We start from the raw sequence: 72,089 nt of genomic DNA on the forward strand, positions 1-72,089 counted from the left end.
TATGATGTCTCATCCCACAAGAGGTTTGAGGTGATTTACAAAGATAAATGAGCTTCCCTGGTAGTGCAGCTGGTGAAGAATCCACCTGCAATGCAAAAGACCCTAGTTCGATTCCTCGGTTGGGAAGATCCCCTGGAGAAGGGACAGACTACCCATTCCAGTATTCTTGGGCTTCCCTGGTGGTTCAGGCAGTAAGGAATCCACCTGCAATGCGGGAGACCTGGGTTCGATCCCTGGGTTGAGAAGATGTCCTGAAGGAAGGCACGGCAACTACTTCAGTATCCTTGCCTGGAGGATCCCCATGAACAGAGGAGCCTGGCGGGCTGCAGTCTGCAGGGTCAAAAGAGCTGGACATGACTGAGCAACTAGGCACAGCACAGCACAAAGATACATATAATTCAAAATGATGAAATAAATGAGTCAGTACAAAGAAATGTGGATATTAAAATAATAAAGGTGGGAATAAATTTACCATTTAGATATGCTTTCTGAAATTCATTTAGTTACTCAGGAAAGCCAACCACTAGTGATTGCCAAATGGAAGAGAAATGTAGGTGAAGCCTATTTAACATGATTTCTTCTGCAAATAGGAAGAATTTAATGCACAGACAAATAAAAGGTATTTGTAAGATGATTGACTATACTATATAATGGTCATGCTCAGCGAGAACACATGGAAAAGTTATTGTTATTGAAAGAACTGAAAATTACACTTTTTTAAAGAAACATTCTTTTATGTGTGAACAGATGTATTTTCTACTGCAGGACACAACAACATGCTTTTTAATTAAAGCATGCATCAAACTAAAAAAATTAATAAAATGATTAGCCAGTCTGTGGAAATCAACAGAAGGGATAGTCCCAACCTACCTTAGGTGGATAATAATAAATACTGAGGTGTCTGAAACCATGTTGAAGAGTAAGGATCAGACAAAAGGTGGAAATAAGCTAGTATCTAAAAATAGTGAGTTCTATGCCATAGTTAATCAGAAATTAAGATGTGGTAGATTGCTGTGGTCTTATTAAGGCTTTGACAATTGTGTTTGGGGGACACCCATGAGTGAGGTCACTCCTACTATTGTGACACCAAAAGATAACAGTCAGTAAACAAAGAGAAGGTTTAATTTTGAGGACATCTGGTTTAGACATTAGAACACAAGAGTTGAAAGCAGAGAAGGCAGGGCTGAAGGGTGAGCACCAGGATTAAGATTTACCATTGGCAAGGCACTCCTGTGGCCTGGGGTGGGGTGGGGGGACTAAATTTTGTCCTAAATAGATGTCATTCGGCACATTTTAGAGGCAAGCATCATGATGACAGGTGTCTAGGCTAGATCATCAGGTGGTGTGACCCTTAAATAACAACAAGCCTCCTGGAGTGAGCAAACCTCCTTAGAACCACTCCTGGCTAACAGGCGGGTTGACTAAGAATCCAAGTGTCTACAGGCAGCTGAGTAGCTGAGAAAAGCTTTCAATCTTTCACAAGCTCCCTTGCTCTGGAGAACCCACCCATGGTGCCAACCTGCCCTCATCCTTCACCAATTTAGAGGAAAGAAACAAATAGGTTCAACTTCCAACCGGATTTAAGTTTCCTCCAAGGCTTAGGATTCCTCTGCACCTAGCTCATTGTTCCCAAGATTACCAAATTTAACCTGATGCTCCTCCCAGACCTGTCCTCCAGGGATGACCCCAAGACACCCAGATTGTCCTAGTCACGGTTTCCCTCTCTGGTCCACTTCACACAGCAGCCTGCTCGTCCTGGTTCCCACACGGCTGCTGCCAGTACTCTGCTGTAACTTCTCACACGTAGTGAAGGAAGCACAGAAGCACAATTCTAATCAGTACTAAAATGCCAATATTTTTATTTAAAATCTATTCACTTAAAGTGACATCTTAATTCCATTCAGCACTGATGAAAATGCCACTCAGCATTGGTTCACTTGATGAAAGTGAAAGACGAGAGTGAAAAAGCTGGCTTAAAACTCAACATTCAGAAAACTTAAGATCATGCCATCCGGTCCCATCACTTCATGGCAAATAGATGGGGAAACAATGGAAACAAGAGACAGACTTTATTTTCTTGGGCTTACAAATCACTGCAGATGGTGACTGTAGCCATGAGATTAAAAGATGTTTGCTCCTTGGAAGAAAAGCTATGACCAGGCTAGACAGCATGTTAAAAAGCAGAGACAGGGCTGACAAAGGTCCATCTAGTTAAAGCTATGGTTTTTCCAGTAGTCATGTATGGATGTAAGAGTTGGACTATAAAGCAAGCTGAGTGCCAAAGAATTGATGCTTTTGAATTGTGGTGTTGGAGAAGACTTGAGAGTCCCTTGAACTTCAAGGAGATCCAACCAGTCCATCCTAAAGGAGATCAGTCCTGAATATTCATTGGAAGGACTGATGCTAAAGCTGAAACTCCAATACTTTGGCCACCTGATGAAAAGAATTGACTCATTGAAAAATACCCTAATGCTGGGAAAGATTGAAGGTGGGAGAAGGGGATGACAGAGGATGAGATGGTTGGATGGCATTACTGACTCAATGGACATGAGTTTGAGCAAGCTCCAGGAGTTGCTGATGGACAGGGAAGCCTCACATCCTGCAGTCCATAGGGTCGCAGAGTCAGACATGACTGAGTGACTGAACTGAGAATTGAGAAGGCCACTCAGCAAAGTAATTTGCCCAGAATAAAAAAACAGCTTCATTTTTGGAAAGACTTCCTGCTAAATTTCAGACATTTTTTTTTTTTTTAATTAAAATACAAGGGTTGTCTTCACAAACTCTTCCTGAATATTTCATGTGTTTTCTGCTTTATTTGCTGTGCATATCTTCACAGTGTGCGTATTATTTTTAAGTATTCCTAACAGATGGCTTCAAGTGCTACATATTATATAGCATTAAGTGAAGAGCTTGGTAAACAAATGAGTCAAGGATTAAAATATTTTACAGCTTATAAATCATGAAAGATGTTCAATAACAGTATATTAATAAAAAAACCTTTAAATGTAAACATAAAACATTCAATACTGCCATTGGATCCATTAACTGTTTATGACAAACGAATTATTTCTTAAAAGAAGCGCTAGTCCTATAGTCTCAGATTATAACCTAAATTAATCTGAGGTTGGCAACTAGTTTTCCTATGAGCCTGGCCTACTCCTGCTTTCTCCATCCAATTCCCCAGGCTTCTCTGCCATTTCCCCCTCATTAATGCCTCCTTCCTAACTAGGAAAGGAAACGAAATTCATGTCAATTTGTTACCATTTGTCCAACTTTAGCAAAATTTTGCTGAAAGAAGTTGAAAGCACAGGTTCAAGTTGAGAATTCAGAATAATCAGCTGTGATTTTAATGATCTATGCTTTCTAGTTCCTTTTCTACAAGAGACTAATCTAGTGATTGGCACTAGAGTTTCCACTGAGGGTTTGTGCAATGATTGAAACAAAGACGACCAAAAAACCCAATAACTTTTGCCAGTGTGCTGATGTCTTTGAAGCCATTTTACAGTTAACTTTTTAGCCATTATTCCACCGAGGGATAAAAACCAATGAAATAGTCTGTAACTCAGTGTTTCTCTCTCATGTGTGAAAGTGTTAGTTGCTCAGTCGTGTCCAACTTTTGCGACCCGGTGAAATGTAGCCTCCCCAGGTTCCTCTGTCCATCGAATTCTCCAGGCAGGAATACTGGAGTGGGTAGCCATTCCCTTCTCCAGGGGATCTTCCCGACCCAGGGACTGAACCTGGGTCTCCAGCATTGCAGGCAGATTATTTACCACTGAGCCACCTGGGAAGCCCTCCTCTCTCACACTACCCTTATTTTAAATTGTTATTTTCAACCTAGTACGTAATGGTCTTTTCCTAATCGTTCAGTGTTTCTAGAATCTGATGCAAGATCTAACAAGACTCTTACATTTCATTCTCGATTTCCCCAGAAATGAGAACTCGACTCAGTTTTGATTGTGAAAATAATGTCAGCTTTTTATGAACGATCTGACAAAATGCTTATAACCAGCAGTTACAAAGTGCCTGTTAAATAAAACCTCTCACCTTCAGGCCACAAGCTGGCTTCACCCGTATCAAGGTTCACTGCCCAATTTCACACATACATTCAAAAACTTTATTCTACGGCATTCCATATGTGGCTGCATTGTTTCCTTTCTACACTAATATCTCGTACTTCACTTTTCCAGACCTCTGTGAGGCTGAGAAGGATGCCCTCCTGAATCAAGGTTGGCCACCACATCAGAACAAAGGCAGGCATTCTGGCAGTTCCACATTAAGGCCTGTGTGCATTTTTGCCTTCCCTATCACAACAGCGAATCTTACTGCACAACAAACATTCAGAAGCATGAGCAGTATTAACTATGTATCTATTCTGCATTGTGTATTGTGCATATCTTACAAGCAGTCTATCTATATGACGTTTCGTCAGACAACTTTCTTTAAAATGCAAAATATTCATATCATCAAAAAACTAGGAAAAAAAAAGAAAACCAACCAAAACATGTTCATAAATAAATTCAGGACTGGCAAGGAAAGTTGCCTAAAGTTTAAAAAGAAAAAAAAAAAATTCTCTAAACTACATTAAACTAAGAGAAAAGGGAGTGGGTCTCTATCTCAGTGGTACTTAGATTTAAATATGCATTTGAACCACCTGCAGTTCTTGTTAATAGAGCTTTCCGGGTCCGTCCGGCGTTTCTAATGAAGCGGGTCTGGGGTTGGGCCTGAGACTCTGCACTCTCCCAAGTTCCCAGGTGCTCCTGCCATTGCTGCTCTGGGGACACCACTTTGAGAACCAGTGATCTCACCAACCAGCTTTCCAGATCTGGCTGGCCAACTCCTTTAAAAGCACAGTAGAATTTTAAACGGCTGATGTACAAAATCAAAGAGACTATGGAATCAAGGACCACTGTATTTCAACAGAAAAATGTATTTCACTTCCCTAAAACACATCACCCACCACCACACTGGCTTTAGATGACTGGAAGCTGTCACACACACGTGATATGACCTTAACACAGGACAGTATTATGTGCTAAACTGACCGCTGGGATAGTTTTTACCAAAAGGCAAGACCACCGTAAATGACATTGAAAAGTCATAGTTACCCAAACGGGGTGTGTGTCAGCTCCTAGGTAACATTCTGGAAGGCTCTGATCACCAGAGCAGCAGCCCACGGACCGTCAGTCAGATGACCTGCACCGCCAGGCTTAGAGGCAGGTGCACTTGAGAAAGGCTTTCTCTTTATTGCTGTAGGAACATCTCACGTGAGCTCTACCCTCTTAACAGATTTTCCGTGCACAATACAGTATTGTTAACTGCAGGCACCACGCTGCACAGATCTCTAGAGCGGACTCACCTCGCGTAACTGAAACTTCTTTAGTCATTGAGTTACTCCCTACACTCTCCCGCCTCCCGCCTGAGCCTTGAGCTGTGGTTCCACATCACACGGGCCCTGCATGCCCCTTGGCCAAGCCAGGTTTACACCAGATCATCTGTGTGTGAACTAAAAAGTACACTCTGCACTGTTCTGATGATGATGATGATAGTGGTACATCAGAAATAGGGAAGCACTGGACTTCCCCGGAGGCCCAGTGGTTAAGACTGTGCTTCTAATGCAGGGGCCACCAGTTCAATTCCAGGTAGGGGAACTAAGATTTCACTTGTGCTGGTGCAGTTAAAAATACTTTTTTAATTTAAAAAAAAAAAAAAAATAGAGATTCACTTAGGAAGAGACTGTGTACTAGTGGCCTACATTTTTTTTTTTTTTAAAGAACCAGTTACTAACATTTGGACATCATATTTCACATAAAAATCTGTGTTGTCAGTCACTGAGACAATCAGGTTTAGCAACCCTGGCCTAATGTTCATTTCTATCTGGCCACCATGAGCTGGGGCTGAGAAGTTCAGCTTTCCCACACTGCCACTGTCCTCAGTAACCCCTCCTCTCCTGCCCCTGGCCTGCCTTCTCCTCCACCTCACCTATGCAGCTCTATAAACATTTCAGTTTACAACCCCTGCCCCAAGGTTGTGGTATAAATGAAAAGTTTGCTGGGAACTGTAAATAACCATAATCTCTGTCTCATGCACTTTTCTGTCATTCACCAGAGCACAAGAGAATGTGACATTGTAATATGACCATCTTTACTCTCCTCCAGTTTTTTTAAATCATTTTCAAACTTTGGTTCTAATATTATTAAAAGTGCACCATATCTCACACTTGACAACACACCTCTGAATACCTCTGAGAGAGAAATTTGATTTCATGCTTCCTACCATACATTCTGGTTTTTGAGTATGTCTAACAGATGATGAAACCCTTGAAATTTCAAGAATCAAATTTTAGGGGTATAAGAACAGAATCAAGCACTTCTAGTTCATGTACTTATAGGTATGTAAGAATGTGGCTTGTAAACATTTGTACAATCATAAAAATGTGAAAATATGACATTTGTGTTATCATGTAAAATCATTTAGGGGGAAATGTAGAATGCTGGGCATCCTACAAGCTTATTAGTTGAAAAGCTGAACAAAAAACATTTCTGAGAGGCACTGCAATAGAGCAAGCCTACATGGAAAATAGCCACTTTAACAGAATAACAACTCTCTACTCCCAAATTACGCCAAATATCTTTGTCTCAGTAGACTAAGGAAAATAAATGTGAGTGCTAGGGACAGGCAGAAAGGGGAACAACCTAGAGAAATACTAGAGGAGGTGATGAGATACATTAAATGGACCTCTAAAACTGAGGACAATTAGGGGTGAGGAAGGTATTCTGTCTGCAGAGAGCTCCCTTGTTCCAAGTGTATATTCCTTACCTTCACAACTACGACGTGTGGATCATGTCTCATCTAGAATACAACCACATAACATCCTGCCACACCCACCACCATCCCACGCCCTTTGATTCCTGCTGCCCTCAGACAGCATCTGGGATGGACAGGCGTTGTATGCCTGCACTGCAGGCTGAGAGGGCTGGAAGTGGGCAGAAGTTGGTGGTCTTCGCCAAGAACCGGACCATAAACATGGGTGGGAAATGCTATGGGACTGCCAACTCTAGTCTACTGTTGAGTTCCGGAAGTAGATATTCTGTTAATCGTCTTCGATTTCCCCTGAAAGCTTGTACAGTCCTGACCTTAGAAGGCTGTTGTGAAGAATAAATGAGATAATGCACTCAGTACAGGTCTCAGGTTCTATACAAACATTCAAGATGTAATTTTCCACCAAATCGTTAAGTTCTGTCCCTGTGAGGGGATGACGTATTTATAAAGGGCTGCTCAACAGTGTCCACGGTGAGGTATAAGCCACTCTCTCAATGAATTTTCAAAACTGTTTTCATAGTGAAATGAGTCTGCAGGTATTATAGAATCCTTGCTGTGACACATCACATGATAAGGCATCCAAGTACTGCATTTTTAGAAGAAAAGGAGGGCTCATGGACAAACGCATATTCATGCTGTGCTATCTACTATAAGAAATTATGACAACCAGATTAAGATTAAACACTTTAATCAACTATAATAAACCAATAATCATATATTATATAAAAATTCTGACTCATGCATCAGATTACATAAATTACACAACTGTCACATTATGGAATGCTTACATACTTCTGAGTTTGTACCTGCAAAAATGTATACAAGTTACTAGAGCATTTTCCTTAGTAATTGTAATACTCCTCAGTTATAAATAATGCTTGTATTTTTTAAATACCTGCTAAATATATACATTTCTAGATCTGCAGCATTTTTTTTGTACCTCAAAATACAAACCACCTAGAAGACTTAAGATTATAAGCCCAATGTATCGTTTGTTACAGACTTCAGTTCCATTGTAAGAGTGGATTTTTTGACATGGAAAATAAATGAAATAAAATGTCAACTCTAATGCTTGAAGAGCTTCTACACTTCTTATTAAATACATCAGAAAACCCTTCATATGCAGATTAATTAGTTAAGGTGCTACCTATTGCATATTAAATACTTCCAATGAGTGCATCTGGATTATTAAAGTTATAAATCTGTGAAAATGGGGGCTTTCGGTGTGGGCTGACAGACCCTTCCATCTACAATCATGAGCCAGCAGCACTGCAATCCTTTTCCTTTTACTTCAAAGAGATCGAGGAAATGAGCATGCTTCGTATTTCACTTACACACACGAGTGACACCAACCGTATCTATAAGACATATGAGCACACAGACATCAGCAAGTTTCACCTTGTTTTGCAAATCCAGGGTAGGCTGCTTTTTCTAAAAAGCTACAGAGGAAAATAAAAGCTCTAGTGTAACAATTAATAGGTATATTAAAGGCAGCAATTTTTTTCTTTCTTTTTTTTTTTAAGATCTTTTTGCTGAAGAATAAGCACGCTTACGAGGGTGGAGGAGTTGGTGAAGGATGAGAAGAAAGCAAGTCTGTCACTAACGAGCTGAGTTTTACTTTAGGTTTCCATTCATGAAACCCCTTTAAATACAGGGCAACATTCACAGCTGGAAAATTACAACAAAATCTTCATTTGCTGTTAAAAGCAACAGACATAGTTATGTATAATCTACAGATAATACTACATTCATGAGAGGATGGCAGAACTAGGCTCAATGCAGAAGATAGCAGCAAAAAGCGATACTTTTAAAAAGAGTTGTAAACGGGTGACACGCTATTTTATATACAATTATAAGATTTACTCCCTGGTATTCAATAAATGAACTTGAAGCCTAAGTGGTAGGAGTGTATGTTCAATACTTTGAAGCTGAATTTTAGAACTTGGAGGGGAGCTGGTTGTATAATTACACTATTTAAAAAATATTAGCAGAGACATTTTTAATTACATAACAGAACTGTTAGCTTAAGACCGGTTTGAGACTATCATAAACGCGGCAATTTTAAAAAAATCCTCTTTTCTGTGGAAATATTTTTGAGCATTCCTTTTTTAAGCATAAAAGCAGAAGTAATCTGTCTATAAGTCTATTGTGCTGTGCATTAATGAGTACATGTTTTATTTCCACACCTAAGTTACTAACAAAACATACCATTATACTACTTAAAAGTTACAGTTTGGAAAAATAAACCAATGTGATCTTCTGGCCTTTTTTCTACAATGCTAGAAATTAATACTACTCCACTTTCACTTCCACTCACAAATAGGAAACACTGATATGTTTACGTAGGAACTCATTTTTACTTTTCATTTTTAGTTCATTATATTGACGAATTGATTATGAAAATACAGAATAAGTCTGACTCTAGGTCATGAATGAAAGAAAGTTCATAAACATCAGAAAGGAACATTTCAGGCAGTGATAAATGCAGATTCAATTTTCAATACAGTTCTTGTCTCAGAATAAAAGATAAAAATATTGATGCAGTTATAGCCAAATCATTCACCAAGGATAAGTCTAATCCTTAACAGTTTTCACAAAGGCCAAGATTCTCTCCTTAAAAATGAATTTCCTCATTAAAAAAATAGTAGTCCCTGAATCTTACTTTTTCACGAGCTTTGTTTACATAAAACATATCCCCAGTACAACACTGGTATCGGGGGTCGTTCTATAGATGGTAAATTTGGCCAAAGCGTATTAAAATATTTGCAGATAATGTCATAATACTGAAAACACATGGATTCTAATACTTTTAAAAGTGTAAGAAGAGCCTCAATTATACTAACAAGAGAAAAACTAATTATTGTGCAACATTTAACAAATGTTAACTAAAAATGGCACCAGGTTAAAAAATAAGAACTACTAAGACCTTAAATGAGAAAATAAAATTTTATACCAGACTGTGAGGTTTACTACAGAAATTTAGAAGTGAAGGAAAAAGTTGGTAAGAGCTGTTTTTCCTTCTCTATTTCCTCATATTAAAATTATTTTTTGTATTAACATTTGGGATTTTTTTCAGAATTTCAAAATTTGTGCTCTCATAGGAAAACAAAAGCAACTCAGAAAAATACAAATAATAAGGAATTTTAGCTTATGAGTATAAACTTGGCCAAGCATTATCTGATTCAAAATATTAAACTGAGCAAAAGAATTACACGTGCTTTATTATTTAACTCTCAATGAAGTCTTAGTAGAGACAAATTTTAGACAAAAATGCATTTGGTAAAAGATTGGGGAATATATGTCTCTGTATACAGGTGAACTTTTCATTGTAAATTTCCTTTAGAAGAAACAGATTTCAGTATTACACAGTATGTATTTCAGACTTTTAAAGTTAAAAAATGAGCAGGAGATGATTAGTAATATTTTTGTATCACTGTTTTTCACTTTAGAGATTAATTTTGTACAAATATATACAGAAAATTCATGAAAGTAGTCAACATTTTGGGAGAGCAGACTTTATAAAAAGTTGACATACAGTTTTGTGATACTGATTTATTTTTAAAGGGTTTTAAGTATGTAGAACAGTATAAATTGTCATCCTAGTAAAGATCTGTTCTAAGAACTCACCCCTCCTTTAGTAAACCTTATTGTGGTTCAGAACCCAAATGCAACCATCTGTTCCACTATTTATGTAACTTGAAACCAAGCCTAATTCATCATTCCTAGAATTTGCTCATTGCTCTGGGTTATCAGGCATCAGAATGATCACCTACTCCCCCCCAAATTATCTTCAGATATAACTTCCTAATATTTTCTTTGCTAGTATTTTAAAGACATTAAAAATCTCAACAAAACAAATCACATTTGCTTATCTTTTGCTTATGGCTCAAACAAAGCTCAGATATTAAGACAAAAAACTAATTAAAAAAGCTCATGCTGTTGTGAAGTTAATGAAGTTTCCTAAAATACATCATTCTTTGAAAAGGGACTTTGGGTCATTACTTTGGAAAAAGAGAAAGGATCTGATGGTAGAATAATATATAGTAGCAGCTTATTTTGAAACCAAGGTTCATATTGTCAAGAGTGATTTGAAGCAGCTTCTCTATAACAAACCATTTAGAGTATTAATAGCAATGCTGATTTGTTTTGCATCGATAGAGCACACATATATTTCCAGATTAAGAAACCCTAACTGGTATCCTATAATTTTAGAGGCAACCAGTTGTTTTTAAATGTTCTAAAAACACACGTATATATGAGGTATATGCACGTATTTTACATACAAAGATACATGAACATCTAGATATTCATGTACACATATATGTATATAAAATATGAACCTTTTTTTAAAATTAGTGTTTATGATGATCAGTACTCCTGCAGCTAAATGTCTATAAATTGACTTTTGAGAAACCAACCACAGTATCAATTTTGCTTTACGAGAAACCTGTTCCTGAGGAATACGTCATGTACTTCTGAAGATACTTCTAGGCCTAAGGGAGATTAGTGAGCCAGCACTAGCACCTAAGTGAATCCTAAGGAACGGCTTATTCATGAGAATCTGGCCCTTTTTCACTTTAAAGGTTTAAATTATTGAGCTCACTTCAAAGGTCACTCTTGATAGTCCCTGCTAATGTTTACAGGCGAAACGACTTTCCACAATGCAGGAGAGTATGTAATGAAACCTGATAGCGTGGTCTGTCTTTCAGTACCAAGCTTTTCTTCTATTTTTCGTCCTCTTTCTTCCTTTCTTTTCCTACCCCGCCCCCCCCCCCCGCCCCGGCCCCGATTATAAATGCAGTACCATTGGCTTGTTAACTGTTGGAGAATTTGCCAGCTTTCCTGGATGGTTCGTATGGCACTCTGAGAATACTGGGCGTTTCCTCCATCACCCTGACAAGGAGGTTGTCGATGTAGTCCTCCAGCTCCCGGATGTGCGAGTCCTTCCTCCTCAGGAGCTCTTTGTGTTTGACCAGCTCCTGCAGCACCTCCTCGTAGGTCAGACTGCGATAGCCTGCAGTGGCATCAAAGGGGTTGCTCTCCTAGAACAGGATGAAGACGGTCACTTCAACAGAGGATCAGAGGAAGATGACGAACTATTTTGAACTTCAGCTTTTTCAAACCCTCCTCCCTATCCTGGGCGAGAACCCATGTGACAGTTCACAGAGTGGCTAGCCAGTTCTCAGGAAAGGACTAGGGCAGACGCATGCCTTGATTACAACTCTGAATTCTTCTAAAACCACTTTTTACACTGTGGACAAATGTCCTAGTGTTAAGAAATTGACTATATAATTTAAGATTAGATTAACAGATAAAATGTTCTATTATAAATATAATTTAAGAAGCTGAAACCAAAAGATCTGTAAGAATCAACTGTAGGAAATATAAGAAGCTATTGAAAACTACACCTTTGGACATTAATTTAGTCCTCATGGAATTGCTTCCACTGAACTAGAGTTTAATGTTATGCTTTTGCCTTTTTATTGAAGACAGTTACAAGAAACAGCATTATCAACTCTGCTTCTGCAATTTGTTACGAAATGTTGCTGGCATTCAAAACTATTATATACTATTATATAATAATATTATTATGTAATAATAGTATATAATAATAAAAAATCCATGGGCACCCTTGCAAGAAGCTCCATGGGAATAACGACCATTTTAACTTATAGGCAAATAGACCTTTTCCTCCTCTGAGAAACTAGTCTATTTTTCTCCTTCTAGTACTAATACCTGTACAATTTATTTCCCTTTTTGCCCTGGTTGTCAGGAAACTCAGAGTTCCACTACTATCATGGTAACAATATTAGTATATCTGCAGTCTCCCACTTCACTTATTTTGTTTAATCTTACTCTTTTGGTGAAAATTCTTTTAACACAAAGGTAAAACATAAGCCAAAAAGGCACTGATTAATGTTTATTATAAAGCATCCTATATTAATAGAAAATATTTCTCAGGAATTTCATCAAAAAGGCACTGTATCGTCATCTATTTAAAGTGTGTAATACTGAGATTTTTCATTATGCAAAATGTAAAGTAGCAATCTTTTTGGCATTTTATATATAGTTCTATCACTACATTCAACAACTGGAATTGGTGTTCATCACTTTCTTTCCAAACATCTCCTTTCGGTTTTAAAGAAAATACACTAAAATCCTGAGCAAACTGACCTTGCTCTTAAGGACTAACAGTGTCTAATCTATTCAGTAGAGGACTGAGACCCAGGACTGATAAATACAGACAGGTCTTTTGCTTTTTCTTGTCATGGAAATTAAATTTGTATTCATTTTGAGGATCTATTTTAATTTGCTATGCATCCAGGAGTTTTCATCAGTAAAGTCAAAGTGTAACTTTTCATCCCCTCCTTCCCTAGACCCTGTGACTGCGCTGCTCCAAAGGCATAAGCAAGAGCACGGATACCAATACGATGTTTGTGTTAGCCAAGCACACTCCCTTCTCTAGCTAGGATAAAGGCAAAAAAAATATTCTGGGCTGCAAACTTCTCCAAGCCACAGAATCCCCAAGGTGTTTTAGAGAAGACATAGCTTGCACTAGACCTTCAAAGATCCCAGAAGGTAAAAATGCGTCCAGGAATCTCAGGCAGTGGGCTCTGCTTGCTCAAAGGAGGAAACAAAGCTCAATGCCCAGTGGTCAATAAAGGTGATGAGCAGAGTGCGGCTGGGAAAGGAGGTTCAGGGCAGGGCACAGAGGGGGACAGACTGAGACGGTGGGCTCCAAACAGGCCATCAGGGATGTCTAATGCTATCAGACTTGGTGCTGTGGGAAACAGCGCCTACTGAAGGTTTCGGAAGAGAGGAAAGATGAGTAAAGCTAAGTTCTAGCAAAATGGTATGGCAGTGGGTAAGACCCTTTGGAGGGACCATGATGAGTTACAAAGTTATTTAATAGTATGTGGTACATGCATTCTCAGTTGTGTCTGATTCTTTGTGACCCCATGGATTACAGCCCGCCAGGCTCCTCTGTCCATGGAATATTCCAGGCAAGAATACTGGAGTGGGTTGCCATTTTCCTAGCCCAGGGGATCTTCCCAAGCCAGGGATCGAACTTGAGTCTCCTGCATTGGCAGGTGAATAACACTGCGCCACCTGAGAAGCCCCCAGTTAATAGTACAGACAAAAGTTAGTAAGAGCCTCTACTAGATTAACAGAATAGAAAGGATGCTAAAAGGAAGTAAGTTTAAATTCTGTGAGGCATATTCAAAATATTTTACCATTAGAAACTGGTACAGATACAACTTTTTGAGTTGTGCTATCTTTGTCCCCCAAACATTTCAAAATATCGTTTTACTACAACTAAAGGACAATTCTGGAGATAAGCTGGTTTACTTTTTAGTTTCTTTTCTTTCAGAGCAATTAACCTTTTGTTAGAGTAAATATACACACATACTTATAAGTTTATCTAATTGGTCATAAGTAGTCTAGAGATATAAAAGTTATAATTTTCTAAACACATTCTCATTGACATTTATTATACTAAGCATGTTTCTGGGGGGGAAAAAAAAAAAAAAAGGTAAGAAACACCATAGAGGCAAGTATATTTAAAACATTAATTGAAAATAAGTTACTCTCTTACTTTAACCAAATTCTGTACAAATTTGAGACAGAAACCCACATAGGTCTCACTTTTCCTTCTCTGATATATGAGATGTTCTGCAAGTTCCCTTTCAACTCTTACATCTCCTGGTCTACAAAGTGATTTTTCTGAACTGCATTTAAAAAAAAATAATAATGTCCAACTAATGTGATTTCATTTTTCTAATACAACATTTACTGAAAAAATAGCAGTTCTTCTGAGAACTGCAGGGATTAACGAAATTAAACTAAATGAGATTCATTATCAATTGATTGTTTTACTTTTTTTTCTTAATTTAACATAATAATACTGTCAGATTGAGCCTCTCTTAATCAAATTATACATTTAAGAACTGATTTCTTCAAATTAATTAAGTGATAATATACACTTAGAAAATCATTTATATTGTTACATTTAACACTATACCAGCACTACCAGAGAATGTAGCTAAAATAAATTTTTAACATTTCTCTAAAATGGGGATTAAAAATATCAGAAAATTCTTTTATTTTGACATAAGTAGCTTAAATCAATGCCACGATACAAGTCAATCTAAAATTTAATCTCTCAAAATAATCAATTATTATTGCACAATATTGTTCAATACTTTACAGCCATAATCTAGAATATACAAATCCATTAACTGGCTTATTTTTCTCTTCACAATCATCTAATAATTATGGGGAAATAGATTTCTTGGAAATACACTTCTGAGCTTTTCAATAAATTTTCCATTTGTCCTTTTATGTGAAAATTTTACCCCAAATTTCTGTATCAAGTTTCTATGCCAAAAAAAGAAAAATCTTAGAAACACATGTACTATATATAAACTATGTTCTGGAAAATAATATAAAATAATTAAAAACAGTTTTATGCCTAGCTCCAGATTTATCTCATATTTGAAAATCATGTAAACCTAATTTTAAGCATAAGATTCTTAATTGACTAAATATACTCAATAAATACAACTATCTTTGTTTTTGATATAATTGCAAATAAAATAAAGATTAATACATACAATAGGAAATAAAAAATATTTTCTAAAAAATTTTCTAAAATATTATTTTGCTTAAGAACTCTCAGGCAAATATAAAAATGAATTATTTTTTCAAAAGATACTTTCAATACTATTTTTGGAAAAGCTAAAATTGAGAAATCTCCAAACTTACCAGACTCAAATAACTTAACACAGGACTCCTAAGTACTCAATATTTTTCCTCTAGCACTCCATATAGATGGCACATATGTTTTTAAGATGTCTTCTTATATTGAAATTTCATGCAATTTTTCTCCTCTATTCCTCTTTCATAACCAATCCTTTTTATTCCTACCCGACCTCTGTTAAAAATTTCCATACACAGATATAAGAAAATAAGTATTGGGTGAGAAAAAAGAATTACTACATGAAGCTTTCTAACTGGAATTTTAAATAACAGTTGTGCAAACGACTTTGATCTATTTTTACTTTACTCATAGTCTAGCCTTTTAAACTAGGAAATGTATATTTTTTACAATATTTAAATTTCAACAAAAGCAAATTATCAAGACTCAAAATAACTGAAGATTTAAAGAAAGGTTGTCCTGGTAACCAAATATTGGTGGGGTACTAACTGACATCCAAGGCAACTAGAGGAGGGAGAGAGAGATAAGATGAAGGCTTGGCATTCTCTGATCATCTCATTATTGTTCTAATGAGGAACTTTGCTCTGGGAATATCATCTCAGCTACTTTCACATCTTTTGTCCTACTCCCTTCATCTCCCTTTCAGTTCTTAATTAGGCCTTAAAGAGCTCACACTGCCCTTTCAACTGGCTACTGCTCCTGTTTAAACACTGTGCTTTCACAGACAGGTGTTGGCACTAGCATATAAGACATACAAACTTAATTACAAAATACTACGTCCAGAAGGGGGAAAAAATATAACTTAGTGGATGGCTATTATTGGAGAACTTAATGTAAATTACTTCAAACATCTTATAATCTTCAACATAAAACTTGTTCAAATACTTGTTTTCAATAACGGTCAGTAGGAGGATGAGCTTTCTCCTCTTAATTGTATCTTGCAGTAAATTAACAACACCTAGTAATCCTTTAACTGTCATTTAGAATAGTTAGTATTCCAGAGAAAAATAATCACACATCAAGGATTCTTTTATCACCTTTAAATCCCTTAACTAAAACAATTTTCACATTTTATTTCTTTAAAGAATTCTAAGGATGCTTTTGCAGCAATAAATTACAAGATTTGGAAAAGTACATTTACAAGCACACAGAAGTTGTAATTAAGGTTACTTAATAAACAATAGCTGCACATTAAATCGATTTTTTGATGTTGCATTTTGTTTGAGATTAAGTAACTGCCTGATAGAGTTCATTTTACTATCTGATCAAAGGCTGACTTCATATATTCTGATGTTCCTTGCCAGACTGCCATAATATAAAGACTTGAGTATTTATGAAACATCAAAACATACAAATCATTTACATAAAACAGCAAAAACACAGTACAAAGTCCTCTGCTTCTATAATGTTTTCTACCATTTTAAAGACAACTATGTTTCAAATGGTTTACACAACACCATGGTTTCTTCTAGGCCTATCACATCACAGAAAATTGTGATATGTTACTGCTTTGAAAAATTCTTATTATACATCTGGATCACACACATTAAGGACAGATGGTTCAAACAGCAACCACCAGCCTCTTGGAATAAAGGCTCTATTTCTGTTACTCAGTGAGAATGTAGTTTCCTACCAAGACATGTGTCCATATTTTATAAAGTAACTTATTTTCTAGGTTTAATATAGTATTTAGAATTGACTGAAGATGTTACTGAACCTCTGAAGAGATCGAAAACTGAACTTGAAATAACAATGAAATGAAGTTAAAATATCTGAATAATCCTTGCAAAATATGCGAGTTAATTTAGCAGGTTGCTACCAAGTCTGTTAACATATTTGGTTTCATTCTGACTTAGGTCAATGTCCTACAGGTTCTTTCAAACACACTTTCCTGGTTAAATGGATCTCTTGCCAGGAAGCTTTCCCTATTGTTAAATATTAACAAGCAGTTTTATTTTTCCTTCAATCTTAGTCACAACAACAACAACAAAATGCTAGTTTTCTCCACATGCTCTTATTTCATAACAATTATAATGTTGACTTTGACATATAGCTTTCTTATCCATATTTAAAGAGCCTGCAAACAAAATCTGTATATTCTAAATGAACTTCAATTCTAACTAAAACTGTTTGCTTATACTTCCATAGATCATACCTAAGTCACACCCTATGGTATATTTTGTGTTTCTTTCTCTGCAGATTATCACACTAAACCATAATCTGTAGGTAACGGAGGGATTCACGAAGATGGAGGCCTTTTCAAGAATGTGCCGCAGACAGAAAGACAGCCTGTGGCTTGGTTTTTGGTAATTCTCAAACCCTCGATGCAACTTACCGGAATCTTCCTGAGGTCCTCATGACTTGTCGGATTCACATGAAAACTGAGCAATAAAAGACAAGCATAAATGTTAAAAGCATATCACAGTCCATGTGGGAGGAAACATAAAAGCAGAACATTTCAACCAGCACTGCAACAACAATTTCTAAACTCCTACACCACCTGGGTGACTGACATTTAATCCAGGATGTAAAAGAAAAACAAGATTTACGCAACATTCTATACTTTTAAACTTTGAGGGAAAACCCTTCAGTTAATACTAGAATTGAAGAATTGTATCTTTAAATACATAGTTTCTAAATATGTTTAAATATAAGCAAATTTACCTAGTCAGCTACTTTATAAAATTAAAGTTTGTAATATTATTATTCATTTAATACATACACACACCTTAGGTCTTCTGAGATAAAACTAAGGAGACTTAAATAAATTTAGGGTGAGAAGCATGTAGAATGAAAGAGTTGAAGCCATCTTTTAAAACAATTATTCCTATAGGTGTTAGAAAAATTAACCTTTAAATATTTTCCTATCAAGGAGAATGAATTCAGAGCTGTGTGAACCATTTCTGTCATTAATGGATTTCTAAGTAGCTGGTCTTCAAAATTTAAATACCCAAATGGACCAAAACAAAATGGATTTCTTCCATGCAGAGGATGAAAACATCACAGCTGAATGTTATAATCATTTTCCTCTTTAACACATGTCCATTAGGAAGGGGACTGCAACCAAAAAGCAGCTAAACTTCAAAGCCATCTGCTGAGTAAATATTTCATCGTTGCTATTCAAGTTTATTTTTTACCCAGCACTTAACGACTATTAACCATCAGAACCTCTACAAAGCATTAATGTCCTAGGAACCTTTTTAATCCCCACACCCCCCCAAAAAAAGACTTCACTATGAAAGATGTATATATATTTTTTCATTATCTGTGCAAGTAACTGGAATCCTTTGAAGAAATTCACTTTGAAAACTTTTGACTGCATGCATGAAAAGTCTGGACACTGAAAAATATCTATTTTCACAAGTACATGTCCCAAGCTGTAAATCCACAGGGCATGTGTATGACCACCTTGAGAGAGTTTCTCACATATCCAAGGTTTCATTTGTTATGACTAAAGGTTGTTGTAGTAGGTACCAGAACTGGCTGCTGACCTCTTCTGCCTAGAATTCCTGTGGATAAATCTGGCATCTCAGTAGAGCCTGGTGACATGGTAGGGAAGATTGAGACATGTTTTAAATACCAACGATGCACCATTTACAGGCAAGTTTGGCTGACACATTTTCTCATTCCCTGCACCTCACCATCTTCATGGTGTTCTGTGTGGTCCCAGACTAGTCACTGTACCAGCAAAGCCTCCAAAGTCTGACAAAAGAGTGGCTTAGAAGAAAACAATAACAAATCCAAAATACATCATCATGTGGTACCCCTAGGCCTACAGCAGGAGCAGCTGATAACACGGTTCCCATCCTCCCTGGTTTTCAGTCCAAGGAGGTCAACACGAGGGCCCAGGGGACTGATCTCTCCTTGACCGTTATCTCACAGTGCGCTGTTCTCTAATGGGTCAGGAAACACATTCTGCAGAGGCTCTCCGTTCGGCTGTGATCCTCTGACGGACCCTCAGTAAGCACACCACAGTGGTTACAGGCAGAGAGGTGGTGGCGTGAACTCAAATCCTGCTTCTTCCCTCTACACACTTGCCTTTGAGTGTGTCTGGGTTCCCTCACCTATAAAACAGGAATCCTAACAGGAGGAATGCTAACAGTCCCATGGAGGACTCCTGAGAAGGTCAAATGAGATGATACCAGGTAAAATGCTCAGCACTGGTGGCTAGCAGATAGCACATGTTCAGTAAATTATTTTATTGAATGAATATCTGCATATCGCTTATACTGTGCCAGACACTGTGCTAATAAGCACTTTAACCAAAATTAACTCATTTCATCTTCATAACCCTTAAGGTAGGTATGAGTTTCATTTTCAAAAGAAGGAAACGAGCCACAGAGAGGTTAGGCAGCTTCTGGGAGGTGGTACAGGAGGTGAGCGGTGGAAGTGACACAGTGCTAGCCCTGTTTTCTGCTCATGGATCCACTTAGTGAGCACCGGCTGCCTGGCTGAAGCCCTAAACACACAGGGCATGAGGCATGAGCCACACAATGTTTTGAGTGAGCACACAGGAGATGTGCCCTTGCAAGGGGAAGAGAGCACTCCTGAGTTAAATTCTTAGCCCACCCAGAGGAAGGGAGCATTCTAGTGCAGCAAATCAGCCAAGGAGAGTCTAAGTCCAGGAAAAAGTAGGACATAACGCTACATGAAAGACAGGCTTGGCAGGCCAGAGAAAGAGGACAGCGAGGACCTGTGTTGTCTGCTACTGCAGGACACCAGGAGGCTGGCAGAGGCAGTAGGGTGGGAGGGAGCCCTTGAAGGGGAGTCATGTAGGAGACGAGGCCCCTGGAGCTGATCCGCAGGGCAGCAGGCCACTTCTGACAAATTTAATCTTTCATAAATGCTACTAGATGTTTCACAGGGGCTTCCCTGGTGGCTCAGATGGTAAACAGTCTGCCTACGATGTAGGAGACCAGGGTTCAATCCCTGGGTCGGGAAGATCCCCTGGAGGAGGGAATGGCAACCCACTCCAGTATTCTTGCCTGGAGAATCTCACGGAGAGAGGAGCCTGGCAGACTACATCGATCCCATCACATCCTTAAAGAATAAACAGTATTACAGCTGTATAAATCTCATTACATGTCTCAGGAATGCATGATTAAACCAAGAAACAGAAATGTTCCTATTATACTTATTGTAATAAGAATTTTAAAGGAACAAGGCACTTAGGACAAAAATTTTACCAAAATCACAAAGCTAATAATATGGACAATCCAACGGCTTTAGCCTATGGGATGACAGTGAAACTCAGAGACACCTGCAAAGGGTCTGTGAAGTGCCAAGAATGGTCACAACTGGAAGGGAAGGAGGTGTGGAGCGCAGAGAGCCCTGGTCTTTGCCATTGTACCCGCGTGTAACCTGAGTGCGCCCACACTCGCAGCCCAGCTGAGGCCAGAGCTCTGGGGCTGGCCATTGTCTGAAATCCAAAGGCAGAACCCGTCCCCTGTGGTCGGCTTTATATTCACAAACTGACGTGTCAAACACATGACCAACCCAGTCATTCACAGCTGCCTTTTCTGATCCGTCCTTAAGGGGGAAAAAGAGTGAACTGAACTGGACTGAATTAGCTTGGGGAGAAATAAAATGTCTCTATTTATCGACGTGTGGCACCAATTTGGGATACCTTTCCCCTTGGACTGCTGTCCTCGTGTCAGACAAGATACTGAGGAAGATAGGCTGACTGCTCAACTGAGTTGCTGACAGGTTAAGGAAATGTTTTTTAAATCAGGTATAAAAATAAACAGACATGCTCATACTGAAAAGGTCTTACACAAATTTAAACTTCACAATTCAAAAACAATTATTTTTCAAAATCAGGACTAAAAGAGTCTGGTGGCAGCAGGAGATTTTAAAGTACCTTTAGACTGATACAAATATTTTTAAATTCATATTTTTAAAAATATTTTAAACTAATAAAAGGCTTTAAGCTAACATTCTGAGGTTTTTAAGTTTAATAAAAGCTTATTTTTTTACCTTGTGGTATTCCCAAATTTTAAAGAATTTTTAATTAACAGTACTCAAATTATTTCAAGGGATCATCAGTATCTCTTCAATAACATCACATAAATTTACTTTGAAGTCAGGATAAATACGGAGTAAGTAAATTAGTGAAACTTAAAACTGTCCTTCAATTTCTGCTATGGACTAGCTTCCCACGGATAAGCCAGAAAAGCAAACCAACGTTTATAAAGTGATAAAACAACAGAAATCACTAAGGCATTTGGCAGTGACCTGAGTTTTTTTCTTTGTCCTTTCTTTTCTCTTTTTAAAACTCCTTTTGTTCTCTTTTGGATTGAGAATACCTAAGAAAGGGCAGATATGGTTAACAGTGAAAAAGTTTATCAAGACAAAAAAAAAAAAACCCCACAGAAGAACAGAGATCTATTAAAACTGATTAACTGAGCTGCCTTGTCAGTATAAGACAATACAAACTGTGTAAATACCTGGCTCTAGGATTTTACATCTTTCAAGGAGAAGTCATATAACAACACTTGAAATTCTTCTGAAGGCATTTAAAAACAAGTATTATTACATCTTCTATGATATATCTTTCCAAGATGTGTTACTCTGGAATTATAAAGCTAAGTCCATTTTAGCCTACAACTTGACCCATTTTGTATTTAACAAGTGAATTCAAGTTATCCGCAAATTTCAGGAGGTGTCCTGCTTGTCTGGGAGGGGGGTCAAAGAGAGGAAGGGGAGTGGAGGAGTAACTTTCTTAAGAACACCATTTAATTCCTTACGGTATACAGGAGTAAGTACATTGACTACCGCAGAACCCCTGACATTAACTCTGTTCAAGGGAGGTGCCCTAATATTGATCTTCCTGTTTAGTTGAGAGAGGGGGCTCTGCAGACCTGGAGCTTCATTTGCGGGAGAGACATAGTTTTGGGGGAGGGGTGTAAACTGAGAATTATAATGTAAAACCTTTAATGAGTGTGAAAAGAAGAAAAGTAAAATATCCCCTTTACAGAGAAGCAAGGGCAGGAAGTAATGACACTGGTCAAGCCACAGCTGATATTACTGGACTTTAACCATGATACCAGGTAGCTTGTGAACACTTTACATGCTACCCCCACTTAATCCTTGAACATTACAGAAGAGGAAACAGGCACGGCAAAGTCAAGGTAACAACAATGCTCCAGGTAACACGGCTACTAAGGGGCAGAGTCAGGATTCAGAGAAAAACAGCCAAAGGTCACCATCCAAGCTCTCAGTCACAAACTGTACCTCCCACACAGGGTTCCACTGGGAGCTCAAGGAGGCGGGTCTCAAGGCAGCCAACACAAGTCCTGAGCATTCTTCCAGTCAGAATGACTGAGGAAAGTGCAAGACGTAGACATTCTTACAGACAGAACAAAGGCTGAAAATCACTTGTCTGTCCCCTCCCAACTCCCCAGCTCCATTCTGCCCATCTCTGCACCCAAGATGGCTGATCGCTGGAAAGCACATCTCCTGGGCCCCCTTGCCCACTGGTTTCCAGCTGTGCTTGACCACTGGGAGGTACTTGCAAGAGACTGGAGGACAGACAGAAGGGAAGACAGTATTTATTTCAGCCCCCCAGTCCCAGCCTACCACCTTCTCAGCCCCATGGCACTACAGCTTTGCCAGTAGCTTCTGTACAAACAGCCATAGCTGTTCCTTCACACCTACGTGTGGCAGTCCCTTCCAGACGTGGCAGGTCCCTAGCGCTATGATATCCCTTCCCTGCTATCCTCACCCCGGCCAGCCCTCCATAGGTGATCTCTTCATTCAACTTTCTTCAATTATTCACTTTGAGTGTGTCATCTGTTTCCTGCTAGGAATTTAATGGATGTAAAAATATACAACAAATGCCACACACTGTTCACTCAATAATTTAAAATAGGACAGAAAGGAAGAAAACCAAACTGTAGTTCTGAAATGGTATAACTGAATGACTGGGATTTGAATACCACTACTATATATTATGCTGCCTTCCAATTTATAATACATTTTCACGAACAGAATTCCTTTAAGCATGTTTCCCAAGGAACAGGTATCAACAGACTGGATTACAGTCTCCCACAGTAAGATCTCATAGTTGAAAGAAACCCCGTCTGATCCATCTCACCTTCGGATCCTCCCACTCCTTCGCTCCTATCGGACCTGCTTTGTGGACCCCCACTAACATCCCAATTGTTTCCTAATCCGTTTGTATTTACTCACCCCTCTCAGCAGAGCGTATTTACAGCCCGTCATCCCTCAGATGTTTTCCCACTTTTATTTTGCCAATCTCTAACCCCTCTCAAGTCCCTCCTGCTGTCTTTGTTACTTTACTGACTCACCTTTATAACCTGAAACACATCCTCACCACCCATCCTCACTGCTGCTTTTATGAAGGTTAACAACAAATCATTTTTATTTAAGGCAACAGCCTCATTCTCTTTAACCTCTCAGTTCTCTTTGAAGAGTATTCTCTAAGATCTGTGATCTGTGACGGCCTAAATTTTCTCCTATGTTTCTGATTACCAGTCATCTTCCTCGTTCCGCCCTAGGTGGGAGACACTAGCCATTTCTAAAGGTTCTGCTTTCAAACTTCTTTTTCCACTCTACCTTGGTGATTTCGTATCTTCCCACTACTTCAGCTGCCATCACTATAAGGACTGATGACGGCTACATCTTTAATCTTCGACCACAACTGCTTTATCCTTTGTAACAATACCTCCTTTACAAAAGTCTGTTCAGTCTCAGACTGGGTATATTACCTGCATCTCAAAGTTGTCCCAAGCCAATCATCACCTTGACTCCTCTATCAGTTCTGACTTTCCTCTTCTGGTACAAAAACGTGAAGCCTCAGAGGCACCCTTGACTCCAGTCTCCAGCCTGCATGCCTCATCAGTAAGCTGCCAGCTTCTCCCTACTCAGCTTCCGGACGTAGATCTCTCACTGTTTCCTTGCTACTCATTTTCAATGCTGGTTACCCTTCTGCTCGTGAGACCACATGACCACCTACACTACAACAGCCTGGACCACAGTAGCAGCCTCCTCTCCGGCTCTGCCACCCTCCCTCCATCCCATCTAGCCATGCAACAGGCGTGGGCAGGACATTCTAAAGCGCAAGTCTAACCTCGTCATCCTTCTTTCAAAAAACTGGCTTCCCACCTCCTCCAGGACAATGACAAAATTTCTTAGCCTGGCTTTCAAAGCCTATTGTGCTTAATTATATCTTTTCAAACTTACTGCCCACCACCACTCAGCACCCAGGTACAACCTATTAAATTGCTCTACATTTCGTATTTTATTTTTAATTAGGAAACAAAAACTTCATTACCTATTTCAAAAAATTAGGATTAAAAGAGATTTAAAATGGAACATTTTTTAATGACAAAGTGCTAAATCCAATGTAAAGTGTATGAACCTAGATACAGACCTTACATCCTTCATAAAAATTAACTCAAATCAATCACAGACCCAAATGTAAAGCATGAAACTACAAAACTCCTAAAAGATAACACAGAGAAAGTGTAGATGATCTTGGGTATGGTAATCATTTTTTAGATACTACACCAAAGGCATGATCCACGAAGAAAGAAAGAATATACAGGTTGATTAAAATTAAAAACTTCTGCTGTACCAAAAAAAAAACCCACTGTTAATAGAATGAAAAGTCAAGCCACAGACAGAGAGAAGATATATCTGATAAAGGACTGTTATCAAAATATACAAAGAACTCTTAAAAGTCAACAATAATCCAATTTATAAACAGGCCAAAGATTCCAACAGATCTCATCAAAGACACACAGATGGCATGAGGCATAAAAAGATGTTCAACATATGCTACTGAGGAAAAACAAATGAAAACAATGAGATACCATCACACACCTACTGGAACGGCCAAACTCTGCAACACCGACAGTGCGGACACCAGCTAACGCGGACACAGGTGTGGAGCCACGGGGACGCTCACCGCACGATCCAGCCACTGCCCTCCACCGGATCTACCCGGAGGAGCTGAAACTATGTCCACACAAACACCTGCACACAAACGCTTACAGAAACTTTACTCCTAACTGCCAGAACCTGGAGGCACTCAAGATGTCCTCCAGTAGCTAAGTGGATAAACTGGTACATCCAGACAATGGAATATTATCTGGTGCCTAAAAAAAAAAAAAAACCTCTCAAGTCATGAAAAGAACGTGGAGGAAGCTTAAATGCACCTCACTAAGTGAAAGCAGCCAGTCTGAAAAGGCTACAGACCGAATGATTCTATGTGACCTTCCGGAAAAGGCAAAAACTAGGGAAATGGCACAGAGACCAGCAGTTTCCAGGTGTCTGGAAGGAGGGACAAGTCAATATGCACAGCACAAAAGATTTTTAGAGCAGTGGAAATACTCCATGTGATACTATAAAGATGGAGGCATAACACTAACACTACATACTATAAAGATGAAGGCGTATCATCACACATTTGCCAAAGGCCACAGAATATACCACCAAGGATGAACCCTAATGTAAGCTGCCCACTATGGATGGGTCTGATGCGTCAGTGTAGGTCCCTCAGTTTTAACAAACGCATCACTCTAGTGGGGAATGTTGATAATGGAAGCGGCTACCTCTGTGTGATGGTAAGATGTATATGGGAAATCTCTGTACCTTCTGCTCAATTCTGCTGTGATCTCAAACTGCTCTATAAATAATGGTTTTTTAAGTCTGCATTTTGGGTATCTATCTTAATCCCTGAACTCCTTATTTCTTTCTACTACAGGCTGCTTGAAGAAAGGAACAATATCTCAATCTTTTCAGTCCAAGCATCTGACACAGTACCTAGGGTATGGCAGATGTTTAACAAATGTATGTTGAATAAATTAATAGCCAGTGCTTAATAAAAACTGAGCTAATAATTGACTGACTAAATAAACAGTTGATCAATAAAGGCTTTGACAGGAAATAATCAAGTCCCCAAAGAGCAGAGGAAATCAATTTTCTCAATAATGAAGATCACTCTGATCTAGACCTGACAGCGTATTACTGGAGGTGGGGGGTGGGGAAGGGAGGGGGTTCATTCTTTTTAAGATAGAATTACTCTGATACTTAAAACTGCCAATATGAATTGAAATAAGTTTCAAACTGGTGACTTCTAATAAAATCCATTCCACTAGCCAGTTTATCCAGTTTACCAACCTGGTCTACCAGTTTGGGTATTTGATCACAATAGAGATTAAACTGAAAATACTCTGGCAAATCCTGAAAACATTTCATAAAGGTTCAATGTTACAGGAGTTCAAAGAAATGTTAACAATTCCTTTTACAAAAGGCTTTAAAAATGAAGTGCCGGTAGAGAGATTACACTAAAAAACAAAACCTTTGGCACATTTCAATTATGTCTATTACACATGCAAATAGGGCTTAAGTCAAGGTACAACTCAATACTGCTTTTTTCCTTTCTTTGGAAGGGGGAGTTGGGGGAAGTGAGCACCAAATCAAATTAATGCTACTAGAGATTAAAATACTCCATTATCTCTCCTGGGACTGGGCATGCACACTGATACCTAGATGGCAAAACAGAACCTAACACATAAATGTCCATGGGGATTAACAGTAATTTACTTATTATTATTCTCACAGGGTATCTTTTATGAGATCTCGTAGGCAAGATGATTAAGAAATTGTGGTCAGTGACACCACAGATCATGGACAGCAAATTCAGACCTAGCTGCTTTTCTATCGTGATATGGTAATCACTATGTTACTGAAGAAGTCCTAAAACTTGAGGACTGAGGGATATCCATAAAATTAAGGCATGTTTCATCAAGAATATCATGTTTGATCAAGCTTAACTTACTGTTTTTTCCTGGTGAAGAAAAGAATTAATTATAAATAAAATGTAGTTAAACTGAATAGCAGAAAACAAAATAAAAAAAGTCAATTTACAAATTTCCAAACACAAGTCCCTATGCATTCTGAGAGTTCTCCATTTCTTTAAAACTAAGCTTCTCCAAGGTGAAAAGACAGCCCTCACATTGGGAGAAAATAACAGCAAACGAAGCAACAGACAAAGGATTAATCTCAAAAATATACAAGCAACTCCTGCAGCTCAACTCCAGAAAAATAAATGACCCAATCAAAAAATGGGCCAAAGAACTAAACAGACATTTCTCCAAAGAAGACATACAGATGGCTAACAAACACATGAAAAGATGCTCAACATCACTCATTATCAGAGAAATGCAAATCAAAACCACAATGAGGTACCATTACACGCCAGTCAGGATGGCTGCTATCCAAAAGTCTACAAGCAATAAATGCTGGAGAGGGTGTGGAGAAAAGGGAACCCTCTTACACTGTTGGTGGGAATGCAAACTAGTACAGCCGCTATGGAAAACAGTGTGGAGATTTCTTAAAAAACTGGAAATGGAACAGTCATATGACCCAGCAATCCCACTCCTGGGCATACACACTGAGGAAACCAGATCTGAAAGAGACATGTGCACCCCAATGTTCATTGCAGCACTGTTTATAATTGCCAGGCCATGGAAGCTACCTAGATGCCCATCAGCAGACGAATGGATAAGGAAGCTGTGGTACATATACACCATGGAATATTACTCAGCCATTAAAAAGAATTCATTTGAATCAGTTCTAATGAGATGGATGAAACTGGAGCCCATTAGACAGAGTGAAGTAAGCCAGAAAGATAAAGACCATTACAGTATACTAACCCATATATATGGCATTTAGAAAGATGGTAATGATAACCCTATATGCAAAACAGAAAGAGACACAGATGTACAGAACAGACTTCTGGACTCTGTGGGAGAAGGTGAGGGTGGGATGTTTCGAGAGAACAGCATCGAAACATGTATATTATCTAGGGTGAAACAGATCACCAGCCCAGATTGGATGCATGAGACAAGTGCTCGGGCCTGGTGCACTGGGAAGACCCAGGGGAATCGGGTAGAGAGGGAGGTGGGAGGGGGGATCGGGATGGGGAATACATGTAAATCCATGGCTGATTCATGTCAATGTATGACAAAACCCACTATAATACTGTAAAGTAATTAGCCTCCAACTAATAAAAATAAATGAAAAAAAAAAACCTGAAAAAAAAAAGAGGTACTGGGGTTTAAGAATTTAACATGTCTTTTGAGGGAACACAACTCAAACCATAATGCTATTTTTTATGAAATAAATAGTTTCCCCATAATAAGATACTAAAAAAAAAAAAAAAAAAACTAAGCTTCTCAAACTTTGTTCTCTTCAGTACTCTGCCTGATGCATGAGAATAAATCTGACAAGCATAGAATTGCCTTGACATCTCAAATTTAACTTAAAAATTCAGGTAGATTTTTACATTTTATTCCATACCATAATCATGCTTGTCTTAATACAAAAAAATCTCTTCTCCTTAAATTTTTAGGAACCTTGTCACTCTGGGAAGTTGTGTTGTGATTATCCTGTTGCTCTGAGTAGACCGTGACCCACTGTCTGCTGTAAATTCGTCGGAGTCTTTTTGAGGGTGTGGGGAACGGGGAGGAAGCCAGTGCTGGAAGCCCAACAGTGAAACTGGGCAGCAGTGATGAGAACAAGGCACCAGGGCCCGCCACAGAGCCAGACCCAGCACAGGCGCTCTGTGATCAAACCAACCCAGCCTTGATCAGCCTTTTCCTCTGGGAGGCTGAAGACAATCTGGGCAGAGGTAACTCTTCCATGAAGCGGGGGGACAAAAGCAAGTTGGCCCACAGTGCCCTTGGCCAAGAGCACGAGAAGCTGGCTCTGCACCCAGGACAAAGCCGCGTCTGACTCTTTTCAACTCTATGGACTGCAGCCCACCAGGATCCTCTGTCTATGTGATTACCCAGGCAAGAATACAGGAATGGGTTGCCATTTCCTTCTCCAGGAGATCTTCCCGACCCAGATATCAAACCTGGGGTCTCCTGCATTGCAGGCAGATTCTTGACCATCTGAGCCACCAGGAAGCCCAAGTTCTGGGAAAGCAGCCTTGGCACCCTCTAGTCACCAGGACGGCCTCCAACGTTCAAGAACATCCCGCAAGGGGTTGTGGCCAGAAAGCACCAGCTTCCTTAAACCATCATCTCTGCAGGGCTTTCAAGGCGAGGTACGCAAGGCCACCAGACTTCCTGGGGCCCTCCACAGGGTGACACAAACCCTGGGCTCTGTGTATGTATCCTCCTTGGAAGCAGAGCTGCGGGGGTGACTGGGAGATTTCTGGCTATGCTACACCTCAGGCTGAAAAGCCCAGCCTTAAGAAGTCTTGGCAAGTTAAGAGCTGGTTTTCCAAGACTATGAAATTGTGTGATTTTGCCAGAAAAAAAAATATTGTTCCATGTAAAAATACACTCTCTAGCCTCTTTTTCCAAACAAGAAAATAACATTTACGAGACAAGTACCCACTTATTTGGTTAGAAAGGATAACACTACTACCTGTGTGAATTTCCTAAGGCAGGGACCCTTTTCCCAAAGCAGACTCAAACTTTGAGGAGTTTTCCATAAGCAGCAGTTATCCTTCTTACTGTGACAGCTTTGAACAATTTAATTTGAACTCAGTCATGTGAGTTTAGAAAAACTCATCAAGCTTTAAGGTAAAGCCACAGCTTAGATATTTACCTTGCACTGTTCTTATTAGTGTCATGTAATAATTTCTGACCACAGGATTAAACACTGCCTTCAAAGTCATGAATTTTCTACTTAAATAGGGAATACTTTTACTTAATTTCAATGTGGTATACAGTTTATTTCATCAAAGATTATCATTGAACATACACATTGAAAAGAATTCTTATGTCTTTCTTTCTACCAAATGTATGTTCTTTATCAGTCAGTGAAAAACATGAGCTCCTAAGTTCTTTTATTTATGATTTATGATTTTTAAAGCTGAGAATATAGTTACTTGTAAATAATTTAACTTATTCAAAGCAATTGTTACTGATCCTATAGATGCTCTGTAGCAAGACCATAGCAAGAGCTACCATTTCCAGCTTTTACCATGTGGCAAACCTACCTTTAGCACTAGCACTTTATGGTGCCTGACATCATGTAATTTCTTCCACAACACCAAGGCTGTTATCCCATTTTACAATGAGGCTTAGAAAGGCTAAGTAAGGTCAGACAGTTATTCAACAGACTCAAATCCAGACCTGAGTCCTAAACCTGAATTCTTGATACCTAGCCTATACTCACTTTAGGATATTCTACTATGACTATATTTATACTTTTACGTAACACAGAAAAATCCTCTGGTAGAAGTAGTTAATCAAATATATCTTCTGAATCAAACATGAAGTTATATCTGGTAAGATCTCCATTTTTAATTTATTTGGGGAATTTAATTTCTTTCAAAGTGAAAAAATCTACATGAAGCAATATACTGTACACCTCAAATAAACAAAACATGTGATTAACCTGAATATCCCCATTCCCACACCAGGCTCCATAACAAAGAGGCTGTTATCCTTAATGCAGAGCTGCTGCAGGGCACTCACTAATTGGCTCCTGGAAGCCTAAAGGAGCAAACACACTTCCCCAGGAACCTACCAGACAGGGAATGACAGACCAAGACTACAACTCCAACTGGAAAAGCAATGGTAAAATTACTGAGTAGTTAGCAGACAATTAAAAATAGAACAGTATATAGTCACTGCTATAAAACATTCTTTCAAAATGTATCTCATAATTTTTAAAATAAGCTTTCTTGCTATGTACTAAAAACTACTCTGTCCACTCACTCCCCAAGGTGAAAAATCACGTTCAATGGTCAAGAACAAAAGTTCAAAGGCCTCTTCCTTGAAGAAGCATTTCCCAATCTCTAGCAAGCTCTTCCTCTCCCTTTTCATAACAAACCGTACTCAACACAGTTCACTCGGCCTGGATTACTGGTCATTGCTTACATATCCCTCTCCCTAGCTTAGAAGGCTACTTGTAACCTATGAATCTCATCATCACCTATCCACCTCCAGCCACCGTAGAGTTTTACAAACATGTTTGTTGAAATGACCTTTAAAAATTGGCAATCTGAATTAAGTTTTATTCTGGGTAAACTGATCCATGTAATTGCTATTAAGTGGTATTAGCACTTTTGTCAGAAAGACATCTAAGCTTAAAAATATAAAATACATAAAACATTTTAATTTGTTGTATACTATACTTAAAGTAGTTACATAATACTGTACTTTAACATTTATATTAATTTGTATAATTTACATTATAGTTATTATCCGTTATATGATGTGTGTGCATGTGTGCATGCTCAGTCCACTAAGTCATGCTGGACTCTCTGCGACCCCACAGACTGCAGCCCGCCAAGCTCCTCTGTCCATGTAATTTTCCAGGCAAGAACACTGCAGTCGGTTGCCATTTCCTCCTCCATGGGATCTTTCCCACCCAGGATAGAACCAGCATCTCCGGCTCCTGCATTGTCAGGCAGATTCTTTTCCACTGAGCCACCTGGGAAGCCTCTGTTATATTATACTGAATTGTATTTAGCATATCAAATCAAAGATAAATAATTTATCTTTAAAACATAAGTTCAAGGAGACAAATGTCAAATGTCTGAATCCTAATATTCTTAGAAACCAGCTAAATGCATATAAGGAAGACGATTTCCAAATCAAATAACTGCTTTAATTTCTATCACCAGCAGCTATTTAAAACACTCTAGCCACAGGTAACACTACCACCACAGGTTAAAATACATAGAAATAGCAGCTGTATTTAAAAAATTAAAGCTTTATTATCATGAAGGGTAACCACAGGTGATGTGGACACAGTTGTCCAAAAAGAAATGCTCTAAACATCGAAACAGGAGGCCTACAAAAGTGGTGCACAAAGAAGGGAAAATCATAAAAGAGAAGTTATTCTCTTAGTGAGAAACTGACAAAAGGGATCCAAAGTGGGCAAGATTTGGTAAAGCCAAAGTCGCTGGAGAGAAATGCATGTAGTAATTACAGTGTTAAGATGAATACACTTCAAATGCATTAAGTCCATAAGCAGTTATAGAAATGTGCATTCTTGAGTTCAAAGAAGCCAAAGTATTTTCCAGGTTTCAAAAACAAACTCTCATGAACTGTTATTAGGCTGATACTAAGTTCCTTGTCTCCAATAACTCAAAATACGTAATTCCTATTCTCTAAAAACAAAATTCTAAAATAAACAAGACAGCATCACATTAAAAACACAAAAAACTCAAACCTCTTCATCAAGACTGAAATGCCAAGTTTGATTCAAGGACTAAAGATCTGACATTGCTACAATACAGTTTTTGCAGTACTGTGATTCATCAAATTTAAGACACTGATTAAAGACACATCACTGAAATGATCCTCCTTGTTTTTTCTCCTTTACCAGTCCCCCAACATCCCTCCCCTACACATACATACACAGACACATACACATGCAGAATGGTCAAATCCCATCTATGTTAGTCCAGAAATGTATCTCAGAGATGTTCCCTTCTTTCCATCCTCACTGCCAAGTGACCTCTATCAAACTCTCACCTCAATAATCATGGTAACTTCCTAACTTGTTCTCTTGCTCCAAGGCCTCCTCCCTTCTGCCACTCCTGGCCCCAGGAAATCCCCATGCTACAGAATACCGAAGATATTACTCTGATGGTATCACAACCCAATTTAAAAATCTTTCATAGTACCCCAATGCTGATACAATGTCCAGTCCTTAGCATGGAATTCAGACCTAATTTTTATGTGCCTGTTTTGATGAGCTCTTAGAGCAGGATTTGTATCTTAATAACCTCTGCTATCCTTATATATAGCAAATATGAAAGTGAAAGTGTAGTTGCTCAGTCGTGTCCGACTCTTTGCAACCCCATGGACTGTAGCCCACCAGGCTCCTCCTATATCCCAGCGCGAGACATAGTTCTATTTTTTTCATCCAAAAATAATGAAAATTGAAAACATCATTTGATTATCAGATCTGAAATTTGGAAAAATTCATCCTGATGGACTTGAGCAGACAACATCGAGGAAGCAATAGAATGAATTAGAAGACCTGCAAGGGCTTTCTTCATATTCTTAACCTTTAGAGTATAGCATGTTTTAATAAAGGCTTACAGACTGGGAGTTTTCTGAACCAGATCTCCACTCATACCCCAACAATTTCAAATTTACATAGCAAATATGAGACCAAGTATCTGAAATTGAGACTATCTAATCTCAGACTTAAAGGTACCCTTAAGAGCATGATGGGAGGGACCCTTGCATATTATGTAAAAACCAAATTGATGAAGTCCTCTCTGGCCTAGATCCTGACTGTTTTAAAGCCGTCAAAGAAAGTGGACTGCCCATTTGGAACAGGTAGTTTTACTCAACAGCCCATAGGTGAAAAATAAACAGAATAATCATCTAAATTTAGAGCCTGGTGGGCTACAGTCCATGGGGTCGCAAAAAGTCAGACACGAATGAGCGACTATGCACAGCGCACAGTACAAATCACAGAAGTTATGTCTTTCTAATGTATTGTTCTCAAAGTTCATTAATGGCAATTAATGAAGATTATTAATCTATATGTAACAAGCTTCCTTGCTTGTTGATTTTACAAAGAAATAATTCGAATTCTATCTTAAAGCAAAAAATTACATATTGATTTATAAAGAAAAAAAAACTACAAATTAAGGTCACTGGAATATAATCTTAATATTTACCTATCAGAAACTTCAAGAAGACTTACATTCTACATCTTGTATTTGATCATATCATAACAACCTGTTCTCTTTAACTGTTGGACTCGCTATGTGTTATCCTGTGTCCACTGCCTAAGAGCTCGTTAATTACCTAAACTATATCTCCATAGGTCTTGTTAATTACCCGTCTCCTGTCTCAGAGGACCTTGTTAATAACTTGTACAGTCTCTCTAAAGAGGTCCTAACAACACATTAAAATTAAAGATGCTTTTCTTTTAGCACCTGTCAAGTGCTGTAAATTGAGAAATTTTCACATCAGTTTATTAGCCTACAGTAGTTTTTGTGGATTTTTTTTTTTTTTGGCTTGTTTTCTTTTCTCAACAGATTCTCTGTGTATCTCAATCTCTCAGCTCAAAATAATAATAACTTAGCAAAGTTTGTCCTTTTCTGTTAGGGCTTTTTTTGATTTCAATTTTGACGTCTATAAATATCAATTTGCATTAGTAAGTTAGCAAAAGGATAGCACGGTTGGTATCTTCAAATTAACCCATTGGGAGATGTACCAATTAATGAGAGCTATTATAATGAGTATTAGGATGACAAAGGGTAAAAAAGTTTCAAGTCGTATCTGGGGAGTTAAGCATAAAAGTTCTAGTTAGTGTTAAGGGAACTAACCACATCACATATTCCAGGCTCCCAGTCATCGTTTCATTAGATACATTCTGTAAATCCCTGGGCACTAATGGATTAATGGCTCTAAAAATCATCTCAAAAGTTTTTGTTTTCTGTCTCATAAATGAAGTTACAAATTGTCAGCTGTGTAAAAAAGATTTCTAGGCTGCCATGAATAACAGGTAGATTACCTTTAACATTAGACAAATATGGACAAAAAGTAAACACTGCTATTAAAATAAACCTTATGTGGGGTGAGGTTTATTAAACCAAAGACTGTGCTTTAAATTTAAATAGGAAAAAAAAAAAGTTGTAAGGAACATTATAAAAACGATGGCTTTAAAACTATGAATAGGGTCTTTAGGATGATTTGTTTACTATAACTTTGAAAAATAAATACATGAGTCTATTTTTTAATGGACATGTTATACAACTTCATAATAATTGTTACATGCTCAAAAACCTATGGTGATTTTTGCTGTGAAAATTAGAAACACATTTAAATATATACTCTAGGTAACTCATTTTTTTTGTTTTTTGCAGCTTCTAAGAAAGGCATGTTACAAACATCAAAGGTACTGGAAAAGACCCTGATGCTGGGAAAGACTGAAGGCGGGAGGAGAAGGGGACAACAGAGGATGAGATGGTTGGATGGCATCACCGACTCAATGGACATGAGTTTTGAGTAAACTCCAGGAGTTGGTGATGGACAAGGAGGCCTGGCATGCTGCAGTCCATGGGGTCGCAAAGAGTTGGATACGACTGGGAGACTGAACTGAGCTGATACCATTATGCAAAATTGTATGTACGTATGATAAATATGAGATCTTGATCTCAGACATTATGCACTGCCCTAAAAAATAACTGGCTTAAGTTCAGAGCTAAGAAGTGGACAGATTCCTCCACAGCAGATACTGCAAAGGGGAACGCAGGCATACACACTCAAACAAAGTCAAGGATACTAGGAATGTTATACAACATACCATTAAGTTCTCATAGCACAACTAAGAGTTTGTTTACATGGTTTTCACAACTACAATAAGGCAGAAAATAATAAGGGAAAGCAGGTTCTTTGTGCAGGTCTTAAAGAGGATGTTCCCAAAACAAAGCTCTCTGGTAAAAATATCTCGCATAAGGTCTTGCTCTTTGATGAGCTGCCTCTAACCTCTAACAGCATTAGCTCATCCTACAGAGTAGGCTTAGGTTCTTGACTATATATTTTTTTAAAATTTCAGAATAAGACATACACTACAAATTTTTTCCTTGTATGAATGACTTCCCTTAACCAGGAGGAGTTCTTCAGTCCTAAACTGGAACCTCAGAAGAATACACATCACAATTGGAGATTCTCTTCAATTTCTTACAGGTAGTGTACAAACATAAGCACGTTTTTTAAATGTTGTTCGTCATGACTGATGCCTAGGTATCACCTGAATCCTAAAAAACAATTCATCCACAGATGCCATAAATACTCAACAGTCAAGACATTCCTGCCTGATCTTCAACACCTACTATACTTTAGTTGTTTCTTAGCCATTCGACCAAATATATACTCCTCTCAACATCCCTGTTTAGTCAAGCTGATCTCCTCACTGATCCCTCTACTTACTCAGGGCCCTGCAGACAAAGCTAGTATGACTAAACTGTCCCTTCAACTATGAGTTTACCAGTAAAACTCCTGAATCCTGTTCGTATATAAGTACTTACTGAACTTTCATGAAATAGATGATGTAATTTAGATCAACAATTTTTAAGCCTGAAAATCGGCAAGAAGTCTTTTTTTTTTTTTAACACTGACTTTTATTTCTGGGCTTAACCACTGAAGATTCTAATTTAGCCTTGCAGTAGGACTCAACTGAGATTTAAGCAAAACAAAACAAAAAAAAACCCAGGTGCCTCTGATGATCAGCACTGAGGACCTGCAGTGATCTGGGTGCTGCATGCATGTGCTCAGTCGTGTCTGACTCTTTGTGACCCCAGGGACTGTTGCCCGCGGGCTCCTCTGTCCCTGGGGTTTTCCAGGCAAGAATACTGGAGTGGGTTGCCATTTCCTTCTCCAGGGGGTCTTCCCGATCCAGGGATCACACCTGTATCTCCTGCACTGGCAGGCGGATTCTCTACCACTGAGCCACCAGGGAAGCCCCCGGGTGCTGCAGGCACCCACAAAAGAAGATACAGCACAACTGCTCGGCAGTTTACACAGGTTAGCTGGGAAAACTAAAACCGAGACAGAATAAACACTGTCCGGCAATTACGTTCTGTATCAGCAGAATTCCACAGAAGGGAACACTATATTATCAGTCAAGATAGGATTAAAGAGTTTTCAACATCAAGGATAGTCTGAGGACACTCAGAGATGAGTGAAGAGTACATTCCACAGCTGAGCCAAGGAATGGAATTGGCCAGGCTTACAGAGACCTCAGGGTAGAGAGGTGCAATAAGGAAATGAGCCCACCTGGAACAGAAAGGTGAAGTACAGTAAAAGAAAAGCTGAATAGTTAAGAAAAGCCTAAAATACAATAATCCTTGACAATCAGAAACAGCCGTTTGGGTTTGGTGTTGCAAACCAGTGATGCTGGAAGTGTTTTGAATTAGGCTTCCTTAAACAGAACAAGAGGCATTATGGCCTAAATGCTAAACAACAATGCTATGTGCTATAATACATAAATGCAAACATCACAGTAATTTAATATTCTGAAAATTTATTATTCACAACAAGGTTCAGCAGTTGTTTATGAGGTGGCCTTCCACATGCATTCAGGGACCCTATCTATGGCTCTCCAAAGACCTCCATCTAGTTAGTACAGGTTCAGCAGATTATCTGTGTAAAAGGTCAAGTAATAAATATTTTTGACTCTGTGGGTCACACAGTCTCTGTCATAACTACTCAACTTTACTATTACAGCACAAAAGCAGCCACAAACAAATGGGCAAGTTGCATTCCAATAAGACCTTATTTCCAAAAAACAGGAAGCAAGCCAGATTTGGCCCACAAGCCTAGTTTGCCAACCATCTGTCCAGGGTATGGTGGAACAGAGGAATGTGGAGGGCTGTATAGAAGGTTTTCATGGACTAGCCCTAAGACTGGTATACAGTCATTCCCTGGTATCTGTAGGGCATTGGTTCTAAGACCCCAGATTGCTCAATTCTCTAGATGTTCAAGCCCCTTATATAAAAATGCCTAGTATTTGCATGTAACCTACACACATCCTTCCTGTATACTTTAAATCATCTCTAGATTATTTATAACACCCAACACAATGTAAGTGGTATGTGAATAGTTGTAAACACTGTGTAAATGGCTGCCAGCAAGCAACAAGATCAAGTTTTACTTTCTGGAACTTTCTAGAATTTTTTTCCCCCAAATATTTTTGACCCAAGATCGCTTGATTCCATGGATGCAAAGAACCCAGGGATATGGAGGACAGACCATTCTTCTTTCCCACTAAGCCTTCAGTAAGCCAGAACTTGGTCACCTGTCCCCACCTAAGAGAACAGTCTAGCTGTGACTCTCTTCTAAAAAAAAAAAAAAAAAAAGAAAAGCAAATCTGCTTTGGTGAACATACTTACCTATTTCCACTTTCCAGAGGGAAAATAGCCCAGTGTTGAAGAATTAGTCGTGAACAAATTATTGAAAATGGTATAACAAACATTCAGGAATACTGGTTTTGGGAAAGTTAAATATTGCTGATGAAAAAACAATCACTATTTTTTTTTAAATTATTTAACTGTAGGGTTAATCACATAACATTAACTGATACTGATGCTGCTAAACCACCTGTGATTTATAATTAAAAACAGGAGCAGCAGCAATTTTAAAACACAAACAACTCAACACCAATAGTTAACTGATAAAACATTCTTCTTAAAACTGTTAGAATTCCAGCTACACTTTCACATACATGTATAGTAGGACTTCTACAGCACACCAAGTGTTAGAATGTCATCCAGACTTCTTAGAGCTGGCATCCAGGACACACACACTACTGTGCGCTCAAGCCCAGTACTCTTCTCTGGGTCTGCAGCTAAACCGTGCTTCTTAACTGGCGGCACTCAGGCTAGGACATGATTGAACACTGCCCAGTGGAACAGCAGCGGAACAAGTGATGGGCACCACTGCCAGGCCGGGCACATAGACACATCCACGTGATCCTCCACTCTTTTTCTCTGTTGCACAGCCTTGGGGGACGCACATTAAACAGCAGCATTACAAGGAAGGAGCCTGGCTCCTGAGCAACCGTGTGGAGCCAAGAAACAGCGTGGAACAAAGCACTCACGTGTCACGCTAAGGAGGGACAGACTTCTACTGGAACAAGCCAGTGAGATCTAAGGTTGTTTACTGCAGCTGGTAACCTATCCTAACTGTTACAATACAGAATTCTTAACAAACTTCAGAAATGTGCCAGTCAGAATATGAATATTACCTTTTAGTAGTCCTTTAAGACTCATTTAGATTTCTATCATCTTTTGTTGTTGTTGTTCAGTCACTAAGTTGTGTCTGATTCTTTTGCAATCCCATGGACGGTAGCCCACCAGGCTCCTATGTCCATGGGATTTCACAAGCAAGAATACTGAAGTGGAATCATGTTTAGTTGTATATAAAAACACACACATCTGCCTTTATGGATCTGTTGCTGGTCTATCAGAAAGACCTTCACAGCCCATACTGAGCTGGAAGCAGAGGGCTAAGGGAATGAGGGGATGATACTAGTATTTTAGGAAATCCATCTGCTATACCATATGCATTTATTCAAAAACTGCTTTCCAATATCTGTTACCTACTATTATGCTGGAGATTAAGGGTTAAAAGGTGAATGAAAAGGAGGCTCTGTCGTCATGTTGTTCATGGAGGTGAGAGGGGTAACGTGGTTAGATTAGTGAATAGGGGGACACCCACAGAAAGGAAGACCTAGGGAGGACCAGGCTGCAGCACAAGGAACAGCGACCTCTGTTCAGAGAAGCGGGGGTGGGTAAGAGGAAAGAGACTGAGAATTAGCAACCACGGGGAAAGGGATTTCAAAGAGCCCTACTCTTTGTTGAAGCAACCCAACAAAAAGCTAGTTCATTTCCTCTGTTTTACGTAAGACTATGGGATCTATTCCAAGAACAGAAGCAAAATGCTGTAACTTTTGTGATTACTAGGTGATTTTGTCAGCTCGACTTTACTTACAAACAAATAAAAACTCTAACTTTCAAGAAAGTATTCCTTAGTACAATTTTTTTGGCAGAAGGAAAATTCTCCAGTTGTGATCATACACATTATTCAGCCAGAGGGTAACAATATGGTTCCCACATATCTGCGATCACAGGGAACCAGTTTACTCAAAGAACAAAATTCAGTTCCATACCTACGTATTTCACCCTTCACTTTGTTCATCTTTCTCACAGACATCAGTCACAGGAGTCCCGAAGACTCTGTAAAGAGATCTATTTAGCATTACTGGAAAAAAAATAATTCACAGCGCGTGTCCTAGTGATGTGAGTCTATAGTTTCAAAAGTGCATTCGGTTTGGATGTTAAGGTAAGAAATTGAAAATGTCCAATATAACTGAGGAATGCTACTGGAAGGAAAAATATGAACAGACCAAGCTATCTTAACTATATCCTTTCTAACTCCACTTGAGACAAAGTTGCTTTCCAAAAATTCGAATTGCATTATCTTCCTAGATCTATTTATAGTCAATCCTTCTATTAATTTATCTCTAAAAGACACTTGCTCCTTGGAAGAGAAGCTATGACAAACCTAGACAGCGTGTTAAAAAAAGACATCACTTTGCTGACAAAGGTCCGTAGAGTCAAAACTGATTTTTCCAGTAGTCATGTACAATGTGACAGTTGGTCCATAAAGATGGCTGAGTGCTGAAGAATTGATGCTTTTGAATTGTGGTGCTGGAGAAGACTCTTTAGAGTCCCTTGAACTGCAAGGAGATCAAACCAGTCAATCCTAAAGGAAATCAGTCCTGAATATTCATCGGAAAGACTGAGGCTGAAGCTCTAATACTTTGGCCACCTGATGCAAAGAGCTGACTCATTGGAAAAGACCCTGATGCTAGGAAAGACTGAAGCAAAAAAAGGGGGTGGCACAGGGTGAGATGATTAGATAGCATCACCGACCCAATGAACATGAATTTGAGGAAACTCCAGGAGTTAGCAGAGGACAGAGGAGCATGGTGGGCTACAGTTCATGGGGTCAGAAAGAATTGGACACGACTTAGTGACGAAACAACAACAAACCCCTTTACCGCAAATGTTTTCCATTTACCACGGAGATGGTTTGTGACGTAAAAAGGAAGAGTAACTTCGCAGGAATCTACAGATGTTTTTGTCTTCATAGTTGGCATCTTACGAATATGAAGAAAAGAAAATTTTAAACCTATTGTTTTTTCATTACTTGCAATCATTTTATACATATATCATCTTGCTGTTGTTCAGTCACCAGTTGTGTTCGACTCTTGCGATCCCAGGGACTGCAGCATAACAGGCTTCCCTGTCCTTAACTATCTCCCAGAGTTTGTCCACTGAGTCGATGATGCCATTGAACCATCTCACCCTCTGCTGCCCCTTCTTCTCCTGCCCTCAATCTTTCCCAGCATCTGAGTCTTTTCCAATGAGACAGCTCTTCACATCAGGTGGCCAAAGTATTGGAGCTTCAGCATCAGTCCTTCCAGTGAATATTCAGGGTTGATTTCCTTTAGGATTACAGCTTTAATTTTGACAGACACAGCATTAATACTGAAGTAACCCAAAATAAAGCCTCAATTTAGCAAAATACCACACTCACTTTTAAAACATTAATTTTTAAGTTCATGTAAATAGCCAAGTGTAAGGCAATTACAAATTTGAGGACACCTATTTTTCCACATACTGCCATAATTTAAAAATCATTTTCCTACCATGTCCCATTGTTTTCGTTTTTCTTTGACTCTAAAATTATGTAAATTATCCAATCTCTAAGTTATCTCAGATAGTTCTTGGCAATAACTTTGTTCAGAAAAAGTTCAGTTGAGGGGGAAAAAAGCAAATACATTTCTATTTACCTCTGTAGTTTCTTAACACAATATGTGAAGTATAGTATGTAAAATACCAACATGAAATATTTGAGAATAGCATATCAAAACCATGGACTTCTCAATAAAATATTAATACCATATGATAAAAACATATTTCTTTGAAGTATAGTCTATAAAGAAAACTGAACAATACTTTCCAAAGCTACAGTGAATACCCATTTATTTTGATAAAAGAAGACAAAAGAAATACTAGCTTTCCCTGGAAAACTCTAAATGCATGTTTTAAGAGATCAGAAGACAGGCAGGAGATCACAAGCCTAAAAGGGCGATTATTAGTACTATTTTCTGTTTATAGTGGGACAAAACAAAGCAACGTTCTTGAACAAAATATGACATGGCACCATATAAAACGTAACAGCAACCACTGTTTACGGGTTCCCTATTTGGGGCCTGGCTTTATGCCACGTACTTTATCACTTATCGTCCCCCAACCCTACTGAGAATGTCTCCTTTTCCTCATTTCAAAGACAGAGATGCAGAAGTTGAGAGAGGTCACAGAGCCACTAAGCAGGCTTCTCGCTGGAATCTGACCACCATACGTTCTTGACTCGGGAAAGAACATCTATGTTTCAAGGCAAACAGTCTACCATGCTCCTCCATGATAACTGCATAAGATTCCAATACATTCATCTTATTTTTTGCTTGAGGTTTCCTTAATCAGCTATTCCACCATTCACTTCTGCAAAATGCATCATCTTACTTAAGCCATACAGTTCCAACCTGTACTAAGGAATTAGAAAAGTACTATTAATATAACTGAAAACTCAAGGATTTTGACAATCTAAACCTTATCATGATAGATTATTTCTGTTAAGTCATCATTACAGATACTCTGTGATGTATTTATAGTACCCCCAAGGTTCACTGGATTCCAATAAACATTACTCCAAATAGCCATTTAATAAGGATGCATGTGCATGCTAAGTCGCTTCAGTCATGTTTTACTCTTTGTGACCCTATTGGCAGTAGCCCGCCAGGCTCCTCCGTTCACGGAATTTTCCAGGCAAGAGAGCTTGAGTGGGTTGCCATGCCCTCCTCCAGGGTGTCTTCCAGACCCAGGGACTGAACCCACGGCCCTTCAGTCTCCTGTGCTGGCAGGTGGGTGCTGTACCACCAGCGCCGCCTGGGAAGCCCTTAATAAGGACAGTCGTCACCGATGAAGAAAACCATGGGCTTCCAAGGAGAGAGAGCTGACAGGCTTCAAGTCCACGGGGTCGCCAAAGGGTGGACACAACTAAGCAACTGACACTTTCACAAAAACCATTAATACTTAACTTAAGCCAGTATTTCTTAAAGAATAGTCCATAGGCTGCTACTGGCCCACAACCAATCAATGAAAAATAACATTTAGAAACTCATTACTCAGATTTCTGGCTTGAATTAACACCCACTGGTGATTCCCTCTCACCACACCTCATCAAAGGCTACGTAGTTTTCTCCATAAGTTTCTGAGAGTTTCTGGCCAACGTTAAGTAGAAAGAAATATAATACGGTGGGGATTAAGAATCTTTTATCCTCCTAAGATAAAAAGTTCAGTTCCAAAGATGTACACACCACCTGGCTCCAAAATTAATTATAAAAACAAGATTAGCATTTTTCTCAAATAAAATGAAAGGAATTTAAAAAGGATATTTGATACTTTCAAGTATAGTATTTTCAAAAATAGCACAACTTCCCCATGTTTAAGCTTACCTTGAAGATGGCATTATATTTGAAGCCCTGAATTTTGTTGTAAACGGATTGGTTGACTCATAATCAAAATAGTCCTGCCGACGTTCACTAAATGCATTAGGTGATTTCAACTCACAAGGGCTATCAGCTCCCCCGTTGTTAAGTTTATCAGATCTTCTATCTTTTTTTCCAGTCACTCTTTCAAAGAGGCTGACTTTCTCCCTTTTTTCTCTCTTGTTTTCTTTTCTTACTTCAATTGATTTTGAAAATAAATTCACGCTGCTGTCCCATGATTCACTGCTTTCTTCAAACGGATTTTTCTTCCTTGGCAGTGTTGCAAATTTTTGGGGTAATGAAGCAGTCACATTTGTAAATGGGTCATTTTGTCTTCCGAAAGACGATTCACCTTCATCCACACTGCTGTCAGGTTGGTTCATTTTAGAAGTATCAAAGCTTAATGTTCTTCTGTGTGGAGATTTGAGACTTCCTGCAAACAATTCTGTAGTTAGTACATAATCAGTGACACATTATATCACACTCTTTGACACATCCTGTGTGCATACTGCTGCTTTTAGAATGAGAGCAATTAGCTATTTAAAGATATGAACCTTTTAAAACAGTCAAGGAAAACAATCTTAAAATGCTAAGGTACAGCAGTATGTAGGCTAATAACAATTAGTATCTTGCTAGACAATTAGTAATTTACTCAGCTCAGAATGAAACAATCACATAAACAAATTATAATGTCAAAACTAAAGGTTCTGCTCAGCATTATAGTGCTATATAAATTCTCACTGTTTTTTCATCAGTAGTATTAAATTTACTTTCTTACTTCTGAACAACAAGATTCTTTTCTAGGAAAATTCTGATGAAATGGAATATTCATTTGTTTCAGGCTTCTGCGATAGGAGAAATGACAGTTTAAAAAAAAAAAAAGCAGCAGCCAGGCCATGAAAAGAAATCAAGACTCATTTTTATTATCTAATTCTATAAATACAGTATTGAATTCAGACCAGCTCTGTCTTTAAACTTACCAATTCTGAGTATAGTAGGTACTCAATAAATATCTGATGACTAATTTAGAAAATGCTAGCAAGAAACCTCAATTTTTACTAACTTTAGCAGTCAAACTTTAAAAATTAAGAAGGTAGTTCAGATCACAGAGGATCAACTAGAAAGAATGCATACATCACTTACCACTTTCCGGAACTGCTCCAAAGGAATCTATCTGGCGGCCAAGAAGATGCGTTTGAGCAACAGTGCCAGACTTCAGCTTCTCCGAGCATACGTGGGCCCCAGTTAAATCAGACATTGAATGTGCTGAAGAGAGTCGCTGAGGACCCAAAAGGAAAGGCTTTTTTGGTTTAGATTTCATCTGTATTTCACTACTTGAAAATTCAGTATTGGCATCAGGCATGTGAGAACTTGGAATGATTGCAGAAGATGTATCAGAAAATGTCCCATCATTTTTTCTACCTTTCATCTTATCTTTTAATTTTGCAAAAGGAGATCTTGTTTTGTCCTTCATTGATAAGTCAAACATACTTGCTGTCATATTGTTCCTCATAAATTGAATATTGACCTTTATCTCACCCCTGTTTTTGGCTCTTTTTCCTTGTTTGGATTCTAATCTAAACCACCTTAAAGAGAAGGAAAAACTGGGTTGTAATATGTAATGAAGAGAGGATTATCGAGCTCTGTTGTATACAAATAGCTTTTTAGGTAAAGTTACTCTACATCAAGGCAATCTAAGCACTGAAGGAGAAGCTTCAGTCAGCCAGAGTGCTTCCGGTTTTATTCATGGCTTCATTTAAAAAAACAGGGAGGTCTCTGCCATGTACCATACACATAAGGAATCAGTCTTTTTTGAAAAGCTATTTAGACAACTTTTTCTTTCATGATTTGAAAATCACGCATCAAAATTTCTTACCGATAATAGCCATTATGCTTCCATCTACTGAAAGTGTGGCTCATGGCTGAAGAATATTTTTTAGCATTAAAAGACACTGAGGTAGAGACCCTGAAATAATTCATCAATACATAGTATTTTTGAATACCATAAAATAATAAATAGCAACCAAACCTTTAATAAAATAATATTCAGCCTCTGAGCCAAAATAGTTCTTCTGTAAAAGCTATTAAAAGAATTCTGTTAACATGGGAGACTACTCCATACAGTTTGCTCATCATGAAAATTGCTTACGATGTAAATTGTGTGTGTGTGTGTGTGAAGTCATTTCAGTTGTGTCCGACGCTTTGCCACACTATGGACTGTTGCCCAACAGGCTCCTCTGTCCATGGAATTCTCCAGACAAGAATACTGGAGCGGCTTGCCATGCCCTCCTTCAGGGGATCTTCCCCACTCAGGGGTGGAACCTGTGTCTCCTGCAGCTTCTAAAGGGCAGGTGGATTCTTTACCGCTGAGCCAACGGGGAAGCCCACAATGTAATTAAGATTTACATAAAATGGGTCAAAGCCTCTTCCTGAATAAAATATGCAAAATAAGTAAAATGCAAGAAGTGACAAATAGTAATAAGTCTCGTAAAGCATTTTTGAAGAAAAAAAGAAAGCTTAAATGCTTCCTCTTACAATCTCTGTTTCAATAACTTGCTACTGTGACAATGCCAAATAAAGCTTATTTTAACTGGACCCAAATCTTACGCTTTTAGTCACTTGAGTGAACTACACTGCCCATTTTCAAATGATGTGTGAAATGCAGAATTTATTTTGGTTTATTTACAGTATTTTTATCCATGAAAATTTCTCCAGTTGTTGGTGTCATAAATGGTCAGTCTACAGGGCAAACAGCCAAAAAGACTACAAACTCCAGCAGAGATGAGAGTTCCTACAATGTTTTCACATCACTTAAACAATGAAGAATATCCATTTCTGCAGACAGGTCATTATTTAAATACAGCTCTACAAGTGTTAATTTTCTTAAATAACTCAGATCTAATTTTACAGAATACACCAGAAGAAGCTACATTACTATCAAGTGGAACACTAGTTTCAAAGATCTCTCCAGGCAAAAGAAAACTGGCACATAATATGTAAGTGTGTGTGTATGTGTATATATATACACATACACACACATATATATATACACACACCAGCTACATCTTAGAAAGTAACATGCAAGTGAAATATTTTCAATTTAATCAGTTAAGATCTAGCTGCATCAAAACAAGCAACTTTTAAAAAACAGAAAGTCTTATAACAGAAAGCATTAACCTGAGACCCGAAATACAGAAAACCCTTTATCTGAGGCAAATGGTGAAATGTGAGGATTCAGAAACTAGAAATAAACGACAGCAATAAACTCTGTGGAACAGAGAACCTTCAACAACACAAAGGTGCACACTCCCAAAGCCTGAAAACAAAGCAAGGTTATATACCCAATTACTAACTCACAGCAGGTCAGATCTGTGTATGTAACAAAGCATAGCAAATCTGAGGGGAAAAGAAATCGATAATAGAATTTTAGAAATGAGACCAAATAAATCATTTAGTCCAAAATCCTTATTTCACAAAGAGGAAACTCAGGCACAGAGAATAAGTAGCTTCTTAATGTCAGACTGGAGTTAACAAGGAAAACAGACAAAGCTGACCAGTAACAGCTGCATGAAAATAGTAGTTCTTTTGTATTTAATGAACCACATATATGTTAATAAGGTTAAACGCATACCAGGTTGTATATCACAGGATACTGTATTTAATCAGGAGACTCAATCACAAGGGCAACATAGGTTTTGTCTTGCTGGAGTGTAAGCTTCTTGAAGGCAATTTTCCTTGCACTAAATAAATGTTTACTGAATTTTCATTTCTAAAGCTATATTCTTAAAACAACAATACTACAACTCTGTGTGTATCTGTGTGCATGCTGCACCATTTTGTTCTCTGGTTAAGAAAAGCTGAAGACTTAGGTACACTTTAATGGATAAAAGCAAGTCAGTGTTTGAATATAAACTCTATATACAGTATTTTCCATCCTCCTTGACCAAAAAAAGTAAAACACACACACAAAAAACCCAAAGACCCAACTGCAAAGACCTTTAACAAATATACCAACTTAAAATATAGGCATGACAAATAACTCTAGCTGCTTTGTTTGCAAAGTGATGTAACAGGGAAGCCTTAATGAGACCTTCAAGAATCATTCCAGAGATAGCACTTGTTTTCCTTGGCTTCTAAAAAGATAAAAGGAAGACACAGCATTTGAGGCTTAGTGGATTAATGCTGATTTTATTTTTTCACCTCTGGAGTGTTAGATTTAAACTGTATATGGCCTCTGTTCAATTTCTGAGTGGGCACAGGTCCATGTTCAAAAACCACCACACATGTGGGAACTATTCCCAAGCAATTGGTGCTGTGTGGTCAGAAATGGGACAAGATTGGCAGGAAGGGTGCCAGAGGCCAGGACGCAGGTGCATGCACAGCCACACACACAAGTCCTAAAACCTGCCTGTGTTTGAGTCATACCTAACTTTTGGATGAGTATGGTTGGTTATTACTTTTCATGAGCATTAAAAACAAACAAACAAACAAATCAACATGGCCCACTTCTGCTGTTAAAAAAAAAATCAACTGATACAACATAATAGCATAAACAATTTTACCATTCTATTATTAAGTACTGTACTGCTTTCTTAAATCTTGTGCCCGAACCAACCCAGACACCCATTAAAATGTGAGACACAGAAAAGTTCTCTTTCCAGGTCCCACTCATGAAACTGTTCTGGCTCGGGCCCTTTATCCCTCTCCTTGAAAGAAGGAAAAAAGCTTTTAATTCCAAGATATAAAAATAAATCAAATGATACTTTTAGCCACCACACTTCTTTCCTATCATGGAAGACAAGCTGTAAATCCTTGTCTTTAGTGTCAAGAGTAGAAAGTGTCACACCCAGCAGTTGCATGGGACTTCCAAATCAGCTGGTCGCCTTCATCACCCATACCCATTTTCTAAAAAGCACTTGGGAATATGCTGACAAGTCTCAGCAATGTGCAGAATATTAAATATCTTTCTTGCAATACACCGGTGGCTCAATTCTGTTTCTTACTGGGCCATATGTATAGCTGGGCTGCAAAAGGAAGCTATTAACTATATTAAAAAACTAGAAATATAACGAATAAAGAGATCTCATCAAATATGTGGTCTCCATTTATCCACAAATATTAGGGATTTAATAATCTGAAAATCACTTTGAATGCAATAACATCACAAGCACTGTTGATAATATTTAAACACATTTTCCTCCCCAGAAGTTTTAATCCATTTTTTTTAGTAGCCAATAGAGAATTTCTGTAGGGAGACGATATTAGAGTATTGCTTACAGCCAAATTTATTGTAACTGTGATGCTGCCAAAGATAAGGAGTAAAACAAGAAGAAACTTTAAAAGTGTATTCCATCTTCAAAATCCCTGGGTTCACAGTCGGGCCTACTTTCATTTGGAACATTTACATCACAGAGAAAGACTGTAGTATATCATTCATTAACACTAAAAGTACTGTAAATGCAGTATCAAATTTGAAGATGCAATACACTTAAAAAGCTTACATTCAAAACACTTCTAAATATTCTTTAGTCAGGTCATCCAGAATTGGCAATTTGAAATAAATTAGTCAGTGATTATCCATTTTTCAGTTTAAATTTGATTAAGAACTTCTCAGAGGTAACTGAATGCTACTTCATAGCTATCAATCAGTATTATTAAAATCACTGATATATATTCAACTTTACACTTTATTTAAACCGTTTTCTCTCCTTCTAAAATATTTTCATCTCTTCAGTTTCCTCTGGCATTCCTAGTATTACTTATCTCTCTACCCTTTTACCTTACATATATTAAACGTTTAGGTCCTTAGGTAAAGACCTGATTAAAAAAACATTTTTTCAATAAAAGCAAAAATTTCAATCAAGAGAAGACTGCAGGAAGGTATGTATAGAAAAACCATGACATGGTTTTAAAATATAAGAAAATAACATGATCTTCAAGAAAGTTTTTGAAAGTGTAAATATCAGTTATAGCAGCAAAGCTATTTTTGAAATGTTACATCCCCTTACAAATTCAACCTGTACTTTTCTCTCATTAATTCCATCCACTTCAAACATTCCTTCAGACTAATTATAAGTTTAAGAAAGGGGTATCACTATCTCAGAAAACATACTATTTTTCAATTTAAGACATAATATCCTAGTTTTAACTTATATTATGGTTTTTTAAATTAGAATATATCTAACCTAAGCTTGGAAGTCATATTATAAAGTCCACGTTTTTATTGAATATGTCATTTCATCACCAGAATTCAATCACTGTCTCCAATCTGAGAGCATTCAATACGGTCTAAACACACTGGCTTTGCAGAGCTAACTTTGAAGTAACTATGTTCAAGAATGAGGATGTCTGTACATACTTTTAAAACTTTTTTCTTTCAATAGCTTTAGACTCCACCACGATGTACTGACCCTGAAATCTGAGCTGAAATAAAAGCCAACAATGTTTATGATGCTGAAATAAAATACTGAGTTCTAAATTTGGTAATTCACCACTTGACAGCTTAAGAGTTCAACTACAAAATAAAATATATAAATAAATATATATATAGAGAGAGATTTACTTTTCTGATGTCCCATTTTCTGAAAATTGTAATGTTTAAAGATTATAATAATTTAAATTGATCAACAACACTACGGCCCAGTCCTCTTATAAGTAGTGAAACAATGTTAATTTACTTAAAATCCTGCGAAAAATATTCAATTATTGAGGATGTTTGCCTCAAACGAGAGTAACGGATCATTAGACTCCACTTTAAAAAAAATTGTGTCTTCACAAGGGCTATTTTTACTTCAGATTTATGCAAATGTGGTGCTTAAAACTGGGTCATATTTCAGTCCAAAAACCAATGCCCCTAGTAGACAAATAATTTCCAAGAACAGAAAATCCATTCAGATAATAGTTAAGCTCCCCCCAATTCAAAATAAATTACATAACTTACTCTGTTTTCCTTCTTTGTTTGTCCTCAAAGATGTCATTGAGATTGATGGCCACCTGCCCTAAAAACTTATCCAGACCCACCAGGGACCTGTGCATAACTATGAGGAAAAGGATGTATTTCTCTGGATTGCCCTGCATTAGCAGCCCAGGTAGCTCAAAAGAGGCCTCTTCCTTCCAGACTGGCTCAAGGGTTTTCTCAGCTACAGAGGTGGAGTACTTTTCCTTTCCCAGCTGAATTATAGTGTATGTGTCATTGGTGCCACTTTTGCCTTTTGGCTTAAGATCTTTGGCTTGGAGCACGGTGACCTGCACATGGGTCGGAAACCACTTTTGGGCTTGCTCGGAGAGCATCATTCTGTCCTTTTTCTCTGCACCAAGTTCACCAGCGCAGGAAGAGCCCCTCCCGCAGGGAGAGCCCGATGTCTCGATCACTGCATCCTAAGGGCACTTAACGGAGGCAGGCAAAATCACAGCTGCCCGACTCCCTCTAGGGCTGAGGTCCAAACGCCTGGCTGGGGTAGCCCAGGGACACGGCTGCTCTGAGGCGCGGGGGGTGGGGGGGGTCCCCTTTCCTCTGGAGAAACACAGGGGCCCAGCATCACCTGGCCGCGCCGTCCAGGCCTCGCGTCCGCACCTCCACGCTCCGCCGCGCCCCCCCTCGCCCCGGGACGGGCCCTAGGCAGCGGCGGGCGGCTCCCGGGCCTGCCAGGCAGGGGAGGCCCGGCCACCAAGGCCCCGGCGGAGGGCGGCGGAGGAATGGAGTGCGCCCCCACGCCCTAATTCTCAGTCTCCGGCCTCCCGCCGGCCTCCTCGCCACCGGGGCGGCCCCCTCCCGCCTCCTCCGCGCCTCCCGCTCGCCCTGCACGAGTCCGCGCGGGCCCGGCCGGGCTCCTCCTCCCGACCCCGGTAATACGAACCGCCGCCGGCTCGCGCGGCCTCGTTCCCTCTAGCAAACCTCTCCCTCCTCCTCCCCCACACCTCGGCTCCTCCTCTCGGGCGGGCGTGGGGGCGGGGGCCGATCGCCCGGGGCGGGGTGTTGGAGGGGGGCGGGGGGAGCGGAGTGAGACCTGGGGCGGGGGGCCCCGGCTGCCTCGGCGCGAGACGACCGCGTGGCGGGGGCGGCGGGCTGCAGGGCGGCGGGAGCGCGGCTGGACCTCGCCGGGCCGGCGGCTCCTAGCACCGAGCGGGAGGCGGCGGCGGCACTTCCGGGTTGTCCTTCTCCATGTTGGTCTTGAGAATGCGACGGGGCGGGGCCGGGCGGGGCCCGGGGGTCAAGGGTCAGCACCTCCTTGGTTGCCTTGGTGACCGGGGCGTGCCTCGAGGGAGCCCGGGAGAGCTCGGCGCCGGTAAATTGAGTGTTCGTCCTGCTGGTTCGCGCCAACTTGGGGCTTGGCTCTGCGCTGGGCGCTGGGGACCTGCAGGAGCTGGCAGTCGGGAGTGGGGGAGCTCTCCGGGAGGCCAATCAGAGAGGAGGCAGCCAAGGCCCGGAGCCTGCCTGGTCTTGGGAGAGACCCATTTTCGATCTTTGGAAGCCGTCTTTGCTGTACCCTGGGTGCCTAGTATCTGGCACCGATGGTAAAGTGAATCAGTCACCTTCATAGGCCGAAAACATACTTTTTCCCACCCTCCTTATCCACTTTTCTATTTTTGAAGAGAGAAGGCTGTTGATTGACTGAAATGACATCCCCAACTCAAATGACCGTAGAGGCAGGCAGATAAAAGATTACAAAATGACTCAGGGGTTAATTAATTGGGAGGCACTGGGCTGAGTCCGGAGACCTGGCTCTGATCCCACGTCTGCCACCATCAGACTGTATGACCCTGGTCAGGTCATTTCCCCTGTCTGAACCTCGGTTTCTTCACAAACAAAACACGTCTCCGTCGTGCCTGAAACTCTATGGACTCAACGTCCAAGGACCCCCTGGGCACTCAGTCTGGTAGTCTGCCTAACTTCAGAAGCCAAACCCGGAGGTGATTCTGGTCGTATTCAACGAAGTCAGCCAAGAAAAGCAAACAACCTCCTTCACCAAGGGGGGATGACAAGTTCCTTACCTGCCCTGAGGGCAAGGCCTGATGGACACTAGTACTGTGTTAAGAGAAAACAAATGGAAATGTGCTAATACTGCATTTTTTCCAAAACCATTCTGACCTAGAGGGAGAAGGGTAGGTAGTGACTGATAAGTCAGGAGCCTTGTTTGATGTCCTGACTGCCAGAAATTCCTGTCCAGAGCTCATGATGAGCACTTAGCTTCCTGAGACAAAGAACTTAGATTCTGGGAGCCTGGATTTCCTTGTCCATAAATTGTCCAGAAGATTGCTACTACAGAGTTAGGAGGGTATTAAGAGATAATTCACGGACATTTCCTGGCATAGTATGGAACATAATTCTAAGCCTGCCTTTGTCCCTCTATTTCTCTATTACAGGAGATATTTATATACTACACTTATTGTATTTTTCCCTGGTGGCTCAAACGGTAAAGAATCTGCCTGCAATGCTGGAGACCTGGGTTTGGTCCCTGAGTCAAGAAGATCCTCTGGAGAAAGGAATGGCTACCCACTCCAGTATTCTTGCCTAGAGAATTCTGTCGACAGAGGAGCCTGGCCGGCTACAGTTTATTGTATTTACTTCTATTTATGTCTTATCTTGCCAAGGAAAGTTGAATTTCTTTGGATTGTCCTGCGTATGGTGGATCATCCCTTCATAGTGCTTAGCAGGCAATAGACAGTTGTTGAATAACTCAGTGGCTTTCTCCATTTACAAGACTAATTTTGAGAGTAAAACAGTATGCTAGAGGTGCATACATATTTCCAACTCTAAATGACTACAAAAGTGTAAAGTATTATGTTTATTATTTTCAGGTGAGGTTTAAATGTTCCCACTTGAGAAGAACATTGTATTCTCCATGTGTTTTTTTTTTTCCCCCTCAGTGTCCCCACAGATAATAGCTGCAGAACTTAAAACTCTTTAAGAAACAAGGTCTTTTCATATTTTTTTAGTGGAGATTTGGGACAGTCCAATACATTTGTGTCAGAAGAACAACCATACAGTTGAAAAATCTTGGGGGGAAAGGGGGTAACATTATATATTATTTAAATCTTGCAGAAAGAAGGTACTGGCTTGAGCCTAAAGAAAGTGAAAGTGAAGTGAAAGTCACTCAGTCATGTCCAACTCTTTACAGTCCATGGAATTCTCCAGGTCAGAATACTGGAGTGGGTAGCCTTTCCCTTCTCCAGGGGATCTTCCCAACCCGGGGATCGAACCTAGGTCTCCCGCATTGCAGGTGGATTCTTTACCAACTGAACCACCAGGGAAGCCCTGAGCCTAAAGAACAATACCACAAATCTCAAAGCCTGCTCATGTTGCAGCACATTCTTTCAGGGACCCACTGACACTTGCTGATATCTATAGATTTCATTTATTGGCAACCATAGTTTTTTTTGGTACTGCTTACGTGCAGCGACTGGTGAGAGTTCTCCATGAAGTAGGCTATCTAAAAAGAGATATTAGATTAATTTATTGGTGTTTAGTCGCTAAGTCTTGTCTGACTCTTTGCAAACTCATGAACTGTGGGTTCCCAGGCTTTGCCTGTGGGATTTTCCAGGCAAGAATACTTGAGTGGGTTGCCATTTCCTTCTCAAGGGGATCTTTCTGACCTAGGGATCAAACCCTTGTCTCCTGCACTGGCAGGCAAGTTCTTTACCACTAAGCCACCAGAGCAGCCCTAGATTAATTTACCACCAGGATATTCAGGGAACCAAACTACAGATAAATCTTGAATCATCTTGAGTCATCTAAGATGAAAAGACCTGGTTTCAGGTCATTCTGATGAAAGTTAAAATCTAAAAAAGAGGCAGAATTTTCCATCTCTGAGAGACAGTCTATGAAAAAGCCATGTGTGGAAAGCAGAACAAAATCATCATACTGTAAATATTGCATCTGGATTCCAGAGTGGGCAGTTGTCAGCCCTAAAGAAAAATATTCTGAGGAATTTTTAAAGAGTGCATTGGAATAATCAAGGGTGGAATTTCAACCAGGTTGTCTGGGGAGAAATCAATTGACACCTGAAACTTGCAAAACAAACATCATAAAAATAAATTTAAGTTTAGAATTGTTATAAATTGCATTTTTAAAAGTCTTCCTCTCTATTAAAAGCTGTAATTAAGTAAGCAATAGGCAACTGATTACAATAGTGAATGTGCGTTTCTAAAGAGCTTAAATTGTTTGGTAAGCTTTATAATGATTACAAACTTGTTTACAAGTATCATTTCATTCATCTGAAATATAGCCATCTCTAGGGTGGAAGTTGGCAGTTAGGGTTCACAGCAATGCAGTAACACACTCTAACACAGTTCAGGGAATACTTTAAAGGCAACAGCTGAACAACTGGAATTACTAACATCTCTTCCTGTTGCACCTAAGTTTCTTTTGAGTTTTCCCAAAACTTGGCCAGAGCCAAAATTGTTCAGTTTTACTATCTGGCAAGTTCACAAATTATGACTTAATGTTCTGAGCCATAATAAGAAAATAGTTTATTTTTGCCCCAGAGGAAGCAAATAAACAAGCAAATCAAAATGAACTAAAGAGAGTCTTTAATTGCATTTGTAAAAGTGATTTCCCATAAGAAAGATTCTTTCCTTTTTTGATTATTTGTATTAAGAGTAAAAACATGTCAGTCGGGTCAAATATATGGTTGGCTCATTGTGAAATATAATGGTAATTATGCAAGATCTGAGATGAAAGTGGTTCTACAAAAATGTTTATTGTCTTACAGTTTAAAGGTACTTTTTACTAATTGAAAGATATACATGAACCATAGTTTAGACAGGGAAAAAGGATTGCATATGTTGTAAGGACAACATAACTTATGAATGGATGAGAGTCACTTTTTAAAGTTATCCTGTGACTAATGATATGTCTAGAAATGCTTGGTGAAATTCCAAAATTAAGGGTTTGGGAAAATAACATATCATAAAAGAGGAAAATGCTGAAATTTCTGTTAACAATACTGCTGCAATGAATAAGAACTATTTGTTCAGAAAGTACAAATAATACTCTCCAGTAGTGGAGGATTTCATAGATGAAAATATTTACTAATGCTGCAGCTTTAATAAAATCCCACAAGGAGACTTACCCTAAACTTCATTGTGAAAGATCCCTACCCCTTCTTTGGGCATCAACATCTTTAAAATTGAGACTTAAATATCTATTATAGGACAATTACAGTGCTCTTAGTTTTTAAATAACCCACATATACATTGCATAACATTTACATTACATAACAGATACTGTTTTTCATATGGAGGTTCAGAGACAGAGGGCCACAAGAAGCTTTCCCGATGTATCATTATAGTCTTCAGATACACACGCACACACATGCTGCAAATATATATACAACACAAATATATATAAAATTTATACATATTTAGGTGCATGCTAAGTCGCTTCAGTTGTATCCCACTCTTTGTGACGCTATGGACTGTAGCCTGCCAGGTTCCTCTGTCCATGGGATTCTCCAGGCAAGAGCACTGGAGTGGGTTGCCATGCCCTTCTCCAGGGGATCTTCCTGACCCAGGGTTTGAACCCACTTCTCTTATGTCCCCTGCATTGGCGAGGGGGTTCTTTACCACTAGTGCCACCTGGGAAGCCCTTGTACACACATACACAATACGGCAAACTCAGAATTATGTTAGAGATTTGTACGTTGATAATCTCCACATAATCAGTTGAAAAGTAACTTGCAAAACTGATTTGAAATTATAGTTGCTATAAACTAGTATTGGGGTTTTCGGTGATTGTCTTGTTTTCATTACTGATTACTTTGTCTCTGGGACTGGGCAGTGTAGGACACAGTTTGTGATGCAGGAGAAGCAGTGTGGTGTGTGGTTGAAAGTGCTCTAGTCAACAGCCTGGGTCTTAATCCCAGGGCTGCCTATTACAAGTTTCGTATCTTTAGGGAAGTCGTTTTCCTTCTTTGGACCTCTGTTTATTCATTTGTAAAGTAAGAGTCTTTAACAGGAACCACTTAAAGCATTCTCTATCATTTAATAATTCTAAGTAGTCCATCCAGAACACAAGGAAGCAAATTGCATTATCATTGTCTAATTGAATTTGCTTGGTATACTAAAGCAGATTCCCCTTTTCATGTAATTTATTAGTAAAAGATCTTCTAATTCAGCAGATAAAGATCTCTCCCAAATGAAAATGATCATTACAGAAAGGAAGTAAATATAACTTGTGTTTATAGACCCTGCATGAGGAAATTGATACTAAGAACTCAAGATTTGAAAGAAATTACATAAAGGTGTAAGGGATTTTGAAAAGCCTTAAACTTTTCATTTATAGAAATAAACATAACTTCTATTCATATCACAGGTTTTTCAGACTATGAAGACATGCTGAGAAGGGTCAGAATTGTGGATCAGGATACATATTTGTACGTAAAAATGTTTTATATGGATGCTTTTTAAAATTTCCCCTTCATAGTATCATACTATTATGTTATGCAATTTTTGTTGCCTCATCAAATTCAACTGAGTGACTTCAGGTTTCCCTGGTGGCTCAAAAGGTTAAGAATCAGCCTGCAACATAGGAGACCCAGGTTTGATGCCTGGATTGGGAAGATTTTGCAAATACACAGGTATTTGTCTTCAAGTTGTGATTATCTCATTGTCATGAGCCTTGCTGAAATCTTCCGGAACATGGTTACTTTTCTGGATTTATGTGAAGTTAATAAGGACTGGATTAATATTAATTAATAATTAATATTATTAATTAAATAAAAATAATAAAATAATTAATTAAAATAATATTAATAATCATACTCGATTATTGCTGAAAGGTTTATCAGACTACCATAAACTTATCATCCTTGTACTTTGTAAACAGCTGATGATATTTTTTCATGACCAGTTAAAATCAAAGATGGAGGATTTTAAAAAGCAAATAAAGGATTAGAATGACAATATTTCTGAAACTAACTTAGGTGTTCCTTTGGAGAGCACTAAACTGGTGAGCAGCTGGCAAAAGGATTTGGTGGGATAATTTTCTCCCCCTGCATAAGATCTATCACCCTTTCTCCCTTTCTACTTATTTAATCTATACAAAGCAAAGTAGAAGACTTTAAAAGTAGTGTTATATTTTGTGTGTTTGATATAAAACCAGGTGAAAAGTGTTGCATTTTGAGGGACAGATCCAACGCTTCTTGTCCCAAGGTCAGAATTCAAACTATTTCTGCTAAGCAGTTTTCAATCAGCCTGAACAGTATTTTAGTCCATCTGAATGTCTGATAATAAAGGTAGTTTGGGCTTAGAACCAGGTGTTTATCTTTTACATGGTCTGGATTAGGTCACCTTCCAAGCACTTACAGTTTATAATTCAGGGACAGACGGTTTTGAACCTGTATTATAATCATTTTCTCATCATTGAAATGATCACTGATGATCTATGTAGCCAAAATTAAGCATCAGAGTTAGTTTGACAGGGCTTCCCTGGTGGCTCAGACGGTAGAGAATCTGCCTGCAATCCAGGAGAACTGGGTTTAATCCCTGGGTGGGATCCCCAAGGTCCCCTGGAGGAGGGCATAGCAAGCCATTCCAGTGTTCTTGCCTGGGGAATCCCCATAGACAGAGGAGAGTCCATGCGTTCGCAAAGAGTCAGACACGACTAAGCACAGCACAAAGTTAGTCTGGCAATGTAGACTGGAGAGCAATACTTGCTTCCAGAAAGTGAGGCGATAATGGAAGGGGCATTGAATGGAGAAGGGCAATCTGGCTTAGCCAACCATTGGTGTGTATGACCTTAAGCAACTTAAATTCTTCTTTAGTAAAATAGCAGCCTGTAAATTTCTTCTACTTCCAAACCTGGATCTCAGATTATCTAGAACGGCTTCCCAGTAGACTCAAGTCAATCTTTTACTGTGGTTGTTGATCAGGCTTATCTAGAAGAATAAGGTATTTAGATTGTGTAATTTGTACCGATAACTGTGCTCTTGTAACCTGAGTTCTTAATAAAAATTAAGGATGTTTATTGAGAGAGTAACACTGAAACATATACATTGCCATATGTAAAATAGATAGCCAATAGGAATTTTCTGTATGAGGCAAGGAGCTCAATCCAGCGCTCTGTGACAACCTAGAGGGGTGGAATGGGGTGAAAGGTGGGAGGGGGAGGTTCAAGAGGGAGGGGCCTTATATACACCCATGGCTGATTCATGTTGATGTATGGCAGAAACCAACACAACATTGTAAAGCAGTTATCTTCCAATTAAACATAAATTTAAAAAATAAATTAAGGAAGTTTAAAAAAAAAGAAACAACTCCTGTCCAAACTGCAAAGTACACTGCTTGATTTTCTAAGCTCAAGTTTTGACTAAATCATTTTTGTAATTTCAAGGGTTTTTGTTTCTCTTTGCTTATATACACTTGAACACTGGAAAGGAATGGGACAAACCGGCTTTGTAAACGTGAAGTCTGGAGCATGAGACATCTCAGGAATCAAGGGCTGCAACATTTTCTAAAGCAAGATTTTCTCCAAAGTTCCTGGCATACAGATACTCACTCAGATGGAAACATTCACTCAGCTTTCACTGAGTGCCCATCCCAGGAAAGGTTTTGTCCCCTGGGTGCTAACTACTAGTGTGACCTTTGGAAAATTATGTAAACTCTCTAAATTTAGGCTTCCTCATCTGCAAAAGGAGTTGTTGGGAGGATGAAATGAGGGGTCAGGTACAGTTCAGGGAAGAACTGGCACCCAGGAAGTGCTCAAAAGATGTTCATTGCTGTTGGGTTGGTGGTGTAATTCCACTTTTCTTTGCAACAGTTTTCCTCATATCTGAAGGGAACAGCCAGCAGCACAGTTGTTCTGGACTATTCTTCACCAAGGAGTTAAGGATCTGGAGCTGCAGCTGGTGGGAACTCCCTACCAGGTAAAGAATCCTCCTGCAATTCAGGAGTCTCAGGAGATGTGGGTTCGATCCCTGGGTTGGAAGATCCCCTGGAGGAGGGCATGGCAACCCACTCCAGTATTCTTGCCTGTAGAAACCCATGGACAGAGAAGCCTGGCGGGCTACAGTCCGTGGGGTCACAGAGTCGGACACAGCTGAAGCGACTTAGCACACAGCTGCAGCAGGAGCCTCACTAGCTCAGTGCGTGAGAGTAGGCCAGTGGAGACCCTGAGTTACTTTAGTTTCAAGCCAAACCTGATGTTATCAGACACTTTTTCCAAATAAAAATAAAATAACTCCTTAATATTCAGACCTTCATTTAACATTTAACATTAACTTTTAAAAGTGTCATTTTAATAACTTAATTAGATTTTGAGTTGCAGAAAAATAATGAAGACTCCCTAAATTATGTAACTTCTTTCTCTGCAAGTAACTGAATTAGAAACTTAATAGATCATGTACCAGATAGTATTTTAATATATTAGATTTTTACTTAGAATTGTGATCAATTTAAAAACAAAAGCATGACATCCTTTGGTACACCTAGTAACATAAACATTCGGTGACTGATCAGTGTTTTCAAAGTTCCACATACCACTCTAATTTTAAGTATGTTATCTCTATATTAGGGCCTCTCCAGTGGCTCATCAGTAAAGATTCTGCCTGTAATGTAGGAGAAGTGGGTTTGACCCCTGGGTCAGAAATATCCCCCGGAGAAGGAAATGGCAACTCACCCATATTCTTGCCTGGAGAATTCCATGGACAGAGGGGCCTGGCGGGCTACAGTCCATGGCATCTCAGAGTCAGACATGACTGAGTGGCTAACACTTTTAATTTCTAATATTCTTGCCTGGAGAATCCTATGCACAGAGGAACCTGGTGGGCTAAAGTCCATAGGATTGCAAAGATTTGGACACAACTGTGTGACTGAGCACTCATGCATCTCTATACTGATAATAATAAAAGCCACTATTTGCTGATTGCTTACTTTATGCTAAATTCTTTAACATCACATACTCATTTAATTTGAAAAAAATAAAGCTACAACCAACATAAATATCAATCACATTTTTTTTTCCTATCCCATCACAAAGAAGAAGCAAGGTTGTAAGGGAGACTATCCTCTCAGGCACTGCTCATATCAGGATGAGACAGAACACTTGGAAACCAAATTCTTCATATCCTTAGAACAACTCTTGTACTTCAATTGGCTTTAAGCATTATCGTAGCATCCTTGACACAATCCCAGAGCCTAACACTGCGTTAGTGAAAGCACAGAGGCAAGCAAAAGAATCAATCTATTTTGTAACACCTGGCATACTCTCTGAAGCAGCAGCCTTTACTGTGGTGTTTGGCATCCGTAAACTGCAGGAGATGAGATTTCCCTGGCGGTCCAGTGGTTAAGACCTCTGCACTTCCACTGCAGGGGATGTGGGTTTGATCTCTGGTCCAGGAACTAAGATCTCCACAGCCTTCTCGGCATAGCCAATAAAAAAAAGGTATGCATAAACTGCAGAGGGATCAACATGTATCAGTGAACCCATCCATTGGGAAAAAAGTCACTTTTGACATCACTTCTGCTTTCATAACCCAATGGTGGGAAGTTGTTGGGTTTTCATTCAGAAGACCAAGGTTCACAAACCACCTTAATCCACTAATAATGTTTGTTAGAAATTTGCCAGAGAGTAAACTGCAGTAGTGTATGGAAAAGCATGCTGTAAACTGTAAAGAATTTTATAAATATGAAATTTTATACTTGTGTACCTACTAGCATTTTAGCATCAATAGTTAGATGAGTTGGACAGACTGAAAAACCGAGAAAATTCTACCTTACCATCATTCAAATTAAGTTCAATTCAATTAAATTTATAAAGTAATGAATAAATAGCCACATGGATAAATGTATGTGATGAGTCAAATATATTGACAGAGTATACTGTATTTGGACAGACTAAATATAAATGTATTGTGGAATGAAAACCCCCATACCCTCTTGGAAAAACACACCTTAACAGACCCTTGTGGCTGTAGGGTTGATAATACATTAATACCATCTTCCATGCTTCTCATTCTTAGTTATACAGAGTCCCCTTGAGACTTTCCTCCTAGTTTGAGGAAGAGCCAGGCTTACAATGCTAAGGTCCAGCATCAACTTTGCCATGTCAAAGTAACCGGTAAGGGAAGAGGTAACAAAAGCCATGGTTTATGCAGTAAATAAAAAATGTTGGAAGAACACAATTGGTGAAAGAATTAGACTGGACAAAGATTTTACTGGTCAGGGAGAAGGGAAAACAAATAAGAATAGTTGCACAGAAGGTCAAGCTTGTTGGATATTTTTTAATGCCTCTGTGACATTTCTCTTCTTTCCCTTGTTGAGCATGAGTATTGGGCATATTGTTGATAAAACTTTCAGACCAAAAGTAGTTATCACTTGTATCCTGTTTTCCAGGAAGGTCCTTGAAAATGAGCTGGGTACTAGAGCTCCCCAGTCCCTTGCACCATGCTGCCTTGGAGCAGCAGCGTAGCAAGAGAACAGCGGGTCAGGTGGCCTCTAGACAGAAGATCTGAGGTAACCCCCTGAGCCTCTTGTTATCAGAGAGGCACCAGAAAATCTCTTGAGAATTTCATCTTCTCTAGAGAGGTGAGAAAATGATGAAGAAACCACTGGTAGACCTAAATGATCATCCAAGTCATGATTGGAAGGGTTTGGAGCACATGGACCAAAGACCAGGAGCTGACAATGATGGTGTACTCAGTTGCTCAGTTGTATCCGACTCTTTGGGACCCTATGGACTGTAGCCTGCTGGGTTCCTCTGTCCATGGGATTCTCTAGGCAAGAATACTGGAGTGGGTTGCCATTTCCTCCTCCAAGGGATTCTCCCAACCCAGGGACTGAAGGGGTTGCATCTCACCCCTTGTCTTCTTCTCAAGGTTTTGCATCTTCCATTATTCTTTCTCCCTCCTGCATCCTCAGCTATTTTCTTCTCTACTGGATCAAGTCTTGGCAATATGCATATTCTCTAATAACTCTTATAACAACAATGGCTCAGAAAGTATATTGGTATATACCAGGGGCTGGGGTGGGAGGAGGATTGGGGACAGGACAGAGTTTCAGTTTAGGAAAGTGAAAAATTCAGGAGATGGATGGTGGTGGTGGCCAAACAATGTGAATGTACGTAGTGCCTCTGAACTATATAGTTACTATGCTTAAAAGAGTATGTTTTATGTTATGTGACTTTTACCACAATAAAAAACAAAGAAAAAAAGCAAACAAATGAAGCAACAACAATGGCTCATTTGACCTTGTGTCTCCTCCAACTACTACCCCACTTTTCTATTTCTTTTTGGAGAAAAACTTCCTGAAAGACTTGTCACAGCTTGCTGTCTTTCTCCTATCTTCTCTTGAACCATGCTCCAATCAGATTTTTGTCTTTCCCACTCTACACGTACATGTTGCCAGAGTCAATTTTCAGTGCTCATCTTAGGCTAGTTAGCAACATTTGGTACAGTTAATCACATAGCTTTCCTTCATTAGATAAAATTCAATGTTCAAATTTAGGAAACAAAGACATCTTAAAGGAAGGCCAAGGTTCAGAACAATGCCTTACTCTGTTGTAATACTGGGTGTATTACAGGTTAATGTCATTGTGCCATATGATGATTAGCAATGAAAATATAAACCAAGTCTAATTTCCAGAACTCATTTAGTGTATTTTTCATTTATATTTAAAATATGTTTTATATCCACCTGTTAAAGGAAGGGGGACCCCTTCAAAGGCCCGAAACTGGGCTCTTGTCTAACACTAGGAAATGAATTGTCCACAGAGACACATGTGCTGACAAAGCAAGAGATTTTATTGGGAAAGGGCACCCGGGTGGAGAGCAGGAGGGTAAGGGACCCAGGAGAACTGCTCTGTCACATGGCTTGCAGTCTCTGGTTTTATGGTGATGGGATTAGTTTCCAGGTTGTCCTTAGCCAATCATTCTGACTCAGAGTCCTTCCTGGTGGTGCACGCCTTGTTTAGCCAAGATGGATGCCACAGAGCATTCCGGGAGGTGGTCGGATAGGTGGTGTCTCCTTTTGACCTTTCCCGAACTCTACTGGTTGGTGGAGGCTTATTAGTTCCCTGTTCCTTACCAGGACATCCTGTCCTAAAACAACTCTTGCAAATGGTTACTATGGTGCCTGGCCATGGTGGGCGGTTTCACACCCAAGGCTCCCACCACAAAAGTTGTTAAATCGCCTTATACTAGGTGTGTCTCTGAAAAGCATGATTAGTAAGAGAACTCTTATTTAGTAGCTCTAACAGGGGACTTCGGAGAAGGCAATGGCAACCCACTCCAGTACTCTTGCCTGGAAAATTCTATGGAAGGAGGAGCCTGGTGGGCTGCAGTCCATGGGGTCGCAAAGAGTCAGACACGACTGAGCGACTTCACTTTCCCTTTTCACTTTCATGCATTGGAGAAGGAAATGGCAACCCACTCCAGTGTTCTTGCCTGGAGAATCCCAGGGACGGGGAAGCCTGGTGGGCTGCCATCTCTGGGGTCGCACAGAGTCGGACACGACTGAAGCGACTTAGCAGCAGCAGCAGCAGCAACAGGGGACTTGGAGCTTGGACTTCAGGGATGAATATCTGTGTGTGTATGTGTGAGTCACTCAGTCGTGTCCAACTATTTGTGACTCTTAGCCCGCCAGGCTCCTCTGTCCATGGAATTCTCCAGGCAAGAATACTGGAGTGGGTTGCCATTTCCTTCTCCAGGGGATCTTCCTGACCCAGGGATCAAACCCTGGTCTCCTGCATTGCAGGCAGATTCTTTGCCATCTGAGCCACCAGGGAAGCCCATTAATATCTGTATTCTCGCACTTTCTCTAGTTTGGTGTGACGTTAAGCATCTCATAGGCCCAAGTCAACTTTTCTTGAGGCAGGGCATATCAGAGTAGCTCTGACTATTCCTGTGGATGTGGCTTGATGGAAGGAGAGAGCTAGTGGGCCCCACAGTCTGTATAGGATTTTCACTTTATTAGGGATATAGGCAGAGCCAGTCCTCTTGGACTAGGCTGTTGTAGGCAGCTACAGTGAATGACATATAAAACATTAAAATACAGACATTAAAGACTTTTGGTGTGGTTCAAATTTCAGGGTCAAGCTTCATTTAGGAACAAAAATCATTTTACCTCTCAGCTTAAATGAAATAAAGTGTTCAAAATCACTAAATATATGCTCTTGTCATGTCAATGTTGTATGATCGAAGCACATATTATTCCAAGTATTTATTTCTATATTCTATTAATGTTTGTAGATTTTTTCTTTCAATTGTTAAAATAATAATGACTGCAAATTATAATTGCTAATATTCTCTAGAGTAGAAAGCTTTCAAATCACTTCCCAGCATTAATACCTTTAAAAAAAAAAAAACTGAGTTGCATTTGGAATTTCCTGGATTCTTCTATTTGTCATGCAAATATTCAGTTCTGCTCTTTTTATGATAATATGAAATAAAGTAGTTTCTCATAGTAACATTGTAAATCATTTGCTTTCTATTACATACAGCTGGTTTTGTTACTGTAATGATTTTCTATGAGTGCACATTGCAGAATGCATAAGATGCAATGTGATATTCTTTTATTTAGAATTTATATGTAATTATTATTTGCCCAGAAATAATGAGACATTTGGAAATATAGTAATTTATTGTAATGCATTTCTTTTTAATATGTATCTATAATGAGGAAAAAAATATCTTAATTTCTGAAAATGAGATGCCATCTCTTTTTGTTGTAGAGACCAGAGTTTTCATCTCACTGAAAATTCAGAATCAAAATCAAAAACAGCTGAGGTAGTTACTCGGGTGCCTTCCTTCAGCTTATTCAAAAGAATATAGGATGAACGGTAAGAATTAAGTAACCACAAATTATTTTGGAGTGTCTGGTTTGCATTATAAATAAATTTTTCACTGCTGGTTGTTTTTTCAAAAATATCGCCTGTATTTTTGATATTCATTCCTGTGATCTAATGTAAACTATGTCCTACCAGTTTAATGTATTGTTTGTTCATGATTACATTTTTTATTACACTCATATGCTATAAATATTTCTCACTCTGCTCTTTTGGCTCTTCCCCAAATACCAATAGTCTTTAAGACATGTTGGGAAAAGTGTTATTAGGAGAGCAGTCCTCCTTTTGCGTTGGCACATACTAATTTCACACCTTGAATAGAGTCTAACCACATCAACAACAAAGTATTGATTTTTAAGACATGGAATTAAAGATTATTTATTAAAAGGAAACAGCAACAAAAAGGCAAAATAGAATGTCACTCTGGCATAAGTCAAAATAGAGTGTCAATCTGGCATCAGAAGTTTCTTCCTTATTGGTCTGGACAAGAATTTTTAAATACTTGATGGTAAATTTGCATTAGTTTGTACTTTGAGAAAATCAGTGTAGGTTAGTGTTTGGTTTTGAAGTCTAAATACTTGCGAACCTTGAAATGGTAAATTTATATAATATTCTCATATTTCATTCTTAATTACAAAGGTAGTATCACCCTTCACAATGCATCACATATGATAAGGAAGAAAGAAGACTTCTAGTCATTGTCTGTGGGCCACATATTTTAAAAGGGTGTTTAATTCTCACTACAACATTCTGTTTCATTCTCATTTTCTTGGTAGTTCTGTGGCTCCACATGAAGAAGCAGAAAGTTTATGAGAGGGGGCAGTGCACCAAGAAAGATTTGGGGAGGCAGGTATGATGGAGAAGACTGTCTTCTTGGAAAAGGACATCAGTGACAGAGGGGCCAGCATGATGCAGACTGTGCCCAGAGAAAGCCACGAGCACTATCTGCATGGGGGCCACCTTGTTGGTGGATGTAGGCACACATGGAACCAGCCAGAGCAGCAACATGAGAAAAACCTCTCCACGCAACCAGCCAGTGACCAGTTAGTTACCTTCCTCCTCCCAGAGGTGTTAGTCCTTCCAAGGGGAAGGGGCATCTCAAGCCATGTCTCCTCCCCCTCTTGCCTCACTCCCATTTAGAAAGAAGGACATTAAGTAGAGTTCCCTGTGCTATATGGTATGTTCTCGTTAGTTACCTATTTTATGCATAGTATCCATAGTGTATATGCATCAGTCCTAATCTCCCAATTCCTCCCTACCCCCTGACCCTTTCCCCCTCGGTGTCCATAGGTTTGTTCTCTATATCTGTGTCTCTATCTCTGCTTTGCAAATAAGATCATCTAAAGGAAGGCCAACCCACCTCTCACTCCCAGGTTCCTTAAGCCACACAGCTGGATGAGGGAAGGTTGGGTGAGTGCTTTGAAGAAGATATAAATTGGACTTTATAAACTAGATCACATAGGCTTGTGTTTTAATTCCAGAATGGCCAGAATATTATGAGAGCTGCTGAAGATATTCTGAAGGGATGTGTTGGCCATTAATTTCTTTAAAAGCCACCAGAAAACCTATCGATCAAGCCAAGAGAAGTTTATTAAACCTACTGCAATAAGAGAACAGACAAGAGTACTAGAGTGAGTTGCTCTAGGGGAATCTTCCCAACCCAGGAATCGAACCTGGGTCTCCCCCATTGCAGGCAGATTCTTTACTGTCTGAGCCACCAGGGAAGCCCAATAGAGAATACCACCTTGACAAAGTCTCAAAGGGGTGCCTCAAAGCGGGGCAGTTGGGAAGGGGCCTAAGGTTCTGGGCTGGTGACACTGGGGCAAGTGCTACAAGGCAGGAGTAGCAGTCACTGTGTAAGGGCAGGCTGTTTATGATCTATCAGCCTTGGCTAAGTGCAAACAAAGGCTCCCATCTCACAATAAGCAAGTAGCTAGTCTTGATCAGTAAGCTATTTTGTTTACTCTTGTCTTTCAGAATGGGTTTATGGTGTGATCTTCCAAAACAAGTCTTTTCTGGACCAAACAGCCAAGTGATTTTGCTTGATCTCAGTAATATTTGACACAGAGACAGGACATTTTCCCTGGCTTATTAAACAGATAAGACATTACAAGCTTTCCAGTGAGGAAGAGAAACTTTCCCAAAGTAATGTTAAAAGCAGTGGTTGGATTAGCATAAATCCATTTCATATGTATGCCCTACTCTGTTGAGATTTTGAAATAAGTCAGTTATACTTTATTATTATCCTTATTTGCAATTATAATCCAAACTTGTCCAAGATCACAAAATGAAACAGTGGAAGAGTCAGGATTCAAATCCAGGTCTGTGTAAGAACCCTCCGGCTGAGAGATTTGTTCCCTCCTCCCCTCCCACCCCCACTGACTACCTGGATTGGTACTCTCTGACCTTAGAAGTCTTTCTTCCCCACCCCTGACCCCCACTGTACCATACTATCTCTGATAAAGGTAGAGCTTTTTTCTTAGCAGAGCTACATTATAACTTTCTTTTTTCCTCTAGTGCTTAAAAAAAGAATATGTCCTTGGCAGGTCACGTGTTGGAACATCCTTACATGCTGTCTTGCCTAGTCCCTTATTTCTGTCTTTTCTCTTTAATAACATTGCAGAAAGCTGAAGCTGCTTCTCTTACTTCTTTGATATCTTCCAGCACTTATAGGGAGCTGAGCATAGATTGGGCTTTCCAGGTGAGAACTGGTGGTAAAGACCCCTCCTGCCAATGCGGGAGACAAAAGAGACGTGGGTTCAATCCCTGGGTTGGGATGATTTCCTGGAGGAGGGCATGGCAACCCACTCCAGTATTCTTGCCTGGAGAATCCCATGGACAGAGGAGCCTGGTGGGCTTCAGTCCATAGGGTCGCAAAGAGTCCAACATGACTGAAGTGACTTACCATGCACACAAGCATAGACTAGGAACACAATGCTACATTGAATGGACTTGAAATGTTTACCACTCCTTGGGTAATCATATCTCCACTACAGGGTTGTAGCTACTATTTAAAACACAGTTGCTCTGCCAAATATTTGTTGTGAAGAATAAGCAAATATTTCCCAAAATGTTCAGGCAAGCACATTACCACTGTAAACAGATTTTTCACTGGGAGGTTTTTCTCTTACATTCAAAATCTTTAAAAAACAAAGTCTCAGTGTCTCCTCTGCATCAGAAATAAAGATAAAACTACAAACACATTTGTAAAACAAAGACCAACTGGCATTTCAGCTCCAAAACACAGGGTGGAATTTGTTCTCCATTTGTTAATCAAACATGGTCTCTTCAGCCCCTGCCCTGTGGGACCAAGAGAGCAACTCTTGACATGGTGGCGCTTGTCCCCCAAATATGCTAAACAAAACAAGCAAAATTAACCCTGTTATAGGACTGACGTTGATGCTGAAACTCCAATACTTTGGCCACCTGATGCCAGGAGCTGACTCATTGGAAAAGGCCTTGATGCTGGGAAAGATTGAAGGCGGGAGGAGAAGGGGACGACAGAGGATGAGGTGGTTGGACGGCATCACCGACTCGATGGACATGAGTTTCGGTAAACTCCAGGAGTTGGTGATAGACAGGGAGGCCTGGAGTGCTGCAGTCCATGGGGTCGCAAAGAGTCAGACACGACTGAGCGACTGAACTGAACTGAACTGATAGGAAGTGGGGTGAGGATGGAAAAATGTGTGTGTGTGTGTGTGTGTGTTTGCGCGCGCGCTGGGGTGGGTGGTGGTGGTGGAGAACATTCTTCTTGCCCTGAGAACATTCTTCAGAAGCTGTAGCCTTTCGCTGCTCCTCACCTGCCCTTCCTCACCTCCACAGACTACTTTCAGACCTTCTGGCTGAGCTTTTACTGTTTAGGGTTGCCACAAAGATTCATATCAGTTGAATTTTTTTTACCTGACTTAAAAAACATGCAACCTGGGACCTTATGCTACGTTGTTTCTGGAGGGTCAATGTCATCTAGGGGCAGCCAGAGATCCAACCATTTTCACGAAAATACTTGCTTTCGGTTAGCTTTTGAGTTGTTAAAAGATGAAGGAAACCAGCACATGGGTGCTGGAGGTCCCTGAGTGCTTCTGATGGTTTATTTTGAAGTTTGGTGACACAGATTATCCTGTCAGCAGTTTAATGGTGCTCACGCCCTGCTTCTTCTCTGAGGAGGCAGCGAGGTAGTTAGAAGTGGTCCTTAACCGCGAGGAACGGATAGTGCGTCCACCCAGTTAAAAACGTCAAAACAAAGGGGCCATGTGCATCTCAGACTCTGAGAAACCACTTGTTCTGTTTCCAGTGAAGATCAACCAGCAGAGCAGAATGGAAAACTGGGCAATTTTTTCAGATCCAAAAGCTTTGATTTCAAATTACCTAGAAAATATATGGGTTGCATTTTTGTGGCGGTGTCAACACTGAAGCAATTGGAGTCATTTAGCAAACAGCTTTAATTATCTATTTTGTTAAGTGATCAGACTTAGCAACAAACGTGCAGGGAATTCAGAAAAAAAAAAAATCCATTCTTCCATGAGGGTAATTTGATGCAGAAACACGCTGTTTTTATCTGACAGGTGAAACATACTCCCCTGCTTCGGAGAGAAAACACATTCACTCTCTGTCTCCCTGCTTCTTTCTTTTTGTCTCTTCTTTGGTTTTTACGTCTCTCCACCTACCCTCTACTTCCTGTACAAATTCATTGTTTTACTGCTCTGAGTTCAAAATGCTTGGAGTTGTATAGACAAAACATTTCACGGTTTGATAAAGAAATTGCCCTTTTTAGACAAGGCCACGTTCAAGTTACTGCCTACAGCGTCATTATGGTTTCTTCCACATTTCCCTCTTTGGAGCCTCTCATTTCAAATGACATCCTTTTAACCAGAAAAAGAAACTAAAATGACTTGCCCTGAGTGGGCTTTGAGGAAGGGCCTTTTCTCACAAGACCCTCCGTGAGGCCACATGAATGTCACAAAGGATTTTCAGGTAAGGGGCCTGACACTGTCTAGATACAGAAGCTCTGCAGAGAAATTTTTCTCGAAGCATTTGTGGGCTAGGAGGGAACGAACACCTTGATCCTGAAGAATGTCACCTGCTCCTCAGCTTTTATCTTTGTTTGGTTTTCAGGGAGTTGGCCTCGGACTTGATAACAGGTTCCGTGCGTGTCCTGTGACCAGACCTTCTTGTACCTGATCCCTGTGTTTTGCCTTCTCATTGCCCACCCTCTCCTTTGTCTCCTTGCTCTGACCTTGGTTAATTAACCTCATTAGCTCAGGCGACACACACCCCTAGCGGAGGCCAGCTGTACCCTTCAGGCACCCGGCTGCCCCCTCCCAATGCGGCCGCTGTGAGCCTGGGCCCAGCTAACCCAGAACAGACACCTTCACTTGGTTAGCGTCTTCCCTCAGGGAGCCAGAGTTGAGTTCAAGCAGGTTAAAGCATTACATTTGTAAATTTGTAAAGGATCAAGTTGTGAGAAGGAGGGCAATCTTGTTCTTTGAGACTTTATTAGCCAGTAAATGCAATATGATACATTTATAGGAGCGAAGACCCAGATTTTCTGAACTTCGCTGAGCCAGAAAGATGTGTTTTATTTCACAGAGTTTATGGAAGAACTGCAGCGCAGGTATGTTTTTACAAGACATGACACTGACTTGAGGTAATCATAAAGTAAAAATGGAAAATGACTACCTTCAGGTCTAAGTATAATTTATATACGAATTCACCCGATCAAGTGCAAAGACCCCAAACCAGATGTTTTTAATTTTTGCTTTAATTTTTAAACTCTTTAGTTTTTTAAGCTTTTTAGTTTTAAGCTTTCTTGATGTTAAAGAAGTTGGATTAACTTTTATAAAATTATTGCTTACAAGCTGGTATCATAGTAGAATGCACTGACTATGGCAACAAACATTCGTATCAGTAAAAAGTAGCATGAGGTCATGTGACAAAATAGATCAGAACACTTTACAGCTTGTTATCATTTTGCTAGGAAAACAGAGCTACTGAACCTTTTAGATGGAGAAGCTGAACATGGGCAAGAATAGCTTTAGGGATGATCCCAAAATTCTAGAGCTATGTGAATGACACGGGTCTTCTGTGATATTGTTATTTTTATTATGTATTCTTGCTATTTTCCCATACTAGTTTAGTCTTTTCATGGCTTCTGAAAACTAAATGTTCTCAAGGGATTGTTGTTGTTCAGTCACCAAGTCATGTCTGAGTCTTTGTGACCCCAAGGACTGCAGCATGCCAGGCTGCCTTGTCCTTCACTATCTCCTGGAGTTTTCTTAGATACATGTCCATTGAGTCAGTGATATTATTTAACCTTCTCATCCTCTGCTGACCTTTTCTCCTTTTGCCTTCAGTCTTTCCCAGCATCAGGGTCTTTTCCAATGAGTCGACTCTTTGCATCAGGTGGCCAAAGTATTGGAGCTTCAGCTTTAGCAACAGTCATTTCAATGAATATTCAGGGTTATTTCCTTTAGGATTGGCTGATTTTATCTCCTTGCCAACCAAGGGACTCTCAAGAGTCTTTTCAAGGGGAAAACTTACAAATTTTAGGACCAGCACATGCTAAGTCGTTCAGTCATGTCTGACTCTTTGTGGCCCTATGGACTGTAGCCTACCAGCCTCCACTGTCCATGGGATTCTCCAGGCAAGAATATTGGAGTGGGTTGCCATTTCATCCTCCAGGGGATCTTCCTG

At 39.4% G+C, this 72,089-nt stretch overlaps 1 protein-coding gene across 2 annotated transcripts; it reads right to left on the reverse strand.

Annotated features, from left to right (window-relative positions):
* Window positions 1-7,490: 7,490 nt before the first annotated feature.
* Window positions 7,491-51,778, reverse strand: RAB11FIP2 (RAB11 family interacting protein 2). Of its 2 annotated transcripts, XM_043925513.1 has the most exons (6): window positions 50,562-51,773; window positions 44,765-45,207; window positions 43,589-44,054; window positions 17,874-17,919; window positions 11,624-11,861; window positions 7,491-8,177 (listed from the first exon to the last, which is right to left on the reverse strand). In XM_043925513.1, the coding sequence occupies exons 1-5, from the start codon at window positions 50,912-50,914 to the stop codon at window positions 11,634-11,636; spliced, it is 1,536 nt and encodes a 511-aa protein (XP_043781448.1). In that variant the 5' UTR covers window positions 50,915-51,773; the 3' UTR covers window positions 7,491-8,177; window positions 11,624-11,633. The 2 variants fall into 2 exon arrangements, with proteins under 2 accessions (XP_043781448.1, XP_043781449.1); XM_043925514.1 differs by lacking the exons at window positions 7,491-8,177; window positions 11,624-11,861; window positions 17,874-17,919 and adding an exon at window positions 41,405-42,621 and having other exon boundaries at window positions 50,562-51,778.
* Window positions 51,779-72,089: the final 20,311 nt, after the last annotated feature.

This window comes from Cervus elaphus, chromosome 15, assembly GCF_910594005.1.
Source record: "Cervus elaphus chromosome 15, mCerEla1.1, whole genome shotgun sequence".
In the NCBI taxonomy this organism is placed as follows: domain Eukaryota; kingdom Metazoa; phylum Chordata; class Mammalia; order Artiodactyla; family Cervidae; genus Cervus; species Cervus elaphus.

What these genes read in the sequence shown, in the direction of transcription:
- RAB11FIP2 (XM_043925513.1), bottom strand. Translation starts at nt 50,914, where the DNA reads ATGATGCTCTCCGAGCAAGCCCAAAAGTGGTTTCCGACCCATGTGCAG. An exon ending in TGGAGCAGTTCCGGAAAGTG is followed by an intron (nt 44,055 to 44,764) that starts GTAAGTGATGTA and finishes AATTGTTTGCAG; the next exon opens with GAAGTCTCAAATCTCCACAC. An exon ending in AGGACCTCAGGAAGATTCCG is followed by an intron (nt 11,862 to 17,873) that starts GTAAGTTGCATC and finishes ATCCTGTTCTAG; the next exon opens with GAGAGCAACCCCTTTGATGC.